The sequence below is a fragment of the Callorhinus ursinus genome, unplaced genomic scaffold, assembly GCF_003265705.2.
Source record: "Callorhinus ursinus isolate GAN/ISIS: 27379988/994484 unplaced genomic scaffold, GSC_fseal_2.0 scaffold24, whole genome shotgun sequence".
NCBI lineage: Eukaryota > Metazoa > Chordata > Mammalia > Carnivora > Otariidae > Callorhinus > Callorhinus ursinus.
The window spans coordinates 3,452,479-3,520,232 of NW_027397086.1; the positions used below are offsets into that span (position 1 = coordinate 3,452,479).

General features: G+C 51.7%; 5 protein-coding genes across 15 annotated transcripts in view; 3 read left to right on the forward strand and 2 right to left on the reverse strand.

The window, feature by feature from the left end:
- KYAT1 (kynurenine aminotransferase 1) overlaps positions 1-2,079 on the forward strand; it is a 32,973-nt gene extending 30,894 nt beyond the window's left edge. For all 3 annotated transcript variants that reach the window (XM_025888128.2, XM_025888127.2, XM_025888129.1), the window contains 6 exons: positions 76-152; positions 281-370; positions 488-674; positions 757-836; positions 1,335-1,421; positions 1,521-2,079. In XM_025888128.2, the coding sequence (XP_025743913.1) occupies positions 76-152; positions 281-370; positions 488-674; positions 757-836; positions 1,335-1,421; positions 1,521-1,586 (587 nt within the window). In that variant the 3' untranslated portion in view covers positions 1,587-2,079. The remainder of the gene's footprint in view (positions 1-75; positions 153-280; positions 371-487; positions 675-756; positions 837-1,334; positions 1,422-1,520) is intronic.
- A 3,883-nt stretch (positions 2,080-5,962) lies between these two features.
- Positions 5,963-14,028, forward strand: SPOUT1 (SPOUT domain containing methyltransferase 1). 3 transcript variants are annotated; one of them, XM_025888045.2, is made up of 12 exons: positions 5,963-6,049; positions 6,665-6,710; positions 6,993-7,115; positions 8,835-8,994; positions 9,235-9,324; positions 9,445-9,494; positions 9,704-9,834; positions 11,194-11,266; positions 11,372-11,470; positions 11,989-12,091; positions 12,276-12,423; positions 13,254-14,028. In XM_025888045.2, the coding sequence occupies exons 1-12, from the start codon at positions 6,014-6,016 to the stop codon at positions 13,320-13,322; spliced, it is 1,128 nt and encodes a 375-aa protein (XP_025743830.1). In that variant the 5' UTR covers positions 5,963-6,013; the 3' UTR covers positions 13,323-14,028. The 3 variants fall into 3 exon arrangements, with proteins under 3 accessions (XP_025743830.1, XP_073761745.1, XP_025743831.1); XM_073905644.1 differs by having other exon boundaries at positions 5,970-6,049; positions 6,665-6,801; XM_025888046.2 differs by lacking the exon at positions 6,993-7,115 and having other exon boundaries at positions 5,971-6,049.
- ENDOG (endonuclease G) lies at positions 13,408-16,751 on the reverse strand. The gene is made up of 3 exons (XM_025888048.2): positions 16,016-16,751; positions 14,974-15,083; positions 13,408-13,755 (listed from the first exon to the last, which is right to left on the reverse strand). The coding sequence occupies exons 1-3, from the start codon at positions 16,523-16,525 to the stop codon at positions 13,473-13,475; spliced, it is 903 nt and encodes a 300-aa protein (XP_025743833.1). The 5' UTR covers positions 16,526-16,751; the 3' UTR covers positions 13,408-13,472.
- A 1,257-nt stretch (positions 16,752-18,008) lies between these two features.
- TBC1D13 (TBC1 domain family member 13) lies at positions 18,009-34,722 on the reverse strand. Of its 3 annotated transcripts, XM_025888042.2 has the most exons (12): positions 34,578-34,722; positions 33,510-33,583; positions 31,946-31,986; positions 31,287-31,348; positions 31,070-31,169; positions 30,171-30,253; positions 27,768-27,927; positions 23,516-23,726; positions 22,790-22,953; positions 21,726-21,886; positions 21,518-21,575; positions 18,009-20,658 (listed from the first exon to the last, which is right to left on the reverse strand). In XM_025888042.2, the coding sequence occupies exons 1-12, from the start codon at positions 34,598-34,600 to the stop codon at positions 20,593-20,595; spliced, it is 1,203 nt and encodes a 400-aa protein (XP_025743827.1). In that variant the 5' UTR covers positions 34,601-34,722; the 3' UTR covers positions 18,009-20,592. The 3 variants fall into 3 exon arrangements, with proteins under 3 accessions (XP_025743827.1, XP_073761744.1, XP_025743829.1); XM_073905643.1 differs by lacking the exon at positions 31,946-31,986 and having other exon boundaries at positions 34,578-34,690; XM_025888044.2 differs by lacking the exons at positions 31,287-31,348; positions 31,946-31,986; positions 34,578-34,722.
- A 12,141-nt stretch (positions 34,723-46,863) lies between these two features.
- Positions 46,864-67,754, forward strand: part of ZER1 (zyg-11 related cell cycle regulator) — a 29,678-nt gene continuing 8,787 nt past the window's right edge. For 3 of the 5 annotated variants that reach the window (XM_025888320.2, XM_073905642.1, XM_073905641.1), the window contains exons 1-8: positions 46,864-47,019; positions 58,113-58,364; positions 60,712-60,862; positions 61,072-61,508; positions 61,820-61,996; positions 62,826-62,940; positions 63,107-63,253; positions 63,601-63,774. In XM_025888320.2, the coding sequence (XP_025744105.1) occupies positions 58,207-58,364; positions 60,712-60,862; positions 61,072-61,508; positions 61,820-61,996; positions 62,826-62,940; positions 63,107-63,253; positions 63,601-63,774 (1,359 nt within the window). In that variant the 5' untranslated portion in view covers positions 46,864-47,019; positions 58,113-58,206. Of the gene's footprint in view, positions 47,020-47,636; positions 47,658-58,112; positions 58,365-60,711; positions 60,863-61,071; positions 61,509-61,819; positions 61,997-62,825; positions 62,941-63,106; positions 63,254-63,600; positions 63,775-67,754 lie in introns of those variants that run through there. The other 2 variants (XM_025888321.2, XM_073905640.1) reach the window with 2 other exon arrangements.

Here is a 67,754-nt window from a genome sequence, read left to right on the forward strand (position 1 = left end):
CTGGGGGCCCGGCCACCACCCCTCCCCTGCCCCTCACCCCCGGTCTCAGTAGCTACTCTCTTTGGCCTTGGGCAGCCAGCCTCCCTGGCATGTGGGAACGCACCCTGACCATTGGCAGCGCTGGCAAGAGCTTCAGTGCCACTGGCTGGAAGGTGAGTCGATGAGGGTTGGGGTACCTCCTTCCCCCATGATCCGGGGCAGGCGAGGCTGCACTGGGAATCAAGAAAGGGGCTGGCCAGGCCCTGAAGGGCCTCACCCCCTCCCCGTGTTCCCGGTCCAGGTGGGCTGGGCCCTGGGCCCGGACAGGCTCATGAAGCACCTGCGCACCGTGCAGCAGAACACTGTCTATCACTGTCCCACGCAGGGCCAGGTGAGGAGGGTCAGGGCACCCTGCCGTGGGGGGCGGGGCCGCCACAGAGCCCGGTCCGATCACGCCACTAACCGTCCCCCCCCCCCCCCGCCCCGTGTGCACACCCGCCCTCCTCAGGCCGCGGTGGCCCAGAGCTTGCAGCACGAGCAACTGCACTTTGGCCAACCCAGCAGCTACTTTGTGCAGCTTCCCCGAGCCATGTGGCGCTCCCGGGACCACATGGTTCGCAGCCTGCAGTCTGTGGGCCTGAGGCCCGTGGTCCCCCAGGGCAGCTACTTCCTCATCGCAGACATCTCAGACTTCAGTGAGCAGGACTGGCCAGGCTGGGCGGAGGGGGGCCGGGTGCTGGAGGTGGCCCAGGGCTCAGCATGGCTTCTGCCCTCCAGAGAGCAAGATGCCCGACTTGCCAGGTGATGTGGATGAGCCCTACGACAAACGCTTCGTCAAGTGGATGATCAGGAACAAGGTGGGCGGGGCTCGGCCAGGGCCCCTGTGGGTGCTTTTAGAGGTCGAGCCCCTATCCAGCCCAGCCTCTGCCATCAGCCCTAGTACCGGGGTGCATCTGTGTCTGGAATTTGCCAAAAGATGCTGTGTGGGCTGGCAGGCATCCCTGGGCTCTCAGGGCCTCGGCCGTCTTGTCTGTACGGTGCAGAGTTGGTGCATTAACCCCGAGCTCATCCAGCTCTGAGCTCTGATCCTAAGGCTGATTTCTTCTCTGGCTCTGCCCTGACCTGCCACGTGGCGCTGCCCCCCTTGGCAGCCTCCACCTCCCCTCTGTACACAGGGAGGGACTGGGAACGATGCTCTGCCATTCTTTTCCGCTGACCTTGACCCAGCACTGAGAGGTGCTACCCCGAAGCTAACTATCCCTGCCTCAGCCCATCGTGGGAAGCTCTCTGTCCCCCAGAGTCAAAGCCTGCCATGCTGTGGGGCAGGGTTGAGGCATGGGCTTCCTCCTCCCCAGGGCTTGGCGGGCATCCCGGTCTCCGTCTTCTACAGCTGGCCACATCAGAAGCACTTTGACCACTATGTCCGCTTCTGTTTTGTGAAGGTAAAGGACGGGGTTGGTGGGGAGAGAGGGCCTCCTCAAGCTCCCCGTGGCCCACTGGTGGTATGGGGAGAGGGGTAGGACCGATCTGTGTTGGTGCAGGATGAGTCCACGCTCCAGGCCCTGGACGAGAAGCTGCAGAAATGGAAGGATGAACTCAGGCCCTGACGCCGCCTGCTCGTCCCGGCCCCACCTGGTTCCTGAATGTTCTTTGCCAGGGTGTCAGCCCTTCCCAGGTTCGACGTAGATTGAGCTGGGGGTCCCCTTCTCTGCGACACAGGATGTCCCCAGGGAAGAGCCCTCCTTCTTGATCTTGGTGGATTCAGGAGCACTTCCCACAGTACCTATATTCCTGTCATAGTGGTGAGGTGCACCTGACCTGGGCCTGTTCCTGCTCCTCCCTAGATTGGGTCATAGAGTCTTGGGTCCCCTCTGTACTCTCCCCAGACTTGTCTGGGACTCAAGGGACAGAGTCCAGCAGCGTACTGGCCTTGAGTCCCGGCCCTGCTCTGGCCCCGGCCCTGCACTGGCCCCAGCCTAGGCTCTGGCATCGCACCCTTTCTTTCTCTCCTTAGATAACCTCGGGAAGTGGTCTTTAGGCTTGAGTCCTCAAGCCAGTACTTTTCACCCATAATAAAGCTTGAACTTATTTAGACCCTTATTGGCTGCCTCTCTTTGCTTCACACGGTGGTGCTGATCGCTGATGGGGCCTGGGGCGAAACGGAAGACACCTCAGTGAAACTTAGATCCCAGCCCCTCTTTGTACAAATGTGTTTTGTGGAGTAAAACAGAGGCCCAGAGCAGGGCAGGGACTGGGGACTTGTGCTGAACCCGGGGCTCAGAAGGGGTGTGGCTGTGGCACGTTGGGCATGTGTTAGGAGGTGGGGGCCTCCGTTGAGTGTCTGACAGGGAGACACGAACAGTCTCCTGTCTCACAGGGGTCAGAGTGCAGGCCAGGAGGGCCAGGGAGTTTATACAGAAGGGGAAGGAAGTAGCGCATTTAATTGTGCACCCCCATGTGTCAGGGGCCTAGATGCCCACCATCTCATTAAACAAGCCCCTGAGACGGGAGTTACTATCTGCATTGTACAAGTGAGGAAGCCACTTTGGATGTGATGTGACTTGCCGAAAGCCATCTGGCTGGCAAAGGCAGAAGCAGCTTTGTTCCCAGGGGTGGGCGTCTCAATAGAAAGCAACAGTAACTCCTGAATTCATTTGGAAGGTGGTGCTGGGGACTTGAAGTCGCCTTACATTGCAGGCCCATGTGTTTGCTCATTTGATCCATTTAATTGGGGGAGCTGATGGGAACATATGATATATTAAAATGTATTTAGTGTATGTCCCTGGTTCCCAGCACAGAGCTCCTAAAACCCTTGGAATTCCCTGAGAGAGAGGACTGTCTTCTGTTTTTGTTCTTTTTTTCCTTTTTAAAGATTTTATTTATTTATTTGAGAGAGTGAGAGATGAACAGGGGGTAGGGAGAGGGAGAGACAGGCTCCCCGTGGAGCAGGGAGCCAGATTCCGGACTCGATCCCGGGACCCTGGGATCATGAGCTGAGCCAAAGGCAGACGCTTAACCGACTGAGCCACCCAGGTGCCCCTAGGACTGTCCTTTGTGTTCATAATAAGCCCCTTTGACTATGTCATTAGAGGCTCGGAGCTTTCAGTCCCAACCCCAGGCCCTGATGGAGGGGAAAGGGACCAAACACTGAGTTCAGTCACTTCCCTTGGCCAGTGATTCAAGCAATTGTACATATGGAATAAAACCCCACCTAAAAAAACCCTGAATCAATGAGGCTCAAGGAGATTCTGGGTTGGCAAACACATTGATGTGCTGGGAGGGTGGTGCATTAGGAGAGGGCACGGAAGCTCTGCACCTTCCACCCCCAAAACCTTATTCTGTGAACCTCTTCCATTTGGCTGTTCCTGCGTTGTATCCTTTATAACGAAAATGTAAGTACAGCACCTTCCTGAGTGCTGTGAATCATTTCATGGAATTATTGAACTCCAGGGGAACGCTGGAAATGCCCCAATTTGTCATCACCCAGGCAGAAGTGTGGGTAGCCTAGAGACCCCACTTGCTGCTGGCATTTGAAATGGGGGAGCGGTCCAGTGGGACTGAGCCCTTAACCTATAGGATCTGCACCAACTCTCAGTACTTACGGTCAGAATCGAATTGAAGTGTAGGACACCCACCTGGTGTCAGAGATTTGCTGTTGGAAGGCATTTTGTGCTATGGCATAGTACTCCTCCCTCCCTCCCCTTCCAAACCAGGACTCGGTACTTACTCCCACAGTTCCAAAGTCAAGACTGTGAAACAAAATACCAGCTCAGAGGCTCAGGCTTGGAGCCCCTTCGCTATACTACACATAGCCTGATGGCAAGAAAGTCCCTGGTAGGGTAAACCCAAAGATTTCATGGATAGAACCACCCCAACCAGAGGTTCCATGTCTCATGAACCAGTCTAAAATCTGCCCATAACTCAAATCCGTGACTCGACAGAAGTTCCAGATTTTAGACTACTTGAGTAACCTCAGCCAGCCTAAGAAGGCAGATTTGCCTGAGATGCGTAAATGATTTGCCTTCTCATTCAGATACTGGAGGGAGAGGCTGGGGAAATAAACACAACCTTGGAATGTTAACAAATATACTGAATTAAAAATTAATCTCGGGCGCCTGGGTGGCTCAGATGGTTAAGCATCTGCCTTCGGCTCAGGTCATGATCCCGGGGTCCTGGGATAGAGTCCCGCATCGGGCTCCCTGCTCCTTGGGAGCCTGCTTCTCTCTCTCTCTCCCTCTGTCTCTCATGAATAAATAAATAAAATATAAAAAAAAGAATTAAAAAAAATTAATGTCTCCTCGGGGCACCTGGCTGGCTTAGGTGGTAGAGCATGTAGCTCTTGATCTTGGGGTTGAGTTCGAGCCCCATGTTAGACCTAGAGCTTACTTAAAAAATAGAAAAATGAAAAGAATTTTGTAAATTAAAGGGTTAAAAAAAAAATCAGTCTCTCCTCTGTTTGGTTGTTAGCTCCAGATCAGCATCTGCTTTTGCTTACCATTGTGTCCCTGTTCCTGCCTTGGGAACAAGGTGTACCTGCCTCGGGAACAAGGCGTACCTGCCTCAAAATAGACCCTGTTCGATAACTATTTCTTGATTGAATAAATATTGACTCAAATTTATTTATTATTTTTATTACTTACTATTTATTTTTTTTAAAGATTTCATTTATGTATTATGTATGAGAGAGAGAGAGAGAGAAAGAGCGAGCGCAGGTGTGAACACAAGCCAGGGGGAGGGGCAGAGGGAGAAGCAGACTCCCCGCCGAGCAGGGAGCCCGACCTGGGAACCTGGGATCCCAAGACCTTGAGATCATGACCTGAGCCAAAGGAAGACCCTTACCCGACTAAGCCACCCAGGCACCCCTCAAATTCATTAGCATAAAAAAGAATGCTTAGTTCATTCATGGCTGGCAGGAGTGCAAATGGTCTAGTCACTTTGGAAGATAGCTTGGCAGTTTTTTACAAAGGTAATCATGGTCTTAACTGCCCAATCCAGCAATCAGGTTCCCAGCTATTTACCCAAGTGAGTTGAAAATTCTTGTCCACACAAAAACCTGTACATGAGTGTTTATTGCAGCTTTATTCATAACTGGAAGCAATCAGATATCCTTCACAAGGTGAATGGATAAACAAACTTTGGCATATCCATGCAATGGAATAGGGTTGTGAATTCAGCCCCGCCTTGGGTGTAGAGCTTATTTTAACATAAACAATTAAAAATAAATTAAAAAGCTACATACTTTGATTCCGACTATATGACATTCTGGAAAACTATAGAGATAGTAAAAAAGATTAGTGCTTGCCAGGGGCTTGGAAGAGGGTAGGTGGAACACAGGGTTTTTAGGGCAGTGGACTTATTTTGTACCATACTATGATGGTAGATACATGACATGATGTCTTTGCCAAAACCTGTAGAATGTACAACACAGAGTGAACCCTAATGTAAACTATGGACTTTAGTTAATAATACTGTATTAATATTGGTTCATCAACCAATATGTTGATGTTGAGAGTGGGGGAAAATGAGTGGGGGAGAAAGGTTATATGGGAACTGTGTACAATGTGCTCAATTTTTGGTAAATCTGCTCTAAAAAATAAAGTCTGTTAATTGAAAGAGAGAGTAAATGAATGCATCCATAAAAGAACTGAATTAAATTCTAAGATCATTTCCAGCTCTGAATCACACTCCAGCTCTGGGCCTCAAGGTCCCCATGTAGAATAAAATCGAGCTGAGTTTTAAGCGTCGCGCTCCTGCGGAAACAGAGGGCGGCTCTCCTGTCGTCCAGAGATCCAGCACAGCACTGCACAAACTGCCCTCTGGACCCCCGAGGCCGGCGACAAGATCTGGCCCCCACGCGCTGCGCGGACTCGGCTCAATCCAGCGAGCGCGTCCCAGCCCATGCGCTCGCAAAGCCCCTAGACGCGTAGGCCACGCCCCCGCATGCCCTTGGTTCTCCGATTGGACGGCTCGGCGGGGGTGTGGCCGGAAGAGGTGAGTCTGATTGGCAGGGTGTGGCCGACGGTGTGCGGCGAACATGGCGGAGCGCGTGAAGAAGCGGCCCTGCGGCCCGGTAAGTGGCGGGAGGTGGAGCCCCGGGGCAGGACAGGGGGTGGGGGCGCGAGAACGAGCCGCGTGGGGGCCCGTGGCGGAGCTGGGCCGCGCTTCCCGCTCCCTGCTTGTCGCTGATCCGAGCCCGGAAGCCCCGAGGTGCCGCATGCTCGTGGCCGCGTGCGCCCCTGCGCAAGAGAACCGGGGGTGAGTGCCGGGGTCCTAGCCAGGGCCGGGACAGCGTCAGGTAACCCATTGCTGGAGCCCCTTGCGGCTACTCTGACCCGGGCGTGGATTCAGGAGGTGGGACCCTGGCTGTCCTCTCAAGCTCTTTCGTGGCGTATCTCGTCTGACTCCCAGGGCGACAGTAGGCAGATCCTCTCCCCCTGAGCTTCAGTTTCCTCTTCTGCCCTGTCAGATTCGATTCGACGACTTATTGAGTGCTTGCTATGTGTCAGACCCGGCCCCAGGCACTAGAGTGTAGCAGGTCTCTGCTCTCTGACGCTCTCCCAGCGGCAGCGGGGTGGGGGCATTCCGTGGTTTCCTCACCACCCCCATTTATAGGCAGGAAATGGGACCCCCTCCCAGTTGTGATCATTCAGCCTCACTCCTGTACCTCTTCCCATTCCTACTCTAGGGTGAACATGGCCAAAGGGTCGAGTGGCGAAAATGGAAGCAGCAGAGTAAGTAAGAGGCTGAGGGGGAGGGGATCTGCTCAGCCTTGCCCGAGGCCACTCCAGCAGTGCACTGCTGAACCTCGGGGAGAGCCTCCAGGTTTGTCCCTCTGGGTCCCCCAGCGCCCAAAATGGGAAAGACGGGGCCACAGGCTCCTCTGGCTGCTCAGTAAGCAGCACCGGAGAGGCCAGGCTGACCGTATTGGGAGGGCACCATCTCCTGGACTGCTCCATGGGCCTCTCCCTCCAAGTCCCTGTCCCCTCCACCAATCCACATGTCCTCTTCTCCAGAGAAAGAGGAGAAAAAGAAGTGGAAGGATCTCAAGCTGATGAAAAAACTGGAGCGGCAGCGGGCACAGGAAGAACAGGCAAAGCTCCAACAGGAAGAGGCAACTGCACAGAGGGAGGACCAGGGTGGGCAGACTGGGTCCTGGGCAGGGAAGAGAATGTCATATCTGGAAGGGACCTTAGAGACCAGTGGGTCCAGACATCTTGTCCTGAGGGAGAAACTGAGGTCCAGAGAATGGGAAAACCTGAGTCCTAACCTCCTACTTAGGTAGATTTCAATCCTTTGGAGCCTAAGCATCACATATCATAACTTTATACCTCCAGAACTCATCATCATAATGACAGTTTTGGGTTTTTTTTTTTTTACTTTTTTATTGAGCACTTTCTGTGCGCTTTAATCTAGTTGTTCATTTACTTATTTTGATTTTATTTATTTATTTATATTTTTATTTATATATTTTTTAAAAATTTTGATTTCTTTTCCCTTTTTCTTTTATAGATTTTATTTATTTGAGAGAGAGAGAATGAGAGAGAGAGAGCATATGAGAGGGGGGAGGGTCAGAGGGAGAAGCAGACTCCCCGCCAAGCAGGGAGCCCGATGCGGGACTCGATCCTGGGACTCCAGGATCATGACCTGAGCTGAAGGCAGTCGCCCAACCAACTGAGCCACCCAGGTGCCCCTTATTTATTTTTATTTCATTTTATTTTTTTTATTTTTTTTTATTTTAATTTTATTTTATTTATTCATTTTATTTTTTTAAGGAAGCTCTACACCCAACGTGGGGCTTACACCCAAAATAAGGCGCCCCTTATTTTGATTATAATAAGAATTTGTCTTTTTTTTTCTCATTAAATAATACCTGTTCAAAACAATCCCCTTCCCTAAAATACAGAAAACTGTAAAGAAGAAAAATCCCAGCAAACATTGCAGTGAAAGTTTCTCCAGATGTTATGTTACATCCACGTATACATATGTAGAGTATATACATCCACGTATACATATGTAGAGTATATAGGTACAGTTTTACAAAAGTGAAGTCACGTTATCCATTAGCTTCTGGACCTGGTTTTTCTCATTGCACATTGTGCCCTGTGTGTCCTTCCACATTAGTACATCTGGAGCTACCCTAACAGATTATATCTTTTCTCCTTGTCTAGACCCAAATGTCAGGAGGGTTAGGGTGTCATAACATGCCCTCTAAGCCTGTTGGTTACCAGTGATGATGTTGACAGTGGGGATAGAAACTGAGCATGTCAGCTGTTTCAGACACCAGGGAAGTCCTTCCTGGGTGGTCCCTCATGTGGCTCCCTTTGGGTGGCTCTGGGAGGGTGAATACGGTGGTCCCTCCGGAACTAGACAGCCTGAACCCATATGTCAGCTGTCTTGCCTTTTCTGTGACTTTGTGCCACATGTTTGATCTCTCTGGGTCACAGGGTCCCCACCTCTCGATGGGGATCCTATAGTAATACTTCTTAGGGTTATGGGGTGAATGCACACAGAAAAGGCCCTAATAATATTAGCTCTCTTTATTATCCCCATTTGACAGCTGGAGAACTGAGGCCATAGGGGGTGGAGCCAGCACATGAACATGGGCCAGTGCCTCTAACCACTCTCCAGGCTTGCCCAGTTGTGTGCCCTGTTCATGGGCGCCTTGGGGACCAGTAGGTCCATTTTCCTCCTGGGTAGATTGAGGCCTGGAAAGGGGAGTTGGATCTATTTTGCTGGCCTCAAAATTCCTCCCCGAGGAAAAGTTTTCTAACTCTGGGCCCTGGGATTAGAGGGAGAGAGGGGAAAGCTCGACCCTAGCCTCTTAGACTGCCCATGAACACCCCTCCCCTGCCCAGGTCGGCCCTACACCCTGAGTGTGGCCCTGCCAGGCTCCATCCTGGACAATGCCCAGTCACCGGAGCTCCGCACCTACCTGGCTGGCCAGATTGCCAGAGCCTGCACCATCTTCTGTGTGGATGAGATTGTGGTGTTCGACGAAGAAGGCCAAGATGCCAAGTGAGGGGCCATCCAGTAGGGCACCGGGGGGCTAAGTGAGGAGGGAGAGACCGCTAGGATTGACTTTGCTTCATCCTTGTCGCTGCCTACTTGCCGGGGCTGAGAACGCTGCCTGCAATCTCCCCCAGTGAATCTGGTGGGAAGAGTTGCAAAGCAGGGGCACTGCAGGGGTCAGTTTGGGTGGAGAAGCTCTCGAAGGGAGCACAGTAGGCTCTGGAAGCCCTATCTTTCTCTTTCCAGGACCGTGGAGGGAGAATTCAGGGGAGTCGGCAAGAAGGGGCAGGCATGCGTGCAGCTGGCCCGGATCCTGCAGTACCTGGAGTGTCCACAGTAAGGGGGTGAAGGGCAGACTTCCCTGAACGTGATGGGGAGGAGGAGGGTGGTTGAGGTGCAGGTCAGGCAGGGGGCAGCCTCCCCTGGGAACTTCCTGAGATCCACGGTCTTTACTAGGTACCTAAGAAAGGCGTTCTTCCCCAAGCATCAGGATCTCCAGTTTGCAGGTAAGGCTGCAGGGGGTGCTGACCCCATTTCTCATGGATCATCCCCCAGACCCTGAGAAATTGCTGCGCAGTTGAGAAAACAGGCCCAGGCAGGGCAAGGCCTCTGCCTGGTGGCAAACAGCAGGTCTGGGGCAGGCCTGGAATGCGCGGACCAGGCCTCCAAGGTTCCAGCCATACCACCGTGTGCCTTGGCATCTCCCAACCCACAGGGCTTCTGAACCCCTTGGACAGCCCTCACCACATGCGTCAGGATGAGGAGTCCGAGTTCAGAGAGGGCATCGTGGTGGACCGGCCCACCCGGCCAGGCCACGGGTCCTTTGTCAACTGTGGCATGAAGAAGGTAGGGACTGGGAGAGCGGGTTGGGACAGACATTCCGGACACATCCCGGCCATGGAGGGCAGGCAGGGTCCTGTGAGCAGGGAGCCCTGGACCCGGGCATCTGTGCCTGCAGTTCCCCTACTGATGGATATTTGGGCCAGAGAAGTGTCCCCAAACAGGGCTCAGTAGATAAAGCCAGGAGCAAATACACTGTTTCTTAAAAAGTAAATGAACAGAGCACATTCTGCATGGAGCACTGGGTGTTATGAACAAACAATGAATCATGGAACACCACACCAAAACAAATTATGTAATATATGGTGATTAACATAACAATAAAAAATTAAAAGATTAAAAAAAAAAAAGTAAATGAACAGAGGTAGTCCTCACGCTCAGACCCAATCCACCCCAGCCAAAACCCTACAAAAACAAGTTCAGAATCCCTCTGGGGCAGCTCCAGCAGGACGCAGAGCCAACGCTGGGATTGGTGCATTCATCTGCTACCTGCTTACTCTCAGGGCTTCTGGATTCAGAGACAGAAACACTTCAAGGTGGAGGGTCCCCTCCCCTCAAAAAGAGCAGACCAGAAATGACGGGCTAACTGCAGACCAGGATGACCCAGACCCAGACCAAAGGAGAAGACAGGAGAGACCTCAGAAGGGAAAGAAAGTGCCCTATCCTGAATTCAGAGTTGGCACAAAACACAGACATCGGTTGTCACTCGTCGCAGCTCCCGTTGACCTCACGCCGGGCCCAGGGCTGTTGTCTATGGAGGGTTTGCTGTTTGACAGTGGAGGGAACCGAGGCTCGCAGAGATTAAGTAGCCTGCTCGAACCGCTGTAGCTAGGAAGTGGCATAGCCACATCTGTTCAAAACGTAGAAGACTGGGAGTTCATCCTGCGAAATACTTATTCCTGCCCTGTGCCAGGCCCAGAGCGTTCGTCTTTGCCCAATGTCTTATAGTTGTTTTGCAAGAATGGTCTCTCTTTTTTTTTTTAAGATTTATTTGAGAGAGAGAGAGAGCCTGCACATGCTTGCATGGGGAGCAGGGAGGGGCAGAGGGAGAAGGAGAGAGTCCTCAGGCGGACTCCCTGCTGGGTGTGGAGCCCAATGTGGGGCTTGATCCCAGGACCCCGGGATCTTGCCGTGAGCCGAAATCCAGAGTCGGCTGCTTAACCGACTGAACCACCCAGTCACCCGACAAATGGTTTCTTGAGAGCAGGTCTGGCCCGGGTGCCAGAGAAAGGGGGCAGAGGTTGAGCTGGACCCCTCAGGTACCTTGTGAGCTGCTCAGAGCTCACCTCCCCCAGCATCTGGGAGAACAGTGACACCTGCTGGCCCTCTGGGGAACAGCACCCATTTCTCCTGGCTTCTCCCCAGGAGGTGAAGATTGACAAGAACTTGGAGCCTGGACTTCGTGTGACAGTACAGCTGAACCAGAAGCAGCTCCCAGGTATCTGGAAACTTCCCAGCCTGGCCCAGCCAGAGGGCTTGGAGCCACCTCCTGCCACCTCCTGCCCCTCGCCTCATCTTCACAGCCTCCCTGCTTCCTCTGCAGAAAGCAAGACCTACCGGGGAAGAGTCGTGTCATCACAGGACCCTCGCACCAAAGCCGGTCTCTACTGGGGCTACACGGTCCGGCTGGCCTCCTGCCTCAGTAAGGACAGAGCTTCCTCCTCTGAAGAGCTGACCCCTCTCTGGGAGGCCACAGAGAGCCTTGCTTGACCCAGAAGGCAGACCAGGGTCCTTGTCCTGCCACCTTACTGTGTGTCCGTAAGCAAATGCCTTTCCTTCTCTGGGACGTGGTCTCCCTGGCTGCGCTGCTTGGAACACTGGAAAGGACTTCTGAGGAAAAGGATCGTGCTTCATTAGTAACGTCTGCCGTGGGGTTGGGAATAGCACAAAAGGACCAGATGGATCTAGGGTGCACTGTGAATTCTCAGAGCTCCTTCCTACCCACCTTCAGCTTTACGCCCCCAGTCTAGCACAGGTGTGGTTTCTCCCTGCTGAGTCCCGGACCTCCCAGGACGGCGGATGTGTGTGGCTGGGTGTGACTCCCTTCCCTGAGGCCCCTTTTCCAGCCCTTCTCCCCACCCCACCCCCATGTGCAGACACACAGAGCCGAGTGGCTCTGGCATCGGAACAGGACCCCCAGGGAACCGGTCTCTCCCCCAGGTGCTGTGTTTGCTGAGGCCCCCTTCCAGGACGGGTATGACCTGACCATTGGGACATCAGAGAGAGGCTCGAATGTGACCTCCGCCCAGCTGCCCAGCTTCAGGTGGGTACAGCCTGGGGCAGGGGCCGGGGAAGGGGAAATGGAGCCGGAAACCTGTTTGGTGGGGGCGGAGCTGTACAGACTGGGCCCCTAACTGTGTCCCGGGAGTGGGGGGCTGAGAGCTCTGGGGAGCTGCATTCAGTGTGGCCTTAGTGAGCAGGGACTGATCCTCTCCTGTGGGTGCCAGGCATGCTCTCGTGGTGTTCGGGGGCCTCCAGGGGCTGGAAGCTGGGGTGGATGCTGACCCCAACCTAGAGGTGGCTGAACCCAGTGTCCTGTTCGATCTGTACGTCAACACCTGCCCTAGCCAGGGCAGCCGCACCATCCGCACCGAGGTGAGCCTGCTTTCCTCCCGCCTCCAGCCCCCAGGCTGTTCTCAAGGTTCTACCGCCAGCCAGGGGTCTGTCCGAGCGGGGGTGCAGCTCTGCCCAAGGCTGTCTCGAGCCAGCCTTCTCTGGAGATGGTTTCCTGACGGCCTCGGCCTCTTACCACCGCGAATTCCAGCAGGGACAGAGTAGGAGTGAGCTGGGAGTCAAGAATCCTGGGTGCTGGTGCCCATCCAGCTGCTCCCAGGGTGGGTAACTCAGGAGACCCCGGCCATCCCAGCTCCGGGCCTCAGTTTCCCCAGCCGTACGCTCAGGGTTCCGCTTCCTCACACGTGACCGTGGTGGGCAGGGCAGCCCTCCCCACTGGGCTTCAGTGGCACCTCAGTCCTGGGGGGTGCAGTACGCAGCCAGCTCTGGGAGCCTCAGTCCTGTGCCCCCATGGAACCGGTGGACCCGCTTCTGAAGTCCACACACGAGGCACTTGGCGTCCAGTAGTCTTAAAGGGTGGTGACTACATGGGGGGGGGCAGCTCCAGTCTGTCCCTGAGGGCCCTCCAGGGGCCACACCCTCCCAGCAGGAAGCCCTGCACCCACCCTGTCCTGGGAGCTAAGAACGCCCCTCAAGGAGCAGAGAGGCAAGGCCCTTCCCCGGCAGGGCATGCAGGCAGCCCGTGGCACATCTGCAGGATGGGGCTGAGCCTGTTCTTAACGTCCTTGGGGCCCTGAGGAGGGCAGCAAGCCCCTGGGGGGGGGGGGTCCCGGGAGGTCAAGCCCTGCGAGGCTGGGAGCCAGGCGCCCGCCAGCCTCCCAGGCCCCAGCCCACGGCGCACTTCCCTCCAGGAGGCCATCCTCATCTCCCTGGCCGCCCTGCAGCCTGGCCTCACCCAGGCGGGTGCCCGGCCCAGCTGAAGGTTCCAGCAGGCCGAAGACCGCGAAGCAGCAGCAGGGAAGCCAGAGGCTCCTGAGGGGCCCCTGGGACAGACACAGCCAGGACTTTTGTCTCCAAAGATCACCACCTTTAATGCGACCCAGCCCCCACAGTCCGGCAGGGTACGGCCTTCACTTGCAGCCTGCAGTGATGGCCTTGAGGCTGCCTGCCCGCGCCAGAATATTTGGCACAAAGAGCAGCCCCGAGGCCCGCTCGATGCTCTCGATGGGCACCAGGAAGCGCTCCAGCGGGACCGCCTCGTCCACAGGAGCGTTGGGCATCACATAGGAGCGGAGTTCGATTTGCCCGCCTGCTGCCTCCAGGATCAGCACCTTGAAGAAGTGGGTGGGCACCGCCACGTGGTTCTTGCCGATGACCTGGTACTTCACATAGGACTTGCCGTCAGCCTCCGTCCTGCGGGCAGACCCGGGCACACGAGGCCTTTCAGAGTTCCCGAGGGGTCTGCTCGGACCCGAGGCTGCACCTCTGAGAAGCCTTCCCCGGCCTGACTTCCACCTTGTGTCAGCCTGTAGAACTGCCCCCTTAGCAGGAGGCTTCTGTGCCCTTCTCAGCTCCCCCAGGAGGCTGGGGGCTCCCCGCAGGGTAGACACTCCCTTACCCTGTTTCCCTCAGGCCCAGCACTGGGTCAGGCAGGGTGGGTGGTGGCAATAAATGCAGCTGAGAGAATCCGGCCTTGTGGGCATTCACCTTCATTATTGCAGACCCGAGACTACTGCCTACCTCCCCCGTGGCGGGTGAGCACCAAGTGGGCGAGGGCCTGGGGCCCAGAACACGGGATGGAGGACTTCGGTCTTCCTCGGCGGGGCCTACTCCATTCCAGCAGGCCATAGGAAGCACCTGCTAATCATCCGTGCCTCCTTGGCCAGCCCATGCTGAGCGCTTACTATAGCGACCTCCACCACCCACATTTCACCCCGAAGCAACTGCGAGGTAGGGAATGGCTATTATCCCCACTTTACAGGAGAGGATATTGAGGTCACTTGCCCATGACACCCAGAGACCAGGTGATAGGGCCTGGGTTCCATCTGAGGCCCGTGGACTCCAGAGCCAGTGGCTTCCCCACAACCCTTTGCCTCCCCCATCTGTCTTCACTGGGCTGGAAAATTCACTGAGCATGCCCAGGGGAGCTCAGTCCCTTCTACCTGGGAGGCAGGGCTGCAGAGGGACAAGAGTGAAGGCTCAGGATCGGGGAGATGGAGGTCAAACCCTGGCTCCAGAAGGGTGAGGAGGGTTGCTCCAAGCAGAGGAAACCGAAAGCAAGAGCCTGGTGCAAGGCTTTCTATCTGGACAGAAAGGGAGTCGGGCACATGGCAAGAGGTGAGGGGAGAGAGGAACAGAGGCAGGTTTGGGGCCTGATGCCGGCGCAGAAGAGACAGTCTTGTGGGTACCCCCACAGGCCTCTAGCTATAGAAATGCAGTTGGGGGGGTCTGAAGCAGAGAACGGACCATCTTATCAAGAAACTAGATGATGTGACTTGGCACTGCGTGCGCACCCAGAGGCTGAGGCAGGCCTGGATGGTGAGTGGCAGGAGGGGGCCTCTAGTGAATGGGAGGCCCTGGCAGCCCCAGCTGTCCCCCCCCCCCCCCCCCCCCCCCCCGTTCTAGCCTTACCTGGGCAGGAAGAGCGGCCCTGTGCAAACGTACACATTTTGGTGGGTGCGAGCCAAGCTGCGGCTGTACTTCTCCAGGTCATTCCAGGCATTCTGGTTGAGATGGGGCACCTGGTTGGAGAGGGGGGGCTCAGACAGACAGACAGATGGACAGGAACTGGCACCAAGCCAGGATAGTCCGATGGGGAGTGGGCTGGGCAAGCACGCTGAGGTAACGGGTTCAAGGAAGGAGAGCCGTCTTTAGGCCACCTGGCCGTGAGGGTGGAGCCAGACAGAGCGGTGCTAGCCTGCCCCCATCTAGAATGGGAGGACTGACATCCCAGGTCCCAAAACCGCTTCTCGGCTCCAAAGAGACAGACTAAGGAAAGGGGCACTTCTCCCTCTCCGGAGAGAGAAACAAGCCCCCCCCCCCCACCCCCATCCCCGGGGCCTCATGGGAAGGCCAACTCTCCAGCCCTACCCTCTCCTTCCTGAACCGCGTGCAGAGCCCAGCTGGAAGTCATGGATCTGCTCTTGACTCCCGGCTCTTGAGCTCTCCAGTGTCTAGTCAAATAGGCACGGAACTGAGACGCTGGAAGAGCAAAATCAGATGGGAGGTTCAGACCCCCTGGGCTTCACCCAGAGCCCCAGGTCAAGTCTCCAGGCCCTGCTTGAAGAGGGCTTGAAATAGAGCACACAGAGTTACTTTCCTCTGACTCCTGGGAGGCAGGCAGGGTAGGGACAGTGGCTGAAAGCCCAGGGTCCTCTAGACAGACTGCCTGGGTCACCTGCTGTGTGACAACTGGCCACTTTGCCTCTCTGGGCCTCAGTCCCCTCATTACAGCTAATATGCGCTGAATGCATGCCATGGGCCAGGAAGAGTGCTCAGTACTCTCGTGTGCACTGTCTTCGCTGCGAGGAAACTGAAGCTCAGGGAGGTGCCCAGAGGCCCACAATCAAGGTCGGACTGCAGAGCGGGTGCTGGGTGGCTCCGTGCTCGGTGCCTCCCGCCAGGGGCGCGCGGGGTGAGCAGCCAGGCGCCTGACCCGGAGCGCGGGCGCTACCTGGGGCGCGACGTTACTCAGGTAGAAGGTGTCCTCCATGGCCTTCTGGCTCCAGCGGTGGTTGGCGGCGGCGGCGAGGTGGCCGCGGTCGAAGCCGCTGCCGCGGTAGTCGGCGTTGGTGGCGCGGTGGTACGCGTGCACGGAGTCGTCCTCGCGGAAGTCGCACGAGCGGCGGTCGCCGTCGCCGCGGAGCCGCTCGGGCCGCAGCTGCTCGATCACCCAGAGCGCGCCGCGGGTGCGCGGGTCGTAGCACAGCACGTACGACTCGCGGCTCTTGAGCTGCGCCAACCCCGGCAGCCCGTACTTGGCCAGCTCGCCGGCGCCCGCCGGGGCCCCGGGCTTCGCGGGCACGGCGGGCAGTTCGGCCGCCGCGGCCACGGGCAACACGGGCAACCGGCCCAGCAGCCCCGGCGCCACCCGCGCGTCCTCCCGCCGCCGCCACCAGCTTTCGGCCGCCGCGCCCAGCCCCGCGCCCAGCGCCAGGGTCAGGCTGACCCGCAGCGCCTGCATGGCGGGGAGAGCGGCCCGAGAGCAGGTGGAGCGCGGCCCGCGGCGCCCGGGGAACACCGCGACCTCCGGCTGCCGACCCGCGAGGCTCTTAAAGGGGCCGCGCCGGTCTGCGGGGCCCACCGCAGGGGAGGAGGCCAGATAGGGGCGCGAGACGGTGGGATGCCCGTCGCTTCCACTCAAGGACGCTTCGAAGAACTGGGGAACCCCCACAGAAGGGGTCACGACTGGCGCCGAGGGGACGTCCCGGCGCCCTTTCTTTGCCCTTTTAAGACGCGCACCCGGGAGGGCGCGGGACGGGCCGGCCCTGGTTCGTAACTGGATGCCGCCGCCCGGCTCCGCCCCGCGCCCTCATTGGACTGCACGGGGACCCTCCGCGCCGCGGGTAGGAGCTCCTACTTAGGACTTACGAGCGCCGAGAAGTGTCAGGCACTCATCTAAAGCGCTTCCACTGCCTGACTTAATCTTCAAAAGAGCCCCGAGAGGAAGTTCCTAGTTGGCTGGACAAAGAAGGACAAGACCCCAGGTCTGCCTGACACCAAAATCTACCCTTCTAACCATTACACCTAAGTCGAAATTTGTAGGACGTTGGTAAATATTTTAACACCGGGCAAGAGGACAGGGATGCAGGCGGCTGATGCTAATGGCTCGTTGGGACAGAAACTGGCACGATTCTAGAAGGCAGTTTGGCAGTATACATTGTATTAAAGGTTCATGGGGCGCCTGGGTGGCTCAGGTCGTGATCCCAGGGTCCTGGGATCGAGCCCCGCATCGGGGCTCCCTGCTCCGCGGGAAGCCTGCTTCTCCCTCTCCCACTCCCCCTGCTTGTGTTCCCTCTCTTGCTGTGTCTCTCTCTGTCAAATAAATAAATAAAATCATTTAATTAAAAAAAAAGGTTCATACCTTTCAACCTACTTAGAGGACTGAGCTGGGGAAATGAATCGGAAATGCAAGGATTTTAAACACGAAAGCTTCCCCATGGTATTACTTGTAACAGAGGCTGAAATAAGCAAACTATTCCAAGATAGGGGCTGGATTCAAGACATTTTTAGCATATGAGAATACTATATAGCCCGTAAATATATTTTTAACATCATACAGCAACTTGCTTACCACCTAACCTGAGGGGGGAGACAGTACACAAAAGTGTATCAAGAAAATGACAACGATGTAGCGAAGACTTAACATATTCTCAGTGATTTTCTCTAGACTGTGGGTAGTATGGATTTTATTTGGAAGTTTTGTCAATCTCAAAAATAACTTGCTGTGTAATCAAGTGGCATAGTACCTCCTTCCCTAGCCCACTGGCCCTTGGCCTCCAGCTGCAAATCGCTGTGGTTGAACGAGAAGACTTGAATGGACTCTTCCAACAAGAATTTCCCAGCCTTTTTCTTTGCCCACTCTGAGTCTCCTGACTCCACCCCTGCTCAGGCTTTTCCTTCTCTGAGGTCTCAAAGGTTTCAGCCCATCACAGCACCAATGCCCATTGCAAAGAACACATGATTTATTAAAGACAACTTGTCATCAACAGCATTGATTCAAGGAATAAAACTGATGAAAAGAACAAAAGCAGACTCACATTCTGACCCCAGAGTGAGACCTGCTGAGTTCATATAGCCCAATCTCTAAGTGTCCAAAGTCCTGGAGGCAGCTTCCCAATGGGGAAGCCTCAGGCACTCTGGCTCTCAGGGCACCTCTCTGGAGAGTCTGGGAAGGGGGAATCACCAAGGGCCTGCCCTTTCCCCAGGCAGTATCCCACTGGGGAGTGCAGCCTAATCTGCACACGGTCCCTGTGCTCTTGACCCTCGTCCCCCTCGTCCCAAAGTCAAGGAGAGAGCACTGGACCTAAGCCTACCACTGAGGCGAATCAGACGCAGTGATTCAAGTAGTATGGCCCCAGGAGGGAAGGCAGGGGGGACAGGCAAGAGGGAATGCATCAGGTGTCCTGGGCAGAGTCTGCTGGGGCCCAGGCTGGGGCCCAAGCCTCAGGCTGTGAAGGGGTCAAAGTTGGGAATGAACCACCAGCTGACAAGTTCTGGGAAGAGGCCGAGCCAGGCTGTTGGGAAGTGTGTCTCTGCGCCATGCTGGGGTCTTGTGGTCCAGAGACGACACCAGCCCTCTCAACAGCAGCCCTCCCCCCATCCCTTACCCTCAATTCCAGGACGGAGCTCACAGCCCTCCCAGCCAGGAACTGCTGGAAAGTCAGGAAGGTGCCAGAGGCAGGGGGAGAGGGTGCGGACTCTGACCTTGCAAAGTCAGGAAGACTGTCTCCAACTGCTTTTTGCCCTCCTGGCCCCACCCTTCACCTCCAAGTCAAGCATTAGCCAGTCTGCAATAAATAACCAGGGGTCTGAATAAAGAGTAAACAATCTCCCAAATACTGTGTGTTGGGAGACGAGGAGGCAAAAAGGCATGTGCATAACATCCCAGCAGCATCCAAGGTACAGCCTGGGATAGGAGCCACTGGCGGACAGCCCTTCCTGGCCCGAGGTCCTGGGTGCCTGACTCGGGAAGGCGGTGAGGACAAGAGCGCCACCGCCGGCCAGTCCGAGGACAGGCTGAGGACCCCCTGCTACACCGCCCAGCCTTCCAGACCCAAACCACCTGCCTCCTCACGAGAGGAGGAGGGGCTTGGTCAAAATAAGCCCACTCCTTGCACAGCCCAGTGGCAAGAGAAGCCAGCTGCTTCCGCCCAGAGTGCCCCTGCCCCAAATCCTGGGACGAGCTCAAGCAGGTGACCAGGGAAGGGCCAGGAGCTCCTTCACCCTGCTTGGGGGAGACACGCCTTTCCTCGCACGGAAAGGATCCAGGCTGTTAAGCTCAGCTACCCCTGGCCCAGGGAGGCTCCCGTTGGCCCCACCTGCCCTTCATGGGACTCACCGCCCTGGGCCGGAACCTGGAAGCCATGGGAAGGACTGCTCTTCTGAAGCACTTGGATCCCAACCCCTGGCACAGTACCACTTTCGTGCCCTTTTCCTTCGGGAAACAAGGGCCTTTAGGGGGCATCTCTGGAAGACTCAGCTCTCCCTCGTCTCCTTCTTCCAACCCTGGGCAGAAAGGAGGGTAAGGGGCCCAAAGCCTTGTGGGCCACCATTTCTCAGCAGCTTTTGGTTCCCAAGATTTCTGTCGGGAGCAGATTCAGGGCCCTCCAGTGAGACACTACGGCCTCCCTCCCGGTCTGTGGGACCCAGGGACCTAGGGCTGGGGATAGGAACAGGCCAAAGTTGACCCCCAGGGACTTCGCCAGACTCCTCATTCTGTCTCTGGGGTTCATGCAATGGAGGGGAGCAGGAGGGGGAAGAGGCTGGGGATAAGGCACCCCAAGAAAAAAGGGCAGAGGGCAATGGAAAGAGGGGCAGACAGAGCGAGACAGTCACACACACTCTGTGAGGGTACGAGGACAGAGAAGACAGACCTCGAAGGAGCACAGATAGCCCAGCCCCTCACACACACACTGCCCAACACCCACGCAGGAGCAGCAGATACCTGGTGGATGAGGACACACAGACACACCCACCCATGACTACAGACGGAAACTCACTCAGTGGGAGAGGGACAGAGGGTGTGACCCGGGCCTGGCAGCTTCTCAGCTCCTTCACAGTGTCACCTTCCCCACCTTAGAGAAGCCTAAGCACCAAGCCCCAGAAGAAGTGGTACTGGCTCATTCGCCAAGTACCTCCTGCAACCAGAGCCCAGAAGACCCGAGCAGGAGAGGGGGAAGGGAGCAGCAGAGGCAGGGAAGGACCCCTGCCGGCCCCCAGTGCCCCCAGTGTGCCCCAGCCCCAAGAAACTACCTCATGAGCTCCAGCCTTGCTCGGCAGCCTGGGCAAAAGGCCTCCGGGTCGAAGAGCAGGGAGGGAGCCAGGGCTGGGTGGTTAGAAAGGAGCATGGCACAGTGTGCCCCCAGCGGGAGCGGCCTAGGGTGAGGGAGCCAGATGAGGCGGCCTGGAGTGGGCCGGTCCTGCAGCTTCCCCTCGGGCTGGCTGGGATCCCAGAGGCTCCTGTGTGTCCCAGAAGCCAGGGCACAGGGGTCGTGTCTTCTCTCCCAAACTGGGCCTCTTGCCAGCAGGCTACTTTGAGTCTTGGAGTTCCTTGGCTTTCTGTAGGATCTGGCAGACATCTGTGATGGGGTAATCCTAGATATGGGAAAAGTCAGCAATATGCCTTTGAAGTCAGCTCACCCTTCACCACCTCTGCCACACCAACGCCCTTCCCACTGGGCCCTGTCACCATGCTGGGCCCTGGGCCTCAGGAACAGGGACCACAGGCTACCAGATACCCCATTCTGCCCAAACCACTGCAGCCCTAGCTGACCCAACCCAACCAGCACCAGAGAGTATCAGAGCCCCTTCCTCAGGACTAGGCCCACCCTCCCCCGCATCTCTCTCCTGCCCTCAAACCCACGTGCCATTCATAACGCGCCTGGGAGTGGGCCAGACATTGCTCATGCACTAGTTCACCGGGTCACCTCATCGGTCTGAGGAGAAAGAGACTGTGACTAGGCCTCTTTTACAGACCTGGTCAATCCGATTGCTGAAAACCAACCCCAGGCCAGGCACTGAAGAAAGCAAGGCCTAGAGAGGTTGTCACTTGGCCTGGGTCAGGCGATTAGCACAGTGGCACAAAGACGTGGACCCAGAGCTGTCTGCTTCTGCTCCCACTTCTCAACCATTATGCCTCCTATCCTCCCCGAAGTCAGAGCCCTTGCACCACCAAGCGCTACGATGGACCAGGCGCCGCTATGTCCCAGCTACAATGAACTCCTGTAGAGCGTCTGGTCCAGAGACGCCGAGTCGGTCACTCAAGGCGACACCACACTCAAGTGGCAGAAGTGGGATTCAAACCCAGATCCAAACCAGATCCGCCTCAGGCGTCTGCACGCTTATGTCTCAGGGTTGCTAACCCCAGCCTGTCACAGCAGCTGGCGTGGGTGGCTGCTCGGTAAGTATGTGCCTCATGGCTAAAGATGGAGCTCGCCGCTCCAAACCCCATTACCTGCAGGAGCCGCATGTTTATGGTAAAGTCCCCTTCCAGCAACTGCTCCCGGATCAGTCTGAGGAAAACAAGCAGCGAAGGTGCTGGAACCCTGGGCCGCAGATTGCAGGCCCAGCGGGCCCCTTCCCGCTCCCTCCTCCCCACCTGCAGTGGCTCACTCCTCATGAGGGCAGCCCCCACCCACCCCTCTGCTGGCCGTCACACTCACATGAGCATGGCGCAGCAGACCAGGAGGAGGAAGTCGAAACGGTTGTCATCGGCGAAGAGGGAATCCCAGATACGGATGACGTCGGGCAGCAAGAACTCCTGGGACAGCAGCAGCGTCAGCCAGCGGAAGGCGAAGAACTGGGGCTTGATGTTCTGCTCTTGCTGGGGAGACAGAGGTGTGGGGTGGGGTGCTCGGCTGCCACGCAGGGCCACGCGGCCCATCACACCAGCCGGGCACGCTGAGTGGGCGATAGCACTGGGGCCGGCTGAGGGGCAGCCGCCAGCCAGTGCCGCCAGCTCTTCCAATTTTGCAAGAGAAGCCAGAAATCCAAGCTTTTATGTAAGCTCTCTAGATTTACAAACGATGGCTCTAATTCTTTTAAAATAGGGTACGGATTATAACCTTGGATTTAGGGGCAGACAGACGCATTATCGGGCACTTACTAATAAGCCTGGCCTTGTGCTTAGCATGTGAAATAGATCATTTATTTCCTCCACACCACAGCCTTACAGGGCCGTCATTCCCCAGAGAGATGAGCCCTCTGGTCAGCCCCAGTGAACGTTAACTGAAAAACTGACAAAAGAGCAAAAGCATAATTCTGTATCTGTTTAAAAAGACCTGTTTATATGTATTTTTTTGTTCAAACGATTTTTGTTATAGTTTCTCTTCACAAAACTATTTTCCGAAATAAACAGGAAATGCCACTCCAATAACTTTTTAGATTATTTTTCATTTTTCAGAAATGACGTTCGTACTTTTTTCTCAAGAGGACTACTACCAGGCTCAAGTCATTCAGCATATGGTAAATGCCCTGCGCCGTGCCTGGCACACGACGGGCACCCTAGCAACTTCCTCTTCACACCCAGCCTGCTAAGCTCCCACATCAACGGCTGCCTCAGTCTCCCAGCCGTACCACAGAGCTCAGGCCAGCACTCCCCAGCGGGAGCGGCCACTTTCCATCCCCAGCCTCATGCCAGACCTTGCCCTGGCCTGGGGTGCTCCAGAGGCCCCCTGCCTGTGCCCCTGGCTGTCTGCCTTGGCCCAGGGGTCCTGGTGCTCCTCACCAGTTTCAGGTAGAGTTCCATGTCCTTGTCCTTCAAGGTGGAGTACACCTTTTCCATCTTGTAAGTGATACCACATTGTGAGTCGTCCAGGCTCTTGATGAAGTTGTCCCGGATCTCAGCCATGAGGTTGGTGAAGCAGAAAAAGGTGTCTGCCTCGGCGTGCTCTGGGCGACAGGGGCAGGGGGAAGGCAGTTGCAAGGGAACTGATGCTCGCCCGAGTCCCACCCCATCTCCCATGTACGTGATAGCTTCCCTCTTTACCTCTGAGCCTCTCTAGGCCACCCACCCTTCTGATTAGGCTCAGGCCCTCCTCTCTCCTTGACCATGTTCCATCCCCACACTAAGGACATCATGTCTTCTCATGTCTTCTGGCAACACTGCACTTTCGCTTAGCAACTATCACACGCTCTTCTGATGACATCTTTCCAATCATTATTTAACTCCTTGTCAATCATTCAGCTTCCTATATGTACATCTCATCTCCTCTACCAGAATTTCAGCTATAAATACTGAAATCAGTAAGCTTCCAACATTCTAGAAAGCCTGAGCTGCAAAGGATCTCAAGAGACCATCCAGGTCAACTCCTCACATCTGATGGAGGGGAGATGGAGGCCCAGAGAAGGGAAGTGAGTTGCATAGCCTGATAAGGCCCATTATCCTGGCTTTCCTTGGTCCATTTGTCTAGGGAGCCACGTGAGGGATGTGGGCAGCCAAGAGCCCTTTTACCCTTCCACTCGCTGTTGGGGTCGGTGGCGAAGGTATAATAGAGGGGCCCCACGATCTCATTCATGCCCTGCACGTAAGCGATGCCAGGGTTGAGCTTGGCGTAGATGAACAGGATGCGCTCCACCACCTCCCAGTGGGCCTCGCAGCCGTTGGGCAGCACCTCATACTCATTCAGGGATGACGGCGCAGAGTTCTTGTGTGGGGAGCTCATCTGCAGGAGGAGAGGAGCCCGTAAGGTGGGTGGCATGACAGATAATGTGTTCTCACTAGAAATGTTTTGCCATTCAGCCTAGACTCAACTTCCAGCTTATGGGGAATACATAGCAAAGCGGAACGTGTCCAATACCATGAGGAGAAGTGAGCAGACAAATCCAGAATGTGGGATATTCCACAAGACAGTTGGACTGAAGTCTAATTTATGGTGATAAAAGCTACAACAATGCTTACCTCTGAGGTGAGGGCGTACTGACTAGGAAGGGACATTAAGGAACATTCTGGATGATGGAAATGTTCAGTGTCTTGATTGGGTTGGCAGTTACAAGGTATATACTAAGAAAAAGTTCATCCAGTTGTATACTTTAGATCTGTGCATTCTACTGCACGTAAGTTATACTTTATTTATTTTAATTTTATTTATTTATTTGAGAGAGAACGAAAGCAACCACAGAGGGAGAGGGATCACAGAGGCAGAGGGAGAAGCAGACTCACCGCTGAACAGAGAGCCTGATGCAGGACTCGATCCCAGGACCCTGAGATCATGACCTGAGCCAAAGGCAGATGCTTAACTGACTAAGCCCCCCAGGGGCCCCATACTTTCCTTTTTTAAAAAACCTTTAAATAGGGGCACCTGGGGGCTCAGTTGGTTAACCACACAACTCTGGAGTTCGGCTCAGGTCATGATCTCGGGGTCCTGGAGTCAAGCCCTGCATCGGCTGTGGGTCAGACTCCCTGCACAGCGGGGAGTCTGCTTGTCTCCTTCTCCTTCTGCCCCTCCCCCGACTTGCTCACGTGACGTGCTTGTGCTCTCTCTCTCTCTCTCTCTGAAATAAATAAATCAAAAACAAAAACAAAAAACAAAAAAACCAAGAACAAACCTTTAAATATGTCAAAAACAGACAACTGGCCCAGACTCTTCACAAAGTCAAATGCTATGGTTGGGGGGAGAGTGGAGGCTGCCTCCAGATCAGAAGACTACAGAAACATAACGTCCCAATGCAACACATACACCTTGACTGGGTCCTGGTTGGGAAGTCAAACAACAAAAATATTCTCAGCACCACGGAGGACCCTCTGATCATGGACTGGATATTGGGTGTTAGTATGGAATTACTGTTCATCTTCATAGATGTGGTGGTGGTGAGGAGGATGTCCTCATTCCCAGGAGATGCCTGCTGAAATACCTGGGGGTGAGGGTCAGGGCATGTGCAACTTTATCTATACAGAATACACCCACAAATTCGGCAAAAAGTTAACAACTGTTGAATTTAGGTGGGAAGTATATAGTTGGGCATTGTACTCTTCTTTCAACTTTTCTGGAAGTTTCAGATTCTCTTTTTTTTTTTTTTAAGTTTTATTTATTTAAGTCATCTCTACACCCAGTGAGGGGCTCGAATTCACAACCCTGAGATCAAGAGTCACCTGCTCTACCAACTGAGCCAGTCAGGCACTCCTCAGATTTTTCATTAAGAAAAAGTTGGTGGGGGGAGCCTGGGTGGCTCAGTCAGTTAAGCATCCAATTCTTGGTTTTAGCTCAGGTCATGATCTCAGGTTGTGGGATCCAGCCCCACATCAGGCTCCGTGCTAAGCAGGGAGTCTGCTTGAGATTCTCTTCCTCTTCCTCTGTACCTCCCCTGAATGCATGCACATACTGTCTCTCACTCTCTCTCTCTCTCAAATAAATCTTAAAAAAAAAAAAAAAAAAAGTTGGGAGATAAATATAAGAGGATCCCTGCTACAGGGCGGATCTTCATGCACCAGAGCCGAGGTCTCCAGCAGGGGTGCCAGCAGAAGCCTCAGGGGCTCTGCAAAGATTCAGGTGCCTGGGGTTCCCAGCGCGAGAGAGCTACAGGCCAACGCAGGCAGGCACAGCGTACGCTGCCACCCTAGAACACAGGGTCCTGAGGACAAAGTCCGTCTCCCATCATATACACGTGTGTACACATGTACTCACACACACATCACCAACATTTACTGAGAGCTTTCTAAGTGCAAGACGGTGCTCTACAAGAATTCCGCCATTAAATCCTCTGTATAATCTACAATATCTGCTCAGCATTATTTTCAGGACGAGGAAACTGAGGCTCAGAAATGTTAGGTCACTCGGGGCGCCTGGGTGGCTCAGTCGGTGAAGCATCTGACTTTGGCTCAGGTCATCACCTCAGGGTCCTGAAAGTCTGCTGCTCCCTCTCCCTCTGCCCCTCCCCCTGCTCGTGCTCTCTTTCTCTCTCCCTCTCCCTCTCTCAAATAAATAAGCAAAATCTTAAAAAAAAAAAAAAAAAAAAAAAAAAAGAACGTTAGGTCTCTCATCAAGGCTCGCATCACATGGTGGCACTAGGACTCGAACTCAGACTGACTGACTCCAGAGCCTGAGGCCAAGACCTCAGAGAAGTGCTTTCCAGCCTTCCAAAAATCTGTACAGCCATGGCCTCATTTCATCCTCTTGGCAATTCAAAGGCCAGGATAGAAATGATTATGCCCAATTTATAGAAGAGCAGATGGGAGGCCCAGGAAGGTGAGCCGGTATTACTGCCCCAAAGTCAGATGGGTGGTCAACTTGAACTGTCCAACCACAGGCCCCGAGGTCCAGGAATGAAGCCTCTGGTCAGGTTCTCTGCCACCAGGACCAGATCGAAACCTAAAGTGGCTAAGAGCTTGGCCCTCAGACTCCAATTACTATAGTGAAATGCATGAAGTTAGGTCTCCACCTTGCCCTGTAGCCAGGATATCAGCAGTAAAAGAGGTGCCCACAAAACCATGCGTTCTGCGCCCTCCGGCCCACGAAACTCTGTCCTAGGCACGGGGGACCCTGGGATCAGCTATAACTGCCCTTGTCACCCCTATAGCAGAAAATGGCTGCTCTCCTAGAGACACAGAGACTTGATCACTCATTCTACTTGGGGGGACAAAAGCTTCTGCGATATTATCTATCACTAGCTTGTAGAGATTACAGAGAAGAATTTTTCCACTGTTGGAGGACAATGGAAAGTTTTGAGGAACAAGCTGGGAGTTCCACGTACCAAAGCATAGGTGTAAATTAAGGAATAAGATAGTATGCTTCATCTGGCTACAGGCAGCTTCTCAGAGTTACGGAATCTGCTAGAAGAATGGGATTCAGCTGCTCAGCATGACTTGGCCAGCACAGGTCCTATCAGTTCTAGCTCCTGGGGCACCTGCCTGGCTCAGTCAGCAGAGCATGTGATTCTTGATCTCAGGGTTGTAAATGTGAGTACCACGCTGGGTGTAGAGATTCCTTAAAAAAATAAAATCTTAAAAAAAAAAAAATTCTAGCTCCTAAGTCTCTCAGCTCTACCCGCCCCCCCACCTCCCATTCTACCCTGGCCCTCACCAGCCTTTGCCTGGACAAGGCAGCTGCCTCCCAACCGCCATTCTACTCCCCGATCAATAGCCCCACAGGGACCACGGCAACTGTTACAAAGGCAGACTCGAATCGTGTTACTGGCCTGCCTGGAGTGCTGCAAAGCTCCCCAGCCCTCAGAACAAAGGCCCCAGGCAGCCTCACCACCACTGATCTTGCCAGCATCCTCCAGGGGCCTGCCTCTAGCCAGGCCGGACCCCACTATTCCATGCTCTCTCGTGCCTGAAGCCTCCACTATACCCTCCTCTCCGCCTGGAATGAGCTTTCCTCCTAGTTCTTGGACACTCAGCTTAAATGTCACCTCCTCAGGGAAGTCTTCCTGGACACCCAGGCCCGATCAGCTCCCCACCACCATCACTGCTCCCACCACTTTCCCATCAACGTGTAATTACTTTTTCAAGAGCCATCTCCTCCGCTGCTCCTTCACCGCACAGCAGGGCCCTCCCCCAGCACCCCTTACACCCAGCTTTTGACACCTGACTTGAAGAAAGAGTCCCAGAGGCGGGGACCCAGCAGAACCATGTTACCCAAAGTCGCTCTGGGTAGCTGCCAGGGCAGGCGGTCACAGGCCCGACGGCCAGTGGCCAGGGCTCCATGGGAAGCCTGGAGGAAAAGGCTGTTGCAGGGAGTCCCTGGGGCCCCCGGGTTGGCTCTCACATTTGTGACTCCACTCCGGTTCCGGGCCACTGTCTGGGATTTCAGTGTTGTCTGTTCCACCCGCTTTCGAAGGGTCTCGAACTCATTCTGGGGGTCCAGGATAAGGAGGCAGGGGTACTCGGTGGCTCTCTGGAAGAAAGATATGTCTGGGCACAACCTCCTGTCAAGAGGGAAGAGGGGAGAGTCCTGTTACTCAGGGTGGGGGTCTGGGGCGTTCCATCAGCACCCTACTGCGGGGCGTGCTCCAGTATCCCAAGAGGCATGTTTTTCTGTGTTTTTTAAAAAATAACATTTTATTTTTAAAAGTTTAGTTTTTTAAAGAGCAATACACTTGTTATATATGTATACACACACATACACACACACACACACGCAAAAATATACCCATATTCTTATGTGTTATCTGCAAATAGATACACATATAAATTTTTTTTTTTTTTAAAGATCTTATTTATTTGAGAGAGAGAATGAGAGACAGAGAGCACGAGAGGGAAGAGGGTCAGAGGGAGGAGCAGACTCCCCGCGGAGCAGGGAGCCCGATGTGGGGCTCGATCCCAGGATCCTGGGACCATGACCTGAGCCGAAGGCAGACGCTTAACGACTGAGCCACCCAGGCGCCAAATAAATAAAATCTTTAAAAAATTATCTAATATGCACAGGGTGTTCAATGTAGTGTGGTTTGAAATGGCTACAGTGCATACTGTACAACAGGACAGCATATACAGCTGACATAGGAAGATGTCCAAGACAGAAGGAGAGGAAAAATCAAGGTGGGAGACGGTTTCTAGAATGTGATTGAGTTGGTTTGGTTTTGTTTCCGGTCTGAGGTGTAACTGAGGTATAACCAGTGTGAGTTTAGGGCACCAAGTTTTTCTCGTGTACATACGGCAGCGGAGGCACATTTTCCAGACTTCTTACACACAGCACATCGCAAACTTGCCCTCCAGAAACACTGAGCAACATGCTACCATCGCTACCAGCGTGAGACAGAACCTGTTTCTCTAGAACCGGGTTCAAGATGTGGTTCTTGACTCCCAAATGTTAAGACGCCTTGTGGACAGAGGCTGCCCCAACACCAGCCTGAGAATGCAGGAAACGAGCCCTTTTGCATCGTGGCTGAGCCACACTGGGCTGGGTGTCCACTGGGGCCTTCTGAAGATGGGCCTGGGCAAAATGAGCAGAGGCAGGGCAGCACCCAGGGTGTCGAGGGCCTGGGGACACAGCTAACACCCGATGAAGGCGGAACTGAAACCAGGAAAACAGACTCCAGAACCCTAGCTCCAACCACTCAGCCCCACTGCAGACAAGCCTCCCTTCCAGCTCCTCACGCGGCCTTGTGGGAGATCCCGCCTGCTGCCAGACCCGCCAACCCCACAGGACAGCACAAGCGTGTTTCCACATTTCTCTGCCAAGTGGAAAAGCATACCCACATACACACTGTAGCTCACAATTTTTCAAAAAACACACATCTGACCCTGTCACTCCTATGCTTAAAACCTTTGCACGACTGCCCCATGTCCTCGGGATCAAGTCCAAGGTCCAACCCCTGCCTCCCTCTAGTGTGGCTTCAAGCACACTGGCCTTCACACTGCTCCTTGAACGTGCTTCCGTGGGCTGACCACGGCCTTCCTGCAGGCAGCTCCCCCAACCACGACCTTTCCCTCCCTCTTTCCCCAAGGCCTCGCACTCCTGAGACCTCAGCCAAGGCTTCCCCCAAAGTCTTTTTTTTTTTTTGTTTAAGATTTTATTTATTTATTTGACAAAGAGACAGAGAGAGAAAGCACAAGTAGGCACAGTGGCAGGCAGAGGGAGAGGGAGAGGGAGAAGCAGGCTCCCGGCTGAGCAGGGAGCCCGATGCGGGGCTCGATCCCAGGACCCCGGGATCATGACCTGAGCCGAAGGTAGACACTTAACCATCTGAGCCACCCAGGCGTCCCGGCTTCCCCCTAAGTCTTAAAGCACCCTGAACTCTCCCCTCAGAGCATTTACCACAGACGCTCGTTACTCGGAAGATCTGTCTTGCTGAACGACTGTCTTCCCGTCCTCCCCACCAGGTTCTAAGCTCCTAAGAGGGACCATGTCTGTCAACTCCATGCTCAACCCGGAGCTTGGCACGGAGCCTGCCATATAGTAGGGCCTCGGTATCTGCTCCAGGAACGGTCAGATGAACCCATACCCGCCTAGGGCACCAATGCCACTGAAGCAGGGAGAAAAGAGCATCAGGCACTCGCCTCACTTGCCAGCCCCACTCACAGGCCAACATCGCTAGGGCCTGGGCCCACCTACTGGATGACCCACCAGTTCCTCCAACACCCACCTGTGGGCGTGGGCCAGAAACCACAGGACTGGGAAACTCCCCGACAGTCCCATGGGCCAGCCCCTGACCCCCAGGGCCCCGCTTACCGGACGTCCTTGTCAATCTGCAGCAGCACCTCGTTGTCCTTGAAGTACGTGTTCCACCGGCTGTCAGGGCTGGGGTTGAGCGGCTGCGGGGAGAGAATCAGCTGCTCTGTCCCAGGTCCGACTAGGACGTCAGGGGGCAGACCCCAGTCTGGGGGCCTGAGCAGAGGCCCCGAACCCACAATCCCACCAGAGGCCCCGCTGAGGCTCTGAGACAGCCTGTGAGCTACGCGGGGAGCCTCCCACGCCACGTCCCAACTCCAAGGAGAGCCCTGCAGTCTGCTCTGACGACACCCCTGCTGGCCAGGGAGCGTCCTTTCCATCTGCGGCTGCCGCTCTCCAACACTGCCTACACCAGGCGCTGCCCAACGCTTGCTGAGTGAATGCACGCTGTACCACTAGGTCTCTTCGAATCTGATTCATCAACGCTCTGAATCGCCGATCCTAATCCTCGGAGCAAGGGCCTGAGTCCATCCATCTCCCCACCTCCTGCACACGGGGAAGGGCTCCGTATCTGAGGAGAGAATGAGGCTTCCTCCCGGCCACGGGAAGATAGTCTATTCTCATGCCTGTCCTGCTCTGACTTTCTTCAACTATAAAACCAAAACCTTCCCCAGGGAACGGAGGTGAGGAGGAAAGGAGACAGAGCCCACACGGAGGACCAGGCTCAGTGCTACGCACACACTCAGAGCCCAAGCTATGACTTCCATTCCTCACTGGGTCCGGGGCCTGGGAAACAGAAGGGAGAGACAACAGCCTTCATGGGCCGAGCAGCCTGATGCAGAAAGGAGGGGACCCACATTGGCTACACCTGTCCTCTGGGGTTGGGGGGACCTGCCAGCTCCAAAGCCTGCACCTCTCCCTACTCTGTAGCCTCAGTCCCTGCTGCCACCCTTACTCACATGGTCCTCAAAGGTTACATCCTCCCTGGACACACCCATGTTGGCCTTGGCAATGCCAGGCTGGATAATCATTTCCCTCAGGAACTGAGAATATAGCTCCCTGTGGAAGAGAAGAGGAGAGACGGATGATCCCAAAGGCCCCGTCCAGGAAGCCTGGACCAGAGAAGTAACAACAGGAGGCGAGACCTGTTGTCATCCCCCTTTCTCATGGTCTCACCTCTGCTTGGCCAGGATGGAGGTCCATGAGGCTCTTTCCAAGGGGAGGTAGTTCAACAGAATCTGCACAGAGGGAGAGGAACAAAGCTCTGGCGACTCTCCAGTTCAACCCCAGACAGTAGACGGAAGCTGACCAGCCTCAAGGAAAACGTCTAATAAAGCCCAGAGAAAACCAGATGGGCTGAAACCCACGAATGGAGGCGTGGGCTGGGGGTAGCCTCCCCTTTGCTCTCCATTGCCTCTCTCCTCCTTTACCCCAAACCAGCCCTTTCCACTGCTTTTCTTCACACAGACTCTTCCAAATGATAATCAAACCTGCTGCTCAAAGAGGCTGGAAACCCAGACACTGGTCTTTGGCTCCCACCTCAGCTAAGAGCCATGGGTAGAGCATGGCCTTTTTTTTTGGTGCCATTAAGCATCACTTCTGCTGCACTGTATGGACCAGGAAGAAGACTTCACTGGCACTACAAAGCGTTCCATCCCCAAGGGGATCCTGGAGGGAACGCCAAGAAGAACAGAAAACCCACAACTTCCCAGAAAAGTTTCCTCGAACAAGCAAGGAAAGGCGCAGAACAAGAAGGAGGAGCCGGGGTGGGGGCAGCCCATGCAGGAACCCAAGGACTCTCGGCAGAGCAGACGCCCCAGCCCAGGCACACCCACCTTCCAGCAGAGGCACCGCAGTCCGCCCTCACAGGGGATGCCTGTGGACACAGCAGGCAAGAGTCACGCCCCAGGCCAGAGTCCCCAGACCCCCCAGTCCTCCACCTCAGAGCCAGTTGGCAGGGAATGGAGTGGGCAAGAAGTACTTCCTCGAGGATCATTTTCTGTCAGAAAGATGACTGGACTGGATGCTAATCCTGTGTATTTCTCCCTATGACCCCTGCCTCCAGCCCAGAGCTCCGTGTGTGTGGAATGTTCTTTTGAGGATAACACCTTCTCATTCCTCAGAGCAGCGTTTACCCGCCACCACCTCTTCCCAATCAAAGTCAGATCTCTTGTTACGAACGATAATGGTTCCGGGACTTCTCCTTCATAGTGTCCATCACAATCGGGACTGTCTAGCATAGTTTGTGTATTTATTTAACATCTGTAACCTCAACCACTGAGTAAGCCCCAGAAAGACAAGAGCCATATGTGTCTTATAGTCCCTGTCCCTAGCACGGGGCACAGCACACAGAAGGCATACCATAAATATTTGTGGAACATAAATTAAGCTATAAATGGAAAGTGCTTTGTGCCTTATGGACACTACTTCACTTAATCCTCATTGGAACTCTAGTAAATAGGAAAGATTAGCATCGTTGTCCTCATCTTTCAAATAAAGAAACCCATCTGTAATGACAGAGCACTCAAGGAGTCAAACACAGGTCTGTCTTAACTCTACAGCCCAAACTCAACCACTCCCCCGGAATGGCTCCCCCGAGGCCTGGTAGATTCTTCAAATACACATCCCATGACCCCTCAAGGTCTTCGGGGTCTAAATACCACTCCTGAACAAAAAAACAAACTCCTCCTGCAATACTGTCAGGAAGCTCGCTAAAGCAGCTGTTGCTCTAGGACCCCGAATGCCGTGATCAGGAGCTAGTGCCCCCACCTCAGAATCTGTACGGGGAGGAGAAGAGCAACTCAAGAATTCCCTGCTGACAAAGTCACAAGGACCGAGCAGTTAACAAGAACCTGCACAGAACACCTTAGGGTATTTTAAAAGATAAGCAAAAATCTCTGTGCAGGAAGGGTAACCAGGCCGGGGAGGGCAAAGTCAAACACTGCTGAAGTCCAGCTCCTAGAGTCAGGGTCTCAAGGCCTTAACAAAAGTTCACAATCGCCTGAGTCAGCTTTGATATCCAAGCCTGGGAGAGAACCAGGAACCGCTCCGCAGCTAACCAAAATTTTACAACACAGGAAGTTTGCTGAGGAGTGAGGCAGACACTGCAGTGGCTCCAGCCTCCCAGCCTCCTGCATTCAGCCCTCTCCAGTTACCCTCGGCAAGCAGCAAGCAGCAAGCACCACTTAAACGCCAGGAAACATCCAGGGCCCACAGGCATGCCCTTGGCGGTCAGGGGTTGTCAAGGGTTGTTCCAGAGTCACAGAATCTGGAGAAGGCCCCAGGTGGCAGCCTGGCCCCCAGAACTGACCAGGTGTGGCCTTGGGTACCTTCCCCTCCATTCTAACCACACAAAATGTTGCTCTAGGGAAACCCTGAACCCGGAGAGCTGCCGCTTACCGCTAAAACTGAGTTCCCGAAGCTTTTCCAAGGCGATGGTGGGCTCCTTCAGGACATCGTGGAAATCTGCAATCCTAGAAGGCGGGATGGGGAGGCCAAGTGAAGCACACCCAAACCCCACCGTGACAGACTTCGTGATCACTCCTGAAGCCCAAAGCTCTCCTATCACCAGTCTTCAACCTGTTCCCCCCACCCTTTCAGGACAGAAAAACAGCAAAGCTCAGTCAAGGTCCTGGCCAAAGGCATCTTTGTGGAAACGACAGAACTACAGATCACTTCTTCAAACCCAGAAACATAATAGAAAGATTCTTGTCTAGAGGTTCTCAAATGAACATCATGAAATTAGACACATTTCTAATACTTGGTGAGCTAGCATTTCTTGAGCACTTCCTGCTGGCCAGACCCAGCCCACAGGGCCACTATCTGAACTCAAGGAACCCTAAGAACCAGGAGTAACATGATCCCTAGACAACGGGCCTGTGTAATTGGCACGCAGCTCTCCAGGCTCAAAAATATAACCATTAGAAGACCTCTGGTCTCACCCGCAGGCAAGGACAAAAGGTTTAAAGAACAAGTCGTGGAGGAAAATTGAAGAGTGAGCAAAATTTGGCCGGTGCTGCGGGATTTGGCCTGAGGGAGGGGAGACTGGAGAATCCAGGTTCTCCAACTTGCCTTGTAAGAAACGGGCCATGCGGACGGGAAGCATTTGGAGGGGAGGGTACTGGGGCAGAGAATTAACAGGGGAGACAAAAACGAGGGGTGTGGGGGATGGGGAGCTGGGGAACAGGGCATCGAGGCCCTGGATGAGGAAGACCCGAGGGGAAGAGGGAAACCCGGGGTCCAGGATGAGGGAGAGAGAGATAGGGTGACACCGGGAAGCAGAAGAGGTGCCTCCGCTCCGTGCTCTCTCTGGCCCGCAGGCAATGAGGTTGGAAAGTGGGCGCCCGAGACCCTCTACCGGGAGGAGGGGGTCCCCGACTCCTGGCCGCACCTGCGCCCCCCTCTGCAAGGCAGACGGGGCGGCCTGACGAGGACTGGTGTGGCTGGGTCGGCCCCCGCGGCCCTCACCTGCTCTTGTGCAGACTCGACATGGTGTTGACTTCCGGATCCCCCCGCTGCCTCCGCCGCCTCCACGGCCACCGCCGCCCCCTAGGGACGCGGGGCTCTCCGCAAAGGCCTCCGACCGGAAACGCAGACGCGGATGCGCGCGTTCCGTCTCTCACCGCACCGCCCCCTTGTCCCGGCCCCGCCCCGTTCACGTGCCGCCCCTCCCCCCACAGCCGCGGTCGGGCCCCGGGGTTGTCGGGAGCACGCCCCTGCCCCCGCCCTCGCCCCCGCCCCCGCCCCCATCCGGCCCACGGGCCCCGCCTCCCAAGTTAAGGACGCGCGGACCGTGAGCCCGGAGGCCTATTCTTTGCGCTTCCCTGGGCCTCAGTTTCCATCTTTGCCGTATACCTGTCACCCTGTCCTCTTCCTTACCCGGCCCTCGCCGGCCATGAACTGTGGCGTCATTGTTTCGGGAATGTGGACCTTCCCTGCTAAACTATCCAGGCCTCCAGGCGGGTGTTTTCACTGCTGAGTCCTCGACGCCTAAGACAACAGTGCCCACACTGAGCAGATGGCTCCATAACGGGTTCAGTTAACTATCGGAAGGATGAGCAGGACTATTGTTCAGTGTTTCCTTGGCTTTTGGAGTTGATGAACATGAAATTTACCGTATCAGAACAATAGAAAAAGAAAGCCAAGATTTCAGGATCCTTCCTGAGAAAAGACAGTTGGCAGCCTCACAATGATTTTCTCTACACATGTGTGCGCATATGTGCATAATTCTCCTTTTTTTTTCTTTTTTTTTTTAATTTATCCACTGATGGGTGAAAACTTTGTCCCCGGACTGGGAAACCTCAAACCCACCCTCCAGCTCTCAGGACTTGTCCGCTCCGTGAAGCCCGCGCACAGATCTGTCCCTTTATTTGCCAGTCCCACGATTTCCGCTCCCACTTGTGTACTAGATACTGAGCTAAATGTTTCTGTAGAATACAAAGATTAAGTTCTTGTATGAAATACAGGAAATAAATAAATGTCATAATTGCACAACAGGAAAAGAATATTTTTCCAGATAAAAAGAGCATCAGCCGGGGGCGCCTGGGTGGCTCAGACGTTAAGCCTCTGCCTTCAGCTGGGGTTATGGTCCCAGGGTCCTGGGATAGAGTCCTGCATAGGGCTCCCTGCTCAGCGAGGAGCCTGCTTCTCCCTCTGCCTCTGCTGCTCCCCCTGCTTGTGTTCACTCTCTCTCTCTCTGTCAAATAAAGAAATAAAATCTTAAAAAAAAAAAAAAAAGAATATCAGCCAGCCCTGTAAAATGTTCGTTAGGAAGACAAGGAAAAACACAAATGGTATATTAAGAAAATTGCAGACAGTTGGCTATCATTTAAAATAAAAAAAGTAAAGTCCTATTTCTATCTCACATCTGACACAAAAGCACGTTCTAGATGAATTAGAGCTCTGCAAGGGGAAAATCTATGGGATTAGAAGGAACATATAGAAAAATGTTTATAATCTTAGGGAAGGGAGACACAAGACCCAGAAGCCATGAAAGATAAGACAGATAAACAACTACATAAAATTTAAAATCTCAATGTGGCAAAGTAGAAGAAAAACATCAGTAGGGGAAAACATACACACCCTTTGTGATAAAATGTGAATCTTCCTAACATATATGGAGTTTGTTTGTTTTTTAAAGACTTTATTTATTTATTTTACAGATAGAGCGAGAGAGCACAAGCAGGTGGAGCTGCAGGCAGAGGGAGAAGCAGGCTCCCGGCTGAGCAGGGAGCCTGATGCGGGGCTCCATCCCAGGACCCTGAGATCATGACCTGAGCCAAAGGCAGATGCTCAACTGACTGAACCACCCCGGTGCCCAGGGTATTGGAATTTTAAATAGTGGGGTCCAGAAAGCTGCTCTGAGGTAACATGTAAAAAAACATCTGAAGGAGATAAGACAGCAAAGCTTATAAGCAGGTACTTCAAAGAAGAAATAACAATGTTTCGCCAAAGCCTGAAATGACTTGGGCTTACACTGAGATGAGTATGAATTAAGCAACCATCTTCTGCGTCTTGGATGGCATTTCACGCACCCACCGTCACTGGGCTGTGGAAGAATAGACCTCTCTCTAACAGGTTTAAAGTAAGTTAAACTTATACAGCTTTTTTCCAGAGCAATTTAACAAGTACTAATACGATTTTTTAATTTGTTTTTAACTTTCCTTTTTTCTTTAAGATTTTATTTATTTGTTTGACAGAGAGAGACACAGTGAGAGAAGGAACACAAGCAGGGGGAGTGGGAGAAGCAGGCTTCCCACCGAGCAGGGAGCCCGATGCGGGGCTCGATCCCAGAACCCTGGGATCATGACCTGAGCCGAAGGCAGACGCCACCCAGGCGCCCCTGTGTTTAACTTTCTTTAAAAAAAAAAAATTTTTTTTTTTTATTTATTTGACAGAGACACAGCGGGAGAGGGAACACAAGCAGGGGGAGTGGGAGAGGCAGAAACAGACTTCCCACAGAGCAGGGAGCCCAACGCGGGGCTCAATCCCAGGACCCTGGGATCATGACCTGAGCCAAAGGCAGACGCTTAACGACTGAGCCACCCAGGCACCCCTATCTTTCTATATTGAAATACTATAGGTTTGGGGCGCCTGAGTGGCTCAGTCGGTTAAACGTCTGCCTTCGGCTTGGGTCATGATCCCAGGGTCCTGGGATCAAGTCCCATGTCGGGCTCCCTGCTCGGCGGGGAGTCTGCTTCTCTCTCTCCCTCTGCCTCCTCCTCCCTGCTCTGTCTCTCACTCTTTCTGTAAGATAAATAAATAAAATCTTTAATTAAAAAAAAAAAGAAATACTACAGGTTCGCAGGAAGCTCCAAAGATAGTAGAGAGAGATCCTTTGTACTCCTCACCCAGTTTCCCCGGTGGTTTCATTTTATTTTATTTTATTTTAAAGATTTTATTTATTTGACAGAGAGAGACATAGCAAGAGAGGGAACACAAGCAGTGGGGAGTGGGAGAGGGAGAAGCAAGCTCCCCGCCGATCAGGGAGCCCAGCGGAGCAGGGAGCCTGACGAGGGGCTCGATCCCAGGACTCCAGGACCACGACCCGGACCGAAGGCGGACGCTCAACAACTGAGCCACCCAGGCGCCCAAACCATCACCACAATTAAAATAATAAGCATGTCCTTCGCCCTCAAAAGAGTCTTCCTGCCCTTCCTATCTTCTGTCTTCTTCCTCCTTTTGTACACGCTCACCTCCCCTGCAACCAGGCAACCACTCATCTGCTTTCTGTCACTATAGATTAGTTTACATTTTCTAGAATTGTATATAAAAGGGAACATACGCTGTGTGCTCCTTTTTATCTGGCTTCTGTCACTCAGCATAATTATTCTGAGATTTTGCATTCTGTATCATGCATCAGCACTTCACTATTTTTTTTAATTTTTTTCATTTATGTGTTTATTTTTAAAAGATTTTATTTTTTTTCTAAGATTTTGTTTATTTGAGAGAGAGGGAGCAAGAGAGAGACAGAAGGATCAGAGGGAGGGATAGAGAGAGAAGGAGAAGCAGACTCCCCACTGAGCAGGGAGCCCAATGTGGGGCTCAATCCCAGGACTTCAGGATCATGACCTGAGCCAAAGACAGACTGCTTAACCAACTGAGCCACCCAGGCGCCCCTAAAAGGTTTCATTTTTAAATAATCTCTACACCCAACGTGGGGCTTGAACTCACAACCCTGAGATCAAGAGCCGAATGTTCTATCAACTGAGCCAGCCTTGCACCCTACTTTATTCCTTTTTATTGTTGTGTAGATTCCATTATTTGAATACACCAATGTTTATCCATCCACCTGTTGATGAGCATTTGGGTTGTTTCCATTTGTTTCTATTACAACTAAAGCTGCTGTGAACATTCATGCACAAGTCTTTATATGGACATATGTGTTCTTTTTTCTGGGAGTGGAATGACTGGATGAATTTTAAATTTTTTAAAAATGCCAAACCATTTTCCAATATGGCTGTATTGTTTCTCACCCACACGAGCAGTGTATGAGAGTCCCTATTGCACCACATCCTCACCAACACTTAGTGTGGTTGGTCTTTTATTTTTATTTATTTATTTTTTAAAGATTTTATTTATCTGACAGAGAGAGCGAGAGAGCACAAGCAGGAGGAGCGGCAGAGGGAGAGGGAGAAGCAGGCTCCCCTCTGAGCAGGGAGCCCGACGTGGGGCTCAATCCCAGGACCCTGTGATCATGATCTGAGCCGAAGGCAGATGCTTAATTGACTGAGCCAACCAGGCAACCCTGGTTGGTCTTTTTAATTTTGACATTCTAGTAGGTGAGTAGTGGTATCTTATTATAGTTCTAATGTGCATTTCCTTAAGACTAATGATGTTGAGTATCCTTTCATGTGTTTGCCATTCAGGTATGTTCTTTAGAAAAGTTATCTGTTAAAATCTATTGCCCATTTTTTATTGAATTGCCTTCTTTCTTACTGAAATCAAGGTTTTTTTAAGAGTTTTTTTTTTTAATTTATTTGAGAGAGCCCAAGCAAGGGGGAGAGGCAGAGGGAGAGGAGCCCGATGTGGGGCTTGATCCCGGGACCCTGGGATCATGACCTGAGCCGAAGGCAGACGCTTAACCATCTGAGCCACCCAGGCACCCCCTGAAATCGAGTTTTGAGAATGCTTTAGATTTCCTGGATACAAGTCTATTTGATTTTTATTTTTAATTGTGGTAAAATAAACATAGCATAGAATTGACCATCTTAACCATTTTTAAGTGTACAGTTCAGTAGTGTTAAGTACATTCACAAAGTTGTGCCAACAAGCTCGGGAACTCTTTTCATCTTGTAAAACTGAAACTCTGTGCTCACTAAACAACTCATTCTCTCCTTCTTCCCCAACTCCCTGCCCTTGGTGACCCCCATTCTACCCTCTGTCTCTATGAATTTGACCACTGTAGATACACGTAAGTGGAATCATATAGTATTCGTCTTTTTATGACTGCCTTATTTTACTTAGCATGAAGTATTCAAGGTTCATCCACGTTGCAGCATGAGTTAGAATTTTTCCTTTCTAAGACTGAATAATATTCCACTGTGTGTATGTATATACACACACATACACATTGTATATATATACAATGTGTATATATACAACGTATAACATACATATGTGTATATACATATATCTTATACCACATTTTGTTTATCCATCCGTCTGTCGCAACATGGGTTGCTTCCACTTTTTGGCTGTTGTGAATAATGCTACTGTGAACGTGGGTATACAAATATCTCTTCAAGACTCAGTTTTCAGGGGCACCTGGGTGGTTCAGTCGGTTGAGCGTTTGACTCTTGATCTTAGCTCAGATCTGGATCTCAGGGTTGTGAGGGCAAGCCCCACATTGGGCTCCATGCTGGGCATGAAGCCTACTTAAAAAAGAGGGGGGGGCACCTGGGCGGCTCAGTTGGTTAAGCGACTGCCTTCAGCTCAGGTCATGATCCTGGAGTCCCGGGACCGAGTCCCGCATCAGGCTCCCTGCTCAGAGAGGAGACTGCTTCTCCCTCTGACCCTCCCCCCTCTCATGTACTCTCTCTCTCTCTCTCATTCTTGCTCTCTCAAATAAATAAGTAAATCTTAAAAAAAAAAAGCCTGTTTTCAATGCTTTGGGGTATATGCCTAGAAGTTGAGTTGCTGGGCCATATATGGAATTAACATTCTATTTTTATTAATTATTATTATTATTAAATATTTTGGGGTTTTTTTTTTTAGGTAATCTCTACACTTAACATGGGGCTTAAACTTACAACCCAAAGATCAAGGGTCATATGCCCTATGGACTGATCCAGCCAGGCACCCTCATTGTATTTTTTTTAAGATTTTATTCATTTATTTGATAGAGAGAGACACAGCGAGAGAGGGAACACAAGCAGGGGGAGTGGGAGAGGGAGAAGCAGGCTTCCCTGCTGAGCAGGGAGCCCGATGTGGGGCTCAATCCCAGGACCCTGGGATCATGACCTGAGCCGAAGGCAGATGCTTAACGACTGAGCCACCCAGGTGCCCCAACGCTTATTGTATTTTTAATTTTTTGAGGAACCACCATACTTTTTTCCATAATGTCTATACCCATTCACATTCTCACCCACAGTACACAAGGATTCCAACTTCTCGATATCCTCACCAACACTTTCCTTTTTTTTTTTTTTATCATGGCCATCTTAATGGGTACAAGTCTTTTAAAAATATTTGATTTGCATATATTTTCTCTCAGTTGGGCTTGCCCTTATATTCTCTTAACAGTGTTTTTTCAAAGAGCAGGAGTTCTTAATTTTGATAAAGTCTGCCATTCCTTTGATGTCACATCTAAGAAAACTACGCCTAATTCAATACCACAAAGATTTTCTCCTACATGTTCTATAATTTTAAGTTCTACATTTAGGTCTATGATCCATTTAAAAATGTTTACAATCCATCTTGAGTTAACTTTTTTAAAGTTTTTTTAGGTCAGAGAGAGAGAGCGCCCACAAGCTGGGGGAGTGGGAGAGGGAGAAGCAGGCTTCCCGCCGAGCAGGGAGCCCGATGTGGAGCTCGATCCCAGGACCCTGGGATCATGACCTGAGCCGAAGGCAGATGGTTAACGACTGAGCCACCCAGGTGCCCTATTCTATTTTTTTTTTTTAAGTAAACTCTACGCCTAACATGGGGCTCAAACTCACAGCCGTGAGGTCAAGAGTCCCATGTTCTACCAGCTGAGCCAGTCAGGTGTCCCTGAATTGTTCACTTTAAACATACACTCTAAATGTGTAGTATATGAATTATATCCCAATAAAGTTGTTAAAATGCATTTATTTTTTATTTTATTTATTTTTTTATTTTAGAGAGAGAGAGTCTGTGGGCATAAGCTGTGGGGGGGTGGAGAGAGAGGGAGAGAGAGAGAGAATCCCAAGCAGGTTCCACGCCCAGCGCAGAGCCCAACGTGGGGCTCCTCTGGAGCCCTATCTCACGACACTGAGATCATGACCTGAGTCAAAATAAAGAGTCAGACACTTAACCGACTGAGCCACCCAGGTGCCTCCATCCCTTGTGAATATAGATACAAACATTCCGTTAGGAATCTTTAACAGAATAAAAACATAACGAAATAAATTGAATTCTCAACAGAATAAACTGCCACACAGTCTGTAGTAATTTGTTACAGAAGTTCGAGGAAACGAAAACAATAGTCTGTATAGAAAATTCTAGGGAATCTACAAAAACGCCTCTCAAACTGATAAGTGAGTTTAGTAAGATTTCAGGATACAAAATAAATAAAAGCAATTAAAAGTAAGTAACAAATAATAATTTATTATGAATTAATTTTATTAGGGGCGCCTGGCTGGTTCTGTCAGTAGAATATGTGACTCTTGATCTCGGGTTTGTGAGTTCAAGCCGCACGTTGGATGTAGAGATTACTTAAATAAGACTTTCAAAAAATTAGTTTTGTTATTATAAATAATAATAAAAGAAAATTTAGAACAATGGTATCTCTGTATTCCAGTTATAAACAGTTGGAAATGGAAATTTAAAAAATACCATGATAGCACCAAAAAAAGAGATATTTGGGGATAAATAGGACTAATTATGCATAAGACCTCTACACTGAAAACTACAAAACATCGCTAAGAGAAATTAAAGACTAAATAAATGGAGAGGGATTTTATGTTCACGGAGCAGGTGATTCAGTAGTGTTAAGGTATCAATTATTTGCAAATTGATCTATAGATTCAGTGCAGTCGCAATAAAAATCCCAGCAACTTTTTCTTCCCTGAAATTCCTAAGCTGATTCTAAAGTTTATATGGAATGCAAAGGACCAAATGCAAAGGCCAGAACAACTTTGAAAAAGAGGAACAGAGTTGATGGAGTTACGCCACCACCTAACAACTTCAAGACGTATTATATTGCTACAGAATTATAGGGCTACAGTATGACGGAGTTTCAAGACTTATTAATTATGAAGGTACTTACATAGTGTTGTGAGGCCGAAACGGTAGACAAAGACATCAACAAAACATAGAGTCCATAAACAGATCCCACCCATAAGATTAACTGATTTTCACCAAAGGTGCAAAGGCAATTTAGTTGGAGAAAGGGTACTCTTTTCAACAAATGATGCTGTCACAGTTGGATACTCATGTGGAAATAAACTTTGATCCCGACCTCACCTCATTTATAGAAATTAACTCAAGGTACGCTGGGGTGGCTCAGTCAGTTAAGCGTCTGCCTTCGGCTCAGGTCATGATCCCAGCGAGAGAGGGAACACAAGCAGGGGGAGTGGGAGAGGGAGAAGCAGGCTTCCCGCCAAGCAGGGAGCCCGATGCGGGGCTCGATCCCAGGACCCTGGGATCATGACCTGCGCCGAAGGCAGACGCTTAACTGACTGAGCCACCCAGGCGCCCCTAAATAAAATCTTAAAAAAAAAAATAAATAGAATAAAGTGAACAATCCAGTGTGACTGGGAAGAATTTTCTCTGCCCATCAAGGTCTTTCTAGCTGGACTGAGAATCAAATTGACGTAAAACAAATTAACAGGAGAAAATCAGAATTAATTTCGTACATATGGGGAATCCACACACACGGAAATTCCAAAAACAGGGAGGCAAAGTGAGATATAGATGTCATTCTGGACCAAGGAGAAGGGGGTGGAGTCTGAGGCTTCAAAAGGAAGAAATATAATTAGTAGGAAAATGAAAAAGAATAAATGTCTGGCAAACAGGTATTTGCTGGGTCACCTAGAAACAACGGGACAGAGAGGATGTGGATCAAACAGGTCTTGTTCGGTTCCTCCCTGTCTACCATCCCCAGCTCCTAGGAGAGTGTAGTTATCTACGGTGATAGCTCTCTTCCTGGAGCAGGTCCTCTATCAATCCTTTTTAGGCAGTTGTGGGAGTGGGGGCAGGCAGGCGGAGCAAAGAGCTTTTCCTGAATCTGCTGGGTTTTGATTGCATAAGTAACCTTTACGCCAGTGTGGACCATCTTGGGACTGCCTGCCCTTGGCCCCTACAAGTGATTTTCAGAATATTCAGAGTCACACATCTAGAACTATCATCCATCAACCATGCAACCATCATCCCTATCTAATTAAATTTAGACCATTTTCGCCATCCCCAAAAAGAAGCTCTGTACCCACTGGCAGTCATTCCCATTTCACCCCCTCCTCAGACCTAGGCAACCACTAATCTACTTTGTCTCTATAGATCTGTCTATTCTGAACATATGAATAGACTCATACAATATATGGCCTTTTGTAACTGGTTTCTTTCATTTAGCACATTTCCAAGGTCCATCCGTGTTGTAGCGTGTCTGTACTTCATTCCTTTTTATTGCTAAATAATATTCCATTGTATGAACATATCATACCATCTCATTTCCATCTGCCAGTTGATAGACATTTGGGTTGTTTCCACTTCTTGACTATTATGAATAATGCTGCTATGAACATTTCCTTTGGGGTATATAACTAGGAGTGGAATTGCTGGGTCATATGGTAACTCTAACTTTTTGAGGAACTGCCAAACTATTTTTCAAAGCAGCTGCACCTTTTGAAATTCCCACCATCAGCATATGAGGGTTCCCATCTCTCTACCTCCTCAGTAATACCTGTTGTTGTCTGTCTCTTTGATCAGATCCATCCTAAGAATATGAGGTTGTATCTCATTGTTTTTCTTAAAACTTACTTTAGAGAGAGAGGTGGGGGGAGTGGGAGAGGGAGAGGGGGAGGGGGAAGAACCCCAAGCCGACTCTGAGCTGAACACAGAGCCCAACACACAGGGCTTGATCTCAGGATCCTGGGATCATGACCTGAGCCGAACTTAAGAGTTGGACGCCTTAACCAACTGAGCCACCCAGGCGCCCCTCTCATTGTGGTTTTAATTTGCTTTTCCATGATGACTAATGATGATGAACATCTTTTCATGTGCTTGTTGGTCATTTGTATAACTTTTTTTAAATTTAAATTCAATTAGCCAACATAGAGTACATCATTAGTTTCAGGTGTAGAGTTCGGTAATTCATCATTTGCATATAACACCCAGTGCTCATCACATCATGTGTCCTCTCTAATGCCTGTCACCCAATTACCCCATCCCCCACCCCCCTCCCCTCCAACAACCCTGTTTGTTTCCTATAGTTAATTTTTTATTTACTTATTTATTTATTTGAGAGAGAGAGAATGAGAGAGAGAAAGCACATGAGAGGGGGAAGGGTCAGAGGGAGAAGCAGACTCCCTGCTCAGCAGGGAGCCTGATGCGGGACTGGATCCTGAGACTCCAGGATCATGACCTGAGCCGAATGCAGTCGCTTAACCAACTGAGCCACCCAGGTGCCCTGTTTCCCATAGTTAAGCGTCTCTCATGCTTTGTCTCCCTCTTTGATTTCTTCCCATTCGGTTTTCCCTCCCTTCCCCTATGATCTTCTGCACTATTTCTTGTATTCCACGTATGAGTGAAACCATATGGTAGTTGTCTTTCTCTGACTGACTTTCATCTGTATAACTTTTTTGGAGAAATGTCTATTCAGTTCTTTTGCCGATTGTAAATTGGGTTATTTGCCTTTTTGTTATTTTGTTGCAAATTCTGTACATATTTTGGATTGCAAGTTCTTTTTTTTTTTAAGATTTTATTTATTTATTTGACAGAGAGAGACATAGCGAGAGCAGGAACACAAGCACGGTGAGTGGGAGAGGGAGAAGCAGGCTTCCCGCAGAGCAGGGAGCCCCATGCGGGGCTCAATCCCAGGATCCTGGGATCATGACCTGAGCCGAAGGCAGACGCCCAACGACTGAGCCACCCAGGTGCCCCGGATTGCAAGTTCTTTATCAGATACATGATTTGCAAATATCTTCTCCCATTCTATGGGTTATCTTGTCACCTTCCTGATGTCCTTTGAAGCATAAAAGCTTTTAATTTTGATGAACTCCAATTTATTTTTTCTTTTGTCACTGATACTTCTGCTGTCATATAAGAAACCATTGCCTAACCCAGTCTCAAAAACTTACTTCTATGTTTTCTCCTCAGTTTTAGCCTCTTACCTACACATGCATATTATACACATATATATGTGTATAATAAAGGACTAAGGACTATAATTATAAATATATTATAATATATATATATAAAGGACTAAGGGGATCCTCACCAAACTGCTAAGAGTGGTCATCTCTGGGGAAGGGAATGAAATTGGGGTTGGGTTAGGGTTTGAATGGGGATTTTCATTTTTCTTCCCAACATACATTTCTGAATTGTTTGGATTTTTTTTTTTTTTGCACGTATGTCTTCTTTTGGTAATTTGAAATCATCAATAGACTTTTCAAAGTATTCAAAATTGTACAAACATAGTTGTACACGGTGGAAGACTACAAAGAAAAAACATGCGCAAAAGTAGTCATGGCATTAGAATTGGCGAGGGGGGGCGGGGGTTGTGTCAAGAAAGTAGCTTCTAAACTGAGATTAGAAGGTGGAAGAAAGCATGTTGGCTATACATATTGCAAGAAGTGTGTTGGATATGAATATAGCAAGAGGATTGTTCAGTCGGGAAGAAATTATTTGAGCCTATAGGAGAGAAGGAGGCTGGAGAGGTGATGCTAGTCGTCTATGTTAAGGGTTGTTAGCAGGGGAGTGCGCTGATCTGCTCCAAGTTCGGGGCGGGGGGGGCGGAACCCTCCGGGACGGTGCAGAGAAGGAGCGGAGGGCGCGTGAGGAGGCTGCCGCCGGGATGCAAGGAGGAGATGCTGGTGGACGGAGCCGGGCCCTACTACTGGGGGAGGAGAGGCTGGTCTGCGCGACGGTCAGGACTTGGCGACGGGAACCCGAGCTGAGGGGAAGGCAGGCGCCAAGGCCGACTCCCACTTCCCCACGTGGCGGCCCGTTAAGCAGCGGGCGAAACCGGCGCGCTCGGGGCCGCGTGGGAGAGCGCTACCTGCGGAGCACCCGCTCGGGACGTTCAATGGGGTGCCCGGGGTGGGGGGCGGGGGGCGTCCAGAGAGACGTCGGTGCTGACGCGAGAGGAGGAGTCCGTCCCGCCCGTCACCACTGCCCGGGCTCTGCTGGCCTGCAGGCCACAGCGGGCCCCAAAGCCGGTGTCACACGGCGGGTCCCCCCGCAGCCAGGGAGCCCCCGGAGCAGCGCGCTCGAGGCCCGGTGGGGCCCACCTGCACTCCGCCCCTCGCACACCTGACCCCGCCGGGAGAGGAGCCGCCGCGCGCTCCGGAACCTTTGGCCGCCGCCGCCCGCGTTCGCCGCGGGACCCGTCGGGGGAACCCGTTCGCTGTTGCCAAGGGGCGGTCCCGGAAGTGACGCGCCCCGGGTTTGTTGACAGCGGAGGCGGCGGCGGCTGCAGGCTCCGAGCCTCAGGAGCCGGATCGGGGGAGGGGCCGGGCCCCGGAGCCAGCACCCGGCGGCCCTCAGCCCCGCCCGCAGCCCTAAGGGCAAGGTAACGGCCACGGAGTCCCCCCCCGCCGCGACCCCCTCCCTCGCGGGGCTCCAGTCCCCGGGATCCCAAGCTCCGCCCCGCCGACCCCAGTCTCCCGCAGACCCCGGCCCTAGCCTGGCGAGATCCCCTGTCTCCCTGGCGCTCTGGCCCCAGATTCCCCCGGGTCACATCCCCGGCTTCCCTCGCAGAGGAAGCGAGCATCCCGTCGGCTCCCGGTGCCGAGGGTATTTATCTGCGTCCTCCCCCTTTCCCTTCTGCCTCAGGCGCCTGGGCATCGCCGCTGCAACCTCTTGCACAGGTCCATTTCGGCCAGTGGTGGGAGGGCTCCTTTCTCTGCCCCTGCTGCCAGGTTTGAGAAACGTGCCTTTTAAAACCGAGCTCCCTTCCTCCAGAAAGAAAATGACGCCCTGTCGGATGCCCCTACAAAATGGGGGATCGATATAGGGCTAAAAGGGCCAGCCTCTGCCCCTCCTACCTGTTGGACGAGCTTAAGTTCCTGCAAAGCAATGCCTAAAAGCTCAGGGACGGCTTGGATTCTGGAACTACTCCCAAAAGGGATGACAAGGTGTAAGAAATCCAACAGGATGAGGAAGGGATGGGCTGGGGTTGCAAACCTGAGGGCCAGGGGAGCCTGATAGGTGAGTTGAAAGTGAAACTGTCTGGTGGCCACTATAGTTCTGTGTGTGGAAATTGACTTGGCTGCTCTTTGGACCAGGGAGTCCAAGATTTCCAGTCATTGCCTGTGCCTGTCAACGCGCTTGGTTTTTAGGGGAGGGAGGGAGCCCTGGTGCCTCCACAGGGAAAGATACCCCCTTTGGTCTTTTCCACGGAATGTTTCTCTTCACGGTTCAAAATGGTTAGAATGAGCTTTGAAGACAGCTTTGAGAAGAGTAACAGGAGGCTGTGCTTAGAGCAGGAGGTGGTTGCAGTGGTGAGGGGTCTCTGTTTCAGTTTATTGCTTCATTCAGAAAATAAGAAACATATAATATGTAGGGTGTCATGGAGAAAAATAAAGCAGGAAGGGCCATGGCAAGGGCCAGAGGGTGGGGTCACCTTTGTGGAGACGTTGATCAGAGAAGGTCTCAAATAAGATGACGTCTGAGCAGAGTCCTGAAGGGAGGGAGGGAGCAAGCCATGCATCTGTCTACAGGCAGAGCATTCAACAGCAAGTGCAAAGGTCCTGAGGTAGTATACTTGATGGTTTTAAGAAAGGAGAGGACAATGGGACTGGAGCAGAGTGAAGGAGGGGAAGAGAGGGAACCAGACAATGGTGGGGAGAACGTCAGGGGCTGTCTCTGATGCAGGGTCCCAGAGTACTAAAGGAGCCCCCTTTCAAATCTGTACAAATGTGGTCAGAGAAAATATAGATTTGTTTTAGATGACAAATAGCCATTATGCTCTGGCCTGGCATTATAGGTAATCTTTTTCCATCTTTGTGATGACCATTGGTGGAATTAATACAAAAAGGACAGCCATAGAGCACTGTAGTTAAATCAGGTCATGCAGCTGCTTCCTGGTTGTGAGAACTTGGACGAGGGACCACCTCAGTGTCCTCATCTATAAAATAGGGTTGTTGGGCTTAATGAGACATCACGCACTGAAGTGCTTAGCGCACTATTTAGCACGGATTAAGTATTCAGTATCTAACAGTTGTGATGATGGCAGTGGCCATGATGAGGAACTGTTTGCATGTGTCTACCTCAAAGCCTTTCTTTTTAGCACCAGCTGGTGGTGCCACCAGCTCTGGCTGCCTCCTGAGCTGGTAGAATTTTGGAGAACAGTGGGGGTGAAGGGAGACACAGTGGACACTTACTGTCACCCCTCAGGGGGAACAATGTTTGTATATCCTACAGGGAGGATGGTAACTTGGTCTTGGCTTTCTTGACGCCACTCTTAGAAGGTGATGGGGGCTTTTTAAAAAGAGCACAGCAAATCCCCATTCTACCACGTAAAATAGATAAAATGATGGTGTTGGCGTCAGACATGTGGTTGGGATGTGTGTCGCTGATCTGCTGATGGAGAGTGTTAATCTGAGAAGTACCCAGCAGAGGCTGAGACTTTGCAGCCTACCTTATAGGGAGCGGAACAATGGTTGATCTCCCTCCTCACCCCTCAAGCCTGGACTATATCATGAGGCCTGGGTCATAAGCTGAACAAGGTGACTGGGCCAGATGATTTAAAAACGAAAAGTCAGAGCGCTTGGATGCTGAGAGCCAGCCTATTTGAGCAGCTCTTGCGGCTGGAACCTAGGACCAGCCACCTGGGGACCTGGGTTCAAGCCCAAGGTCTGCAGCTGGCTCACTATGTGAACTTGGGGGGCAAGTTCCATCCCCTGTCTGGGCCTCGGTTTTCCTATCTGTATACTAACTCTGAAGGCTGTTGGAAGGATGAAATGAGACCCAGGTCGTGAAAGTATTGGGTGCACTCTAAAGCTCTCTACAGAGGCAAAGAACAGTTCTTGGTATGACTAGTGCCATCAGTGCCTTAGCTGCTCTTGACTCCTGAAAGGCCACTTCAGGGACCCCTGATGGGTCATCTGTTTTGGGACCGACATTCTTTATCTGGCTCAATCACTAAAGCTGATTTTCCACCTTCCAAACGGACAGAAGGCTCTCCCCAGGCATGATTCCTAGGCGATCCCTCCATAATGATTGTTCACCACCTTCTTGGCATCTCCTCAGCAAGCCCACACAATGTGTTTGCCACACATTGACCGATAAGGACCCTGATGAATCCTGAGGCCGACAAATATTGCTTGGGGATCTCGTGCAGGCGAGGCTCCTTCATCTGCAGCCAGCCAGCTGTACACTCACTGTGTCATGGAGATGCCATGGATCACACAAGGCCCCCGCCAAGAAGCTTCAAGTCGTGTGGCCAAAATGATATATGCTCATAGCACAGTTACCAGCGGTAACAGATCATCTGTGCTCGGTGCCTAAGGACACGCGGAGTTTTAAGGAGTCAGTGAAGCCTCATCTGCAGAAACAAGATCAGGGGTGGGGGTGGGGGGAATAGTTCCTGCCCCTAGCGTCATGCGAAGGAGAGCCAGGCACTTTCTGGGGGACCTTGGGCAGGTCCTCACACATCTTTGAACCACGGTTTGCTCATCTGGAAAACAAAATATGTCCCTCCTAGGTTATTTGTGCCTTCAGTGAGAACAGGCATGGAGAGCTCGGCACTCTGGGTCTGGAACTAACGCATACATGTGTATGTGTTGCGAGGTACAGATAGACCCTTGAACCTATACATAGTCCGTGGCAGATTACTTTGCCACTCCTCAGCTGCCTCTCTGTAAGTTGTAGATTCTAATAACTCCTGCTTCATGTGGTTGCTGAGGGAGTTAAATGACCTGACGGATATCAAGTTCTTGGAATATGTTGCTTGGTATGGATGTGATTGATCATTAAGTTTGTGTGTGAGCTGGGAACCCAGGTATTCCCCAAGGCCCCTCTGCCTCCAGGTGGCACCAGTGAGCGGGGAGGTGCATGCCTCCCTCATTCCGTTTCTGCATCTTAACGTCACCCACTCTGTGGATTATGACCCCGTCGGGATGCTTTCCGCCCCTGGCCTGCACCCTGGCCCCCGGGAGACCCTGGCACTTGCCCTGACTCTCCTCACAGCAGCTTCCCACCCCCAATATCTGGACTGGGATCTGCTCCCTCCTGGAAAACTTCCAGCTTCTGTAAATAGGGCATTTGTTTGGATTCCACCCCCACCCCCCCCCCCCCGCTCTTGGGTTAATATTTCACAGGGTGGGCGCTGCTCCAAGGCTCAAGCTTCTGGCTCCCCCAGCCTCTCTGTCGGCCGGGTGTCAGGTCGCTGGTGGGGTCCCATGCTCCCTCTGGACCACAGTTCCTCCTTCCACCCACTGCGCTGCATGGACAGAAGACCCAGTGGTGTGGTGAGATGCACGGGTTTGGTTTGGAATCGCATCCCCTGTCATCCGTTGTGTGATTTCAGGCAAGCCTCAGTGTCTTCCTCAGCAAATGGGGGGGTAACAGTCAATAGTCAATACCTCAGCTGCTATAGTGAGATCAGGGCAAAGGCAAACCTTTATTCTGACGCGTGCCAGGCACAGACTGGCACAGAGGATCCGGGAGCCTGCAAGCAGACTGGGTTCCCATCCTCCCCAAGCTCGTGAGCTCACAGGCTGTGGGAAGGTGTTCAGCAATTGTTATACAAATGTCAATTAGCTTCAAGTACCAGATCCTAGGGAATGTGGTTTGTTGGTTAAATAAGGAACTATATGCAGTAAAGCATGAGGGGCTCAGCGCCCCACCTGGAAGAAACCGGGGTGGAGACTGTGGTCACTGCTTCTGTGTTCTGCCTTCTCTCATCTGCTCCCTGCCACTCCCCCCTCACCCCCCATGTCAGAGCTCAGGGTGGATCCAGTGTGAAGAACCTGCTAGAGAAGGGATGGAGGAAGACATGGGGTTCTTCTTACCATGTGGTGTGCTGTCAGAATCAGAGTTCCCTCTGTCCCTGGTTGCCAGAATCCCAGATGGCCGGTGCTTGCTCCAGGAGTGGGGAGCCCTCGGGGGTGGGTGTGGGGAGGGTAGAGATGACAACCGCCTGGGGGCACCAGTGGCAGGGCGCCCCTGGCCCCTCGGCCTCCCTGCCAAGATGAGGGTGGCCCCTTCCTTCTCCAGCTCACCCCAGCCCCAAGCAGCCAGGTCCCACTGCCAAAGGGTGGTTAGCAGATGGTACCATCTGCCTGGTTTGTCTTTGGGTGACCTTAGTGGCTGAAAGGGTGGTGTTTCTTCCACCCGGGGAACAGGGTCAGGGCCTGGTGGGTACCCGGGTAACTGGGCTCAGCCCTGCCGAAAAGGCAAAGCCCCAGGCGGTGCTCTCTTGTTCAGAGTGGTGAGGGTTCCTCTGTGGCCACTGGGTCCTCCCACTGTCCTGGCACAGTGGACAGGGAGGATACAGAGTGTGCCTTGTGCCCCAGGCACTGGCCACGTCTGCCACAACCTGCAAGTCCCTCTTGTCCCTGCCAGAGGCACGTGTTGAAACCCTACCATCTGTCAGGCCCACACAGGGTGTTCAGCACTTCCTTTGTCCAGCAAATTGTTGTGGAATTGGGCCTCTGGCACCAGCATCCCATACCCTCTGGCCTTTCAGCCTGTGCACATCATTTCTGTCTTCCTGGAATGCCTTTCCCTTCTCTCCCCACCACCAGAGTTAACTGTGACTCCTCTTTCGGGTTGCAGCTGAAATATCACTTCCAAGAAGCCTGCGCATGACTCCCCAGTCCAGGGCAGGTCCCCTGGCATAGGCACCCAGAGCACCAGATACCTCCTTCTCCAGAACACTGGTCCCAGGGACATGGTGTGAGGTTTGTGTGCTGCTTAGGTGGATGTCTGTCTCCCTCAGAGTCAGTTTGCTCCCATAAGGACGAGGACCTTGTCTGGTTTCGCTCACCACTGAACCCACAGTGCTCAACAGACAGCTGCTGAGTGGATAAAGAAGTGACCTGGGCTCAGCGCAGGGCGATGCCACACAAGACAGCCCGGTTCCTGTCCTCATGGAACCGACCGTCTGGCAAGGAAGCCCGATCACGAAACCAGCATCACTTCAAAGTGTTAGTTGTTCCGGTGGGGCCGTGGGCGCACATGGCGGGAGCACCCTGGCGGGTCAGGGAAGGCTTCCCAGAGGAAGCGATTTTGATACCAAGGCTGGCGATGTTCGGGGCAGTGTTCAAAGGTGGTGTGGGCTGGCGTGTGTGTGGGCGGGGATGCTTCCTGGAGGAGGGACACGGATGTGTTTTGGGGGTGGGAGTAGTATTTAGAATAGAAAGTGGGATAAGTCATTGAATTGGGATGCTCCCAGTTGAAAGAAAACAGACTGAGCAAAGGTCTGAAGGTGACCCTGTGCTTGGGGCCTGTTGCCAGTACCACGAAGGAGGCCAGGCCGGCTGCCGTAGAGCCCAGCAGGCCTCGAGTGGACCAGAAGGCTGGCTGTGGCTCAGGAGGCCTTGAGTCACTGCTTGAAGAGAGGGGACTCGGTTTCCAACAGGATGCACCTCCCTGTCAGCGGTTCTTCCCCGGCTCCTGTTGACCAGGGAAGATCTAGAAGAGAATGAAGGTAAAGGAAGGCCGTGCCCAGTGGCCCAGGCAGCCTGTTTATTGTGCCTTCCCTCAAGGGTGGCACGCAGCCGGTGGGAAATTGGCACCATGGGCCTTGCGGCAAGAGACCCAGGCCTGGGGAGCACAGGACTGCACCTGGGCAGGGGCAGACCCCGCTCTGTTGGGGACCAGGGGAGGTGAGGCAGGAGAAAGGGATGGTGATGGTGATAATCGTAATTGTAATAGTAGCTTCTTTTTATTGAGCAGTTACCACGGGCCAGGTGCCAGGCTAAGCTCTTCCGATATTCCATGTTATCCTCACACAGTGCTCCCTGTTTTAGAGAAGAAACCGAGGCACAGGGCAGTGAAGACCCTTGCCCAAGTTCACCTGCTCTTAAGCGGCAGGGCTGGGACTTGAAGCTGGGTGGGCCTGACTCCAGAGCTCTCAGAGCACTGGCACCAGTAAGTAGTGGTGCTGGCACTTAGACCTTGTGATCCCAGACGGCACAGGGCTCTGGGGCCGCCCACTGGATTTCTAGAGCAGCCCAGAAGGCTCACATATGGGCACGGGGGCTCCAGGAAGCCAGGGGCAGTGCTGGGCCCCGAACTCCTTCAGAGCTCTCCAAGGGTTGATATGATGGAGTCCGAGAGACCAGGTTCAAATCCCACTTTGGACAGAGTAGCCTCTCTCAGCTTGAGTTTTCTCATCTGCAAGATGGGATCATAAGCAACATTTCTTGTGTACTCAGTCTCATCAAGCCTGAGACCAAGCATTTTCCCGACATCTCATTTATTCCAGCAGCCCTGTGAAGTGGGGATTATTACCCCCATTTTCCAGATGAAGAAACTGAGGTCCAGAGAGTTTAAATAATTTACAGTGAGGGCGCCTGGGTGGCTCAGTTGGTTAAGCGACTGCCTTCGGCTCAGGTCATGATCCTGGAGTCCCAGGATCGAGTCCCGCATCGGGCTCCCTGCTCAGCAGGGAGTCTGCTTCTCCCTCTGACCTTCTTCCCTCTCGTGCTCTCTATCTCTCATTCTCTCTCTCTCAATAAAAAAAAAAAAAATCTTTAAAAAAATAATAATTTACAGTGAATTGTAGAACTGGGTTGAAACATAGATCTATCTGATGACAGAGCCTGCGCTTAAAAAAAAAACAAAACAAAAAACTATTGAAGTATAACCTAGCTAGGGAAAGGCCTGGAAAGCGTGAGTGGACAGTTTGATGAATGTGCACCAGCAAACACACCTATCCCCAAGGCCCCCCTGCCACTTTCTAATCACTGCCTCTCTGCAAAGGGAATCACTACCCTGACTTTTAACACCATGGATTCCTTTTGCCTATTTCCCCCCTTTTCCGATATAGACTCTGACAGGAAGATGGTTTGGGATTAATTCCTGACTTTCCTCAGTTCTATAAATGGTTGATTGTTTTCTATCTTGTTCATTCAATTTGAATGTGAAGGTTCAGTTTTCATTCTCTCTCAGCCACCTGTAGCTAAGGAGCTATACTGTCAGAGCATCACTTCACTGAACCCCAGTCCCCTCTAAATGTGGACCTGTTTGGTGTCCAGGCCATTTTCTTAACTCTCATTGAGTTATAATATACACTTTGAAAAATCATACCAGGGTATACAGCTCCCGAATATTCACAAAGTGAACACACCTGTATATCCAGCACTCTGATGTGGGACTAGAAGATTCTCAACACCCAGCCAAATCCCCAAAGTAAACTCATTGCTGACTTCTGCCACCACAGATCAGATTGTTCTGGCTTTTTTTTTTTTTTTTAACTTAATGGAGTAAAACATGAATGGATTCATTCGGTATATAATATGATACATGCTCTTTTGTGTCTGACTCCTTTCACTAAACTTGGGAGGTTCATCCAAGCTGTTGTGTTAACAGTAGTTTGTGCCTTCTCGTTGCCCTTAATATTTCATTGGTGAGTATACTGTACTTATTTATTCTAATGTCAGGGACATTCAGATTCTTTTCTGGTTTTGGCTATTCTGAATCATGCTGCTGTGAACATTCTGGTCTGTGTCTTTGGGGGAACATGTATATGTGCATCTCTGTTGGGTGTGTGCCTAGGAGTGGAATTGCTGAACATTGAACATATGTGCATATTCAGCTTTAGTAGATAGTGTCGCACAGTATTTCATTATACTGTCAATTCGCACCAATTTACACTCCCACTCGCAGCGTGGGTGACATCCCGCTGTTCCATCTTCACCATAGCACAAGCTTGGTAGTGCCTGGATTGTTTCCAGTTGAGCCATTCTGGTGGGTGGGAAATGGTGTCTCATTGTGGTTTTATGGATATTAATGAAGCTGAGCCCTTTTCCATATGTGTCCATATGTTTTCTATTCTTTATGAAATGCCTGTTCTAGTCTTTTGCCCATTTTTTAGTTGGATGCTATGTCCTTTTAAAACAATTTGGGGGTGTTGCCTGAGTGGTTCAGTCGGTTAGATATCCAACTCTTGATTTCAGCTCAGGTCGTGATTTTGGAGTTGGGAGATTAAGCCCTATGTGGGGCTCCATGCTTAGTGGGGAATCTGCTGGGAATTCTCCTCTCCCTCTGCCCCTCACCCTGCTCGCTTGTGCATGTGCATACATGCACACACATACTCTCTCTCTCCCTCTCTTTCTCTCAAATAAGTAAATCTTAAAAAAAAAAATGATTTGGGAGCGCCTGACTGGCTCAGTCAGTGGAGCATAGGATTCTTGATCTCGGGGTTGTGAGTTTGAGCCCTGCCCTCGGTGTAGAAATTGCTAAAATCTTTTTAAAAATGATCTGTAGAAGGTGTTTATATATTCTGAATATGAGTCATTTGTTGGATATATTATTGGAAATATTTTCTAGTCTGTGGCTTGTCCTTTTTCTTAATGATATCTTTTGATTAACAGAGTCTTACATTTTAAGGCAGTACAATTTTTTCTTTTTATGGTTTCTGGGGTTTTTTGTGACCTGTTTAAGAAATGATTGCCTACTCGGGACACCTGGGTGGCTCAGTCAGTTAAGCAGCTGCCTTTGGCCCGGGTCGTGATCCCGGGGTCTTGGGATCGAGTCCCGCATCAGGCTCCTTGCTCGGCAGGGAGCCTGCTTCTCCCTCTCTCTCCCTCTGCTTGTGCTCTCTCTGTCAATAAATAAAATCTTAAAAAAAAAAAAAAAAAAAAGAAGAAGCGGCGCCTGGGTGGCTCAGTTGGTTAAGCAACTGCCTTCAGCTCAGGTCATGATCTCAGGGTCCTGGGATCGAGCCCCGCATCGGGCTCCCTGCTCGGCAGGAAGCCTGCTTCTCCCTCTCCCACTCCCCCTGCTTGTGTTCCCTCTCTCGCTGTCTCTCTCTCTGTCAAATAAATAAAATCTTTAAAAAAAAAAGAAATGATTGCCTACTCTAAAGTCACAAGATAGACTCCTGTATTTTCTTCTAGGTCCGTGGTCCATCTTCGATTAATTTTTGTGTATATATGAACAGAAGTTTCTTCACTTCGGTGCAGATTGGTTTATCATTTTTCCTTATGAGTCTTATTTAAGGAATCTTTACCTAGCTCAAGATCATGAAAGTAGTAGGAGACTTTAAGGTTGCTTTTTTTTTAAGTTTATTTATTTATTTTTTTTAGTAATCTGTACTCACGACCCTAAGATTAAGAGTCACATGCTCCTTAGGGGTGCCTGGGTGGCTCAGGCGTTAAGCGTCTGCCTTCAGCTCAGGTCATGATCTCAGGGTCCTGGGATCGAGCCCCGTATCGGGCTCCCTGCTCAGCGGGAAGCCTGCTTCTCCCTCTCCCACTCCCCCTGCTTGTGTTCCCTCTCTTGCTGTCTTTCTCTCTCTCTCTTTCAAATAAATAAATAAATAAATAAAATCTTAAAAAAAAAAAGTCACATGCTCCACCAACTGAGCCAGCCAGGCACCCTGACTTTGTTTATTTATTTATTTATTTGTTTGTTTGTTTATTTAAGTAGGCTCCCTGCCCAAGGTGGGGCTCAAACTCACAACCTGAGATCAAGCGTCGCATGCTCTTCTGACTGAACCAGCGAGGCACCCCTCAACTTTAGTTCTTTAATAACAGTTTTATTGAGCTACAATTCCTATACCATACAGTATACCTATTTAACATAGATAATTCAGTGGTTTTTAGTATATTCAGAGTTGTGTGACTCTCACCATCATCAATTTTAGAACATTTTTATCACCCCAGAAGAAACCCTGTACCTCTTATCAGTCATTCCCCATTCCTCACAACCCCCCAGCCCTAGGCCACACTAATCTACTTCTGTCTCCACAGGTTTCCTATTCTGGCTAGACATTACATATAAATGGAACCATACAGTATATGGCCTTTTGTGTCTGGTTTCTCTTACTTAGCATAATGTTTTCAAGGTCTGTCCATGTTGTAGCATGTGTCAATACCTCATTCCTTTTATGGCTGAATAATATTCCATTGTATGGACAGACCATTTCTGTTTATCCATGCATCAGTTAATGGAAAGTAGTTTCCATTTCCCGACTATTATGAATAATACCGCTGTGAACATGAATGTATAATTTTTATGTGGACACATATTTTCATTTCTCTTTGGGAGGAGCCTTCACTCTTAATCATATACAATGAGATTCAGTGACAACATGTCTATAAAGTCCCGGCATATACTGACTGTTCCCACAGTGACAGCTATTTATAGGTTAGGTTACATAGTAAGGGATGCCTCAGTGTGGCTGTTAATGGAAGCCCCCGTTATCCTAAGCCCAGCATTGAGTCCCCAGCTTGTCTGCCCACAGACACTGTGAAGGCATAAAAATGCTTGGACAAGGCCTCCTGCTCTTTGCAGGTCAAATCACACCTCGCTAGTGGCATAGCAGAGAGGAGCAGGGAAGGAATCAGGAGCCTTGGGGCATGTCTCTGCTAAGCTGCTAATTTGCGTGTGACATCTGGGGCCTCAGTTTCCCTGCTCAGAGAGTGGGCATAGGGTAGCCAGTGGTTGTGGCTCTTATGTGTGGCTCACTTAGCTTCTTCCTACCCCCAGGTTGTGGTTCTGCCAATGATCCTGTGAGTGCTAGGGAGTCACCGCTGCCCCTAGGGGCCCCTGTCCTGGGTTGGTCCACCCGCCTGCCCTCAGCATGGCGTCCGACACCCCTGAGTCCTTGATGGCCCTCTGCACCGACTTCTGCCTGCGCAACCTGGATGGCACATTGGGCTACCTGCTGGACAAGGAGACTCTGCGGCTGCATCCAGACATCTTCCTGCCCAGCGAGATCTGTGACCGGCTCGTCAATGAGTGAGCAGTGGGGGCGCTGGGGCACGGGCATGAGTCTTAGCATGAGCGCATGTGGAGGCTCTGGGACCATCGTGTGCACCATACGGGGATGTGGCTATGGATACACACGTGTGAGGGGGTGTGCACACACTTGGGTATCTGTGCGTGCAGGAGAACAAAGTCACGTGTGTGCACGTTGGTATGTGTATGGAGGTGTGTGCATGTGAAGGAATGGGTATATATACACACCTGGGCTTCTGCAGCATGGGATACATTTGAGTGTGTAACTGCGAGTGCACATTACATCTATGAGAGGGTATAAAAACCTGCATATGGGGCGCCTGGGTGGCTCAGATGGTTAAGCGTCTGCCTTCGGCTCAGGTCATGATCCCAGGGTCCTGGGATCAAGCCCTGCATTGGGCTCCCTGCTCCGTGGGAAGCCTGCTTCTCCCTCTCCCTCTGCCACTCCCCCACCACTCATGCTCTCTCTCTCTCACTCCGCTCTCTCTCTCAAATCAATAAATAAAATCTTTAAAACAAAAGAAGAAGAAAAGAAGAAGAAGAAAAAAGAAACCCCAAAACTAATGATGTAATGTATGGTGATTAACATAACATAATAATAAACAAATAAAAAAATAAAAAGAAAGAAAAAAGAAACCTGCATATAAACGAAGGAGTTCTGTGCTGTTCTGTGTGTGCGCACGCGTACCTGTGCCTACAAACACGTGTCTGTGTGTGCACATGGCCACGAACATGTTTATGCTCTGGTACACAAATAATGGATCTATGACCAGGAATCAAATCATTCAGAAAATCTTTATGTGGACCCTCCAGGGGACTCCCCACTATTAGAGGCTCCTAGCAATAGGATATGCATTCACTCACCTCAGGGAGTTCAGTCTAGATGCCCAGAAGGAAACTTGTTAGACCAAACAGTTGCACATAAAAGTGGGAACTTGTGGGGCACCTGGCTGGCTCAGTCAGTGGAGCGTGCGACTCTTGATCTTGGGGTTGTGAGTTTGAACTCCACATTGGGTGTGGAGTTTATTTAAAAATAAAATCTTTAAAAAAAGTTTTTTTAATATTTATTTATTTGGGAAATAGAGGGGCAGGAGGGCAGGAGGGGTAGAGGGAGCAGGAGAAGCAGGCTCCCAGCCGAGCAGGGAGCCTGATGTGGGGCTCGATCCCAGGACCCTGGGATCATGACCTGAGCCAAAGGCAGACACTTAATGGACTGAGCTACCCAGGTGCCCCAAAATCTTTTTTAAAAAATGTATTTATTTATTTGAGAGAGCACAAGTGGGAAAGGCAGGAGGGAAAGGGAGAGAGAGAATCCCAAGCAGACTCCCCACTGAGCCGAATACAGGGCTCCATCCCAAGACCCTGAGACATGACCTGAGCCGAAATCAAAAATCTTTAAAGAATAAAATAAAATAGGGAGCGCCTGGGTGTTTCAGTCCATTGAGTGGCTGACTCTTGATTTTGGCTCAGGTCATGATCTCAGGGCCGTGAGCTCGAGCCCCACATTGGACTCCACACTCACCAGGGAGTCTGCTTCACTCTCTCCCTCTCCCTCTACCCCTCCCCTGCTCGCTCGCTCTCTCTCTCAAATAAATAAATCTTAAAAACAAATAAATAAAATAAAATCTGAATAAAAGAAAGGAGAAAGAGTGGGAACTTGTATGTGACCCGAGGACAGAGCCCGACTTGTAATCATGTTCTGAGCATTTAATGTGGGTCAGGCACTCGCTTGGACGCTTTGCAGACCAGAGTTATGTCCATTTTACAGATGAAGAAACTAAAGTCTGGGGAAGTTCCATTACTCATGTCAAGTTGCCCAAGTGGTGAACAGCCACACTAGGATTTAGAGTCCAGAGTGTTTGACTCCCAAGCCTTTTCCACCAGACCAAGATTCTTGTATCAACTGGCATCTCAAACGGAGTTTTATTGAGTGCTTGCCCTGCACCCAGCTGGGAATGTTAAACCCCTTGGCTTAATCTTCGTATTGGAAAGGGTCCCGGGAGGGGCCGGTCAAGGAACAGAAGCTGGCTTAAAATGAGGAATGTGGATGTGTGTGTTTGTTATAGATATGTACGGCTTTGGGAGGAAGAGTTTGGGATTTGCTATTGATTACAGACCTCTTTATCACCTTTGCCCCCCTGGTGCCTGGGGCCACCCTTCATCTCACCTGCAAGGGGGTCAGGATCCAAGCAGGTGCTCTTAGAAAGAGGGGCAGGGAGCGGAGGAGATGGAAGCTGCTGATGGGTGGTGAGGGAAGTTTCCAGGGACAGGACACCTGGAGCTGAGCCTTTAGAGAGGACAAGGGTCCCCGGGCCCCTCCCACTAGCCAGGCTTTCCTCCCTCCCAGGTATGTGGAGCTGGTCAACGCCGCCTGCAACTTTGAGCCGCACGAGAGCTTCTTCAGCCTTTTCTCAGACCCCCGCAGCACCCGCCTCACCCGGATCCACCTCCGCGAGGACCTGGTGCAGGACCAGGACCTGGAGGCCATCCGCAAGCAGGTGAGACCTGCATCGCCAGCCAGGGGGGCTGGCCATGGGGAGGCCGGCCAGAGAGGGTCAGTGAGTCGCCTCCAGCCCAAGAATCTGGCGTGCCCCCTCCTTATGCACGCCCCTCCCCAAGCCTGCCTGTGGTCTGGGGTCAGGCCTGGGGGTCGCCGGAGGCGGGGGTTGGTGGGCTGTGGTGATGACGGAGCTGTGCCTGCTACCAGGATCTGGTGGAGCTGTACCTGACCAACTGCGAGAAGCTGTCCGCCAAGAGTCTGCAGACGCTGAGGAGCTTTAGCCACACCCTGGTGTCCTTGAGCCTCTTCGGCTGTGCAAACATTTTCTATGAGGAGGAGAACCCAGGGGGCTGTGAAGATGAGTGCCTCGTCAACCCCACCTGCCAGGTGCTGGTCAAGGACTTCACCTTTGAGGGCTTTAGCCGCCTACGCTTCCTCAACTTGGGCCGCATGATCGACGGGGTCCCTGTGGAGTCCCTGCTACGGCCACTCAACTCCCTGGCTGCCTTGGACCTCTCAGGCATCCAGACGAGCGATGCGGCCTTCCTAACCCAGTGGAAAGACAGCCTGGTGTCCCTTGTGCTCTACAACATGGACCTTTCAGACGATCACATCCGGGTCATCGTCCAGCTGCACAAGCTACGGTGAGCTGCTGGCCCGGAGCTCACTGGGGTAAGGGTGGGGGGTGGGGGTTGGCAGTCCCAGGAGGTTTGTGAGCCCCTGGCCAGGCAGAAGTGGGTTTGGAAGAGTCAGTCCCCTTCCTTAAGCCCAGTGTTTTGGCTGCATCCCGGCTGTTCAGGGCCTTGGGGTGCCAGCAGGCTCTTCCCCAGAATGCCCTGGAGCAGCTGTGGCAGGGATGGGCCCTCCCCTGCCATGGGCTGAAAGAGCAGGGGTCTCTGAGGAAACCCCAACCCATGTCCAGCTCCTGACCTTTGGCCCCCACTCCAATCTCCAGACACCTGGACATCTCCCGAGACCGCCTCTCCAGCTACTACAAGTTCAAGCTGACTCGCAAGGTGCTGAGCCTCTTTGTGCAAAAGCTGGGGAACCTGATGTCCCTGGACATCTCTGGCCACATGATCCTGGAGAACTGCAGCATCTCCAAGATGGACGAGGAGGCAGGGCAGACTAGGTGGGGACCCACCCGCCATGGTTGCCAGCAGGGTGTCATTCAACAAGCATTTATTTACCGAGCCAAGTCCTGTGCTGGGTGCTAGCGATAAAGAAACGAAGCAGGCCCTGCCCTCTGGAGTCTGTACGAGCTAATGGGGACAGAGGAGTCATTAATAGGACTGTGGTAGGGGAGGCACAGGGCTGTGGGGTTGCCCTGAGGATCAGGAAAGAGGAAGGAAGACTGGCATCCAAGCTGTCCTGAAAGCTCCTTCTGAGTTTGCCAGAGGAAAGGTGTTCCAGCAGAGGGAACAGCATACGCAAAGACTGGAAGGTGCAAGCTTAAGGAGTGACCAGGAAATTAGGACACTCAGCCTGGCTAGAGATCGGTGGTGGTGGTAGGATGGGCCAGCAGTGTCCACCACGCATTAGGTATCACAGCAGATAGGTTGCTTCCTGGCTCGGTTGGTTGAGAGATCCGATTCAAACCCATCCAGCTATAATTGGCTATAAGCCCTATTACCAGCCATACGTTCGCGGGGTTTGGTTGATGGGCATGTCCTTCATGATTGTTAGTAGAACTTTACATAAAGTGGACAAGTCCTCACTAGAAGGGCATATAGTATTTTCCAAAGATGGTTGTAACAGTATCTCCCATCCCACATGTTATACAATTTGACCTTGCCATCTTTCTGTCAAGAGGTGGGGGTCTATGTCCCAAAATACGAGACAGGAGGGCCTAGAAGGGGGCCCCAAGTAAACGCCTAGCCACCCTCAGGGAGGAGCCCTCCTGAATGAACCCAGGGCAGCCCCCGTCCATAGGCCACTGACCCAACACCCTCTTTCCCCAGCATTGAGCCTTCCAAGAGCAGCATCATGCCTTTCCGGGCCCTGAAGAGGCCACTGCAGTTCCTTGGGCTCTTCGAGACCTCCCTGTGCCGGCTGACACACATTCCCGCCTACAAAGTGAGAGAGAGAGTTGGGGAGGGGAGGAATACGGAGCCCTGGGACAAGGGGTGGGGGTGGGCTGGGGGCCCCACGGTGTCTACCCTGGGGCTAGAGATGGAGCTGGGATCTAGGGATCCTACCACTTGGCCTCTTCCGGGTGGTTCTGAGCATGTTCCATTCCCAGGTAAGTGGTGACAAAAATGAGGAGCAGGTGCTGAATGCCATAGAGGCCTACACGGAGCATAGGCCTGAGATCACCTCACGGGCCATCAACCTGCTTTTTGACATCGCACGCATCGAGCGCTGCAACCAGCTTCTTCGGGCCTTGAAGGTCAGCCTCAACCTGGGGGTCCTTGGTCTCCTGCCCATCCCCAGCTGGCAGGTGCTGGATTTGGTTGAGCCAGAGCCCCCGTCCCTCCTCTGCACCTCCTCCTCATCCCCGGGACACCAGCAGTCCTACCCCCGGGCCCCAGGCCTGACTCGTCCCAGCACTGGCCTTGTCCCAGACCTGTGGCCCTCTCCTAGTTTCTGCCCGCAATCCTCACTTCTCTCAGAGAACAGGATTGGGATAAGCTGTAGCCCAGAGGACCCACCCCAGCCCCCTGGCAGAGCCCTCGGCCTGGCCTTGCACAACTTGAATGGGACGTGCCAAGCCAGGCCTATCCTGTCTTCCTACAGCTGGTCATCACGGCCCTCAAGTGCCACAAGTATGACAAGAACATTCAAGTCACGGGCAGCGCTGCCCTCTTCTACCTGACCAATTCTGAGTACCGCTCCGAGCAGAGCGTCAAGCTACGCCGACAGGTCATCCAGGTGGTGCTGAATGGCATGGAATCCTACCAGGAGGTGACGGTGAGCCCCCTACCCACGACAGCCCTGCATGCTCAGGCCCAGCCCCTCCTTTTCCCGTGCACCCTGTGTCCCAGCCTCACCAACCTGGTCCCTCAGGGGCCATCCTTTGCCGCCTGGCTCTGTACTGCACCTGCCCTTACCCACAGCATCCCTCCCAGACTCTGGGACCTGGCATTCAGGACCCTGTCATCCGGCCCCACCTGACCAGTCCATCCCCCACGGCCACCCCCCACCCAGGGACCCTGTTCTCCTCCTGCCCCTGGGCCTCTGCTCATGCTGACTCCTCAGCCCTTCTGCCCAGTAACACTCTGCTGCCGGGGGAGGAGGGATTGTTTTCCAATAGATGCTTTTATTATAAAAGTCACACAAATTTTGACCTTAGAAAAATTGTAATTACAGATAGAAAGAAAAAGAAAAACCACCCATAATCCCACCACACAGAGATAGCCACCGTTGATGTTGGATACCAGTTGTTCTGGATTTCGCCCGTGCATGTTTATTTAGTAGATGGGGTCATTCTGCACTTACTGTTTGCATAATGTGGATTTTTATTTCAACAGTGTCTTCTGAATGTGACCATCTCCCAGATCAACAAACATTTTTACAACAGAACTCTTAATAGTTTTTTTTCTGATTATAAAAGTAAGACGTCTAATGCTTGAAAACAAACTCAAACACCACTGACCCTTGAACCTCATTGGTTTCAACTGTGCGGGTCCACTTAGATGTAGATTTCTTCTTTAAAGATTTTATTTATTTATTTATTTGAGAGAGAGACAGAGAGAGAGAAAGAGTTAGGGGAGGAGCAGAGGAAGAGGGACTATAGCCGACTCCATGCTGAGCACAGAGCCACGGAGCCATGGAGCCCAGAGCTTGATGGAGAGCTTGATCCCACAACTCTGAGATCATGACCTGAGCTGAAATCGAGAGTCAGATGCTCAACCTACTGAGCCACCCAGGCACCCCTTTTTTTAAAAAACAGATTTATTCAGGGGCGCCTGGGTGGCTCAGTTGGTTAAGCGTCTGCCTTCGGCTCAGGTCATGGTCCCAGGGTCCTGGGATCAAGCCCCGCATCGGGATCCCTGCTCAGCGGGAAGCCTGCTTCTCCCTCTCCCGCTCCCCCTGCTTGTGTTCCCTCTCTCGCTGTGTCTCTTTCTGTCAAATAAATAAATAAAATCTTAAAAACAAACAGATTTATTTATTTATTTATTTGAGAGAGATCGAGATCAAGGAGGGGGCGGGGGGAAGGGCAGAGGGAGAGAGAGAATCTTAGGCAGGCTCCGTGCCTAGCACAGAGCCCGACACGGGGCTCTTTCTCACAACCCTGAGACCATGACCTGAGCCAAAATCAAGAGTCTGGACACTTAACTGACTGAGCCACCCAGGCACCCCAGATGCAGATTTTTTTTTTTTTAAAGATTTTTATTTATTTATTGAGAGAGAGAGAATGGTAGAGAGAGAGCATGAGAGGGAAGAGGGTCAGAGGGAGAAGCAGACTCCCTGCCGAGCAGGGAGCCCGATGCGGGACTCGATCCCGGGACTCCAGGATCGTGACCTGAGCCAAAGGCAGTCGCTTAACCAACTGAGCCACCCAGGCGCCCCCCAGATGCAGATTTTATTTGACAAATACAGTATACACTGTCAATGTATTTTCTCTTCCTCATGATTTCCTTACATATTCTTTGCTCTAGCTTACTTTATCGTAAGACTACAATATGTACCACATGTAACATGCAGAATGTGTTAATTGACTATTGACGTTATGTAGTCAACAGTAGGGTATTAGTGGTGAAGTTCTGGGAGGAGTCAGAAGTTATTCGTGGATTTTCAGCTGCACGGCAGTGGGTGCGGAGGAGGTCGGTGCCCCTAACTCTCAGGTTGTCCAAGGGTTGACCATGATATGAAAATGTGTTGGGACGCCTGGGTGACTCAGTCGGTTAAGTGTCTGACTTCGGCTCAGGTCATGATCCCAGGGTCCTGGGATCGAGTCCCTTGTCAGGCTCCTTGCTCAGCAGGAAGCCCGCTTCTCCCTCTCCCTCTGCCTGCCACTCCCCCTGCTTGTGCTCCCTCTCTGTGTGTCAAATAAATAATAAAATCTTAAAAAGAAAAAAGAAAATGTGTTAACTACAGAGTGAAAGTTGTCCCCAGTCCAGCTCTCCTCCCCCTCACAGCTGGGCTTAACCGTTGTGTTATAGTTGTTGGTTATCAGCACAGTGTTCAGCATCCTCATCCAGGGAAGGCCGCTCTGGAGCACACTGTGAGCTGGAGCTGGGAGGCAGTGGCCAAGCCCTATCCCCACAGAGTAGCAGGCCGGGCTGACCCACAGGCCCGGGCTATAGTCACTGAGTTAGCCCCTGTGTGCTATTTCAAATAAGGCTTTGCTGACTCTACTCATTGGCTTATCCTTATAATACATGACTAAAAGGGGCATTGCCAGGGCAGTGAATGGGTAGGTGTCTTTTTAAAGCATCTGGGACGTACTTTCGAATTATCCTCCTGAAAGTCTCTGTAGGGATGAGAAGGCCTGCTTTCCCACTGCCTGCCAACTCCAGACTTTAGAGCAACTGTTTTCTACATTGAGATTGATCTTATCTTCAGGTAAAAGGGCTTTTTTTTTTTTTTTTTTACAAAAATGCTAGTTGAAGACTCCCAAACAAATTAATAAACTCTATCAAAGAAATGGAAATTATAATGACGAGATACCACATTTCATCTCAAGAGACCGATGATCCTCAGCGTTGACAGAGGTCAGGGGAGAGTACTTTCACATACTTCTCACTGGTGAGGTATGAATTGTACCACCGTTTTGGAGGCCAACTGGCAGAATTTGCCAAAACTGGAAATGCATTGATGTTTGGGCCTATGTATTCCACAATTCAGATGTTTTTTAGAGGAAGAAGATATACATACATCCACCCTTTTTAATTAAAGATAAATTAGAGGAAACCAGAATGTTTTAGCAATAGGGACCTGGAAAAGTAACATACTCCCACAATGGGATATTATGGTAAATCTGTACATCCCTAATGTGGAAAGATGTCCACTGCATATTGATAAGTGAAAAGTTTTGGACCAATATGTATAATATCTTTTTTTGCCTCACCTCTCCCCCGAATATATATTTGTATTTGCATGATAGAAAAATCTAGAAGGACATGCACCAAACTTTTAATAGCGATTACTTCTGGGGAATAAAGTGAGAGACTTTAACTTTTTGCTCAAATACCACTATTTGAACTTTTTACAGTGAGTAAGTATTGGCTCTTGTAATTTAAAATAAATTTTTTCTCAAATTAAAAAATGTATGTGTAATTTTGGAGGAAAAGTTAACTAAGGGGCTACCCTCTAAATTACGTAATTAATAAAGTACAATGATCTCCCAAAATCTAACGAGAAAGGATGGAAGGAAATTAAATTACAGGCATACGCTCCAAGAATACTTAAAAAAAAAATCCACAGACAACGCAAAAAGAAATCGAAGATGTCGAGGAGTGTGAGGCCTCCTACTCTGCCAGTAGAACTGCCAACTGGTACAGCCACTTTGGTAAACTGTCTGGTTCACCTGGTCAAGTCGAAGACATGCACGCCGTGTGACCCAGAAGAAACCATGTGTGTGGACGCCAAGATGCATGCACGAGCATCATTTGAAGTTGCCAAACACTGAAGCCCCCTCAGATGCCCACCAACAGTGGGATGGGCGAATAAATTCAAGTACCGTAATGCAGTGGATGAATGAATGCTTTTCAGCAGCTTATAACAACATAGTTGATCTTGCAAACCTATGGTAAACAACAATAAGCAAGATGCTAGAGAATCTCTCATGTAAGTTTATCTTGCAAACCTATGGTTAACAACAATAAGCAAGATGCTAGAGAATCTTTCATGTAGACTAGCAGGGACAGTAGTTCTCTCTAGTGTGGAGAGGGGCTGAAGATCAGGAAGGGACCTATGGGAATTTCCGGGTGCTGGCAGTGTTCTAT

What these genes read in the sequence shown, in the direction of transcription:
- SPOUT1 (XM_073905644.1), top strand. Translation starts at nt 6,672, where the DNA reads ATGGCCAAAGGGTCGAGTGGCGAAAATGGAAGCAGCAGAGTAAGTAAG. An exon ending in CAGTACCTGGAGTGTCCACA is followed by an intron (nt 9,325 to 9,444) that starts GTAAGGGGGTGA and finishes GGTCTTTACTAG; the next exon opens with GTACCTAAGAAAGGCGTTCT. An exon ending in GCCGCACCATCCGCACCGAG is followed by an intron (nt 12,424 to 13,253) that starts GTGAGCCTGCTT and finishes ACTTCCCTCCAG; the next exon opens with GAGGCCATCCTCATCTCCCT.
- ENDOG (XM_025888048.2), bottom strand. Translation starts at nt 16,525, where the DNA reads ATGCAGGCGCTGCGGGTCAGCCTGACCCTGGCGCTGGGCGCGGGGCTG. An exon ending in TGAGTAACGTCGCGCCCCAG is followed by an intron (nt 15,084 to 16,015) that starts GTAGCGCCCGCG and finishes CTCTCCAACCAG; the next exon opens with GTGCCCCATCTCAACCAGAA. An exon ending in GGGCCGCTCTTCCTGCCCAG is followed by an intron (nt 13,756 to 14,973) that starts GTAAGGCTAGAA and finishes GTCTGCCCGCAG; the next exon opens with GACGGAGGCTGACGGCAAGT.
- TBC1D13 (XM_025888042.2), bottom strand. Translation starts at nt 34,600, where the DNA reads ATGTCGAGTCTGCACAAGAGCAG. An exon ending in TCGAGTCTGCACAAGAGCAG is followed by an intron (nt 33,584 to 34,577) that starts GTGAGGGCCGCG and finishes CCCGCCTTCTAG; the next exon opens with GATTGCAGATTTCCACGATG. An exon ending in TGCGGTGCCTCTGCTGGAAG is followed by an intron (nt 31,349 to 31,945) that starts GTGGGTGTGCCT and finishes CCCTCTGTGCAG; the next exon opens with ATTCTGTTGAACTACCTCCC.